Source organism: Aulonocara sp. 'chitande type north' Nkhata Bay, linkage group LG3, assembly GCF_057382095.1.
Source record: "Aulonocara sp. 'chitande type north' Nkhata Bay isolate Kocher_YH1m ecotype deep benthic linkage group LG3, A_spYH_male_GT1.1, whole genome shotgun sequence".
NCBI lineage: Eukaryota > Metazoa > Chordata > Actinopteri > Cichliformes > Cichlidae > Aulonocara > Aulonocara sp. 'chitande type north' Nkhata Bay.
In genome coordinates, this window is record NC_141346.1 from 9946578 (window position 1) to 10014389 (window position 67812).

The window sequence follows — 67812 nt, forward strand, 5'->3', positions numbered from 1 at the left end:
AAAATGAATTCATTTGCTTTGAAACCATATTTTATCCTTTAAAAATTTAGCTCTTGAATAGTTTCAGTTTCACTTCTCACCATTCAGTTTCAGTTCTACAATTCAGTTTCAGTTCCAAAATTCTGTTTTTTTGGGACTTACATCCGGTTCCGGTTCAAAAGTAATCAAGCGCAGATTAATAGAACTACGTTTTACTAGCGGACCGAAAGTGTTACTGACGGGAATCTGCAGCGTCTTGAGCTGAATTAAGACTTCAGAAATCATTCGTCATGTCGAATGACCAGCGGATAAACTCTCAGGTTGTTAATAAATGTATTACATGTAAAAGAACAAGCGTCATGTTGACAAATGATAGCCGTACAGTAACTTTTATGCTTATTGTAGTTGTTAGCTAAAAATGCTAATTTAGCGTAGTTTGCCCTGGATTCAGCTTTGACAAACAAATATGATCGACTGTTTCTTGTAGAATTCCAAAGTTGTCATCTTGTACCCTCTCAGAGCCCTGAACAGACCCCTATAGTAGGGAAACATAGAATAGAATAGAATAGAATAGAATAGAATAGAATAGAATAGAATAGAATAGAATAGCCTTTATTGTCATTGTACAGAGTACAACGAAATTGGAGTGCCACTCCCTTGGTGCAAGATAAATAATAAATATAAATGTAAAATATAAAAAGTACAATAAAATAATCGCAAGTACTCAAACAATAGTAAGTACGATATATACAGGATAGCAGCATTAATATAATGACAGTATGAATAGCAGCATAATATAATGGCAGTGACGGTATGGTATAGCTAAGCAGGTTCAATTGTTTTTGTGCTTATTTACTACGGTGATAGCTCTGGGAAAGAAGCTATCCCTGAATCTGTTTGTCCTGGTTTTATGTGACCTGTACCGTCGGCCTGACGGTAATAGTTCAAACAGTTGGTTGCTGGGGTGAGAGTGGGCCTTGATGATATTGCCAGCTCTGCTGAGGTACCGAGAGTATGCAGTGACCTCCAGGCTGGGCAGAGAGCAGCCAGTGATCTTCTGGGCTGTGTTGATGACCCTCTGCAGTACTTTCCTGTCCGCAGCTGAGCACCCTGCATACCATGATGTTATGCCGTACGTTAGGATGCTCTCTATGGTGGCTCTGTAAAATGTCATCAGCAGCCTCTCCTCCAGGTTGTTCCTCTTGAGCACTCTCAGAAAGTGGAGACGCTGCTGGGCCTTTTAAACCACCGCCGTGGTATTTGCAGTCCAGGAGAGGTCATCAGAGATCTGCACGCCCAGAAACCTCATGGAGTGTACCCTCTCCACACAGTTCCCGTGGATGTAGAGTGGGGCCGGGTCTGCTCTGCCCTTCCTGAAGTCCAAGATAAGTTCTTTAGTTTTCGTAGTGTTCAGGTGGAGGTTGCTAACTGAACACCACTCAGTCAGTCTGTTGACCTCATCTCTGTAGTCCGACTCATCCCCCCTTGAGATGAGTCCAACCACTGTGGTGTCATCCGCGAACTTTATGATGGTGTTTGAGAGATGGGTAGGGGAGCAGTCGGATGTGTAGAGCGTAAACAGGAGGGGACTCAAAACACATCCTTGTGGAGACCCGGTGCTGAGTGTGATGGTGCTGGACCGGTGGGGGCCGAGTCTGACAGACTGTGGTCTATTTGTCAGGAAGTCCTTGATCCAGAGGCAGATGGGGGTGGAGAGTCCCAGGTGAGACAGTTTCTGGACCAGGATCTCCGGGATGATATGATTGAATGCTGAGCTAAAGTCCAGGAAGAGCATTCTCACATAGCATTCTTGTTCCTCTCACACGCTCCTGCACACCAAATCTGGAACTACTGTCCATCATGTGTCGTCCTTTTTATCTACCTCGGGAATTTACATCGGTCATTGTAAGTGCCGTTTATATTCCACCACAAGCGGACACGGTCACCGCCTTATGCGAGCTGCATGAGGCACTCACACAGCACCAGACACAACACCGGGACGCTGCGCTTATTGTGACGGGGGACTTTAATAGCGCCAACCTCAAACGCGCAGCGCCGAACTTTTATCAACACATCACCTGCCCCACCAGGGGTGAAAGGACACTGGACCACTGCTACACTACGGTCAAGGACGGCTACAAGGCACAATCCCGCCCCCCGTTTGGCAAATCTGATCACGCCGCCATCTTCCTCATGCCAAAATACAAACAATGGCTGAAACAGGAAGTTCCGGTTCAGAGGAAGGTCGCGCGCTGGACGGATCAATCGGTGGCCGCGTTACAGGATGCACTCGATGACGCAGACTGGGGCATGTTCAGAAACAGCTCCGACGATGACGTCAACGTGTTTACGGAAGCGGTTGTGGGATTCATCGGGAAACTAGCGGATGATACCGTGGAGACAAAGACTATCACAACGTTTCCCAACCAGAAGCCGTGGGTGGATAAAACCATCCGCGACGCTCTGAGATCCCGCACCGCTGCCTACAACACGGGACTCATGACGGGGGACATGGACCCGTACAAAGCCGCGTCATATAACGTCCGGAGGGCGGTGAAAGAGGCGAAGCAGCGCTACGGGAGGAAACTAGAGTCACAACTCCAACAGAGTGACTCTAGGAGCCTGTGGCGGGGACTAAGGACAATAACGGACTATAAAGCACCAACAACCGGTATGACGAACGCGGCCGTGACTCTGGCAGACGAGCTGAACACTTTCTATGCTCGCTTCGAGGCTGCAGCTAAGGTCTCCAACAATGCTAGTGTTAGCGGCGCTAACGGCTGCAGACAGGAAGATACTGCCAGCACCGGAAACGTGCTCGTCATCTCCGAGCATGAAGTAAGGAGAGCCTTGAAGAGAGTGAACACCAGGAAAGCAGCAGGACCAGACGGCATCCCAGGTCGTATCCTAAGAGACTGCGCATACCAGCTAGCTCCTGTGTTCACTGAGATATTCAACATCTCTTTATCTCAGTCGGTGATCCCCACATGCTTCAAAGAGTCCATCATTGTTCCTGTCCCGAAGAAACCCCACCCTGCTTCTCTCAATGACTATCGCCCTGTAGCCCTCACCTCAGTAGTGATGAAGTGCTTTGAATGCCTGGTCAGAGACTTCATCATTTCTTCACTACCAGACACACTGGACCCACTACAGTTCGCTTACCGTCCAAATCGTTCCACAGACGATGCCATCTCTCATCTCCTCCACACATCACTCACTCACTTGGACACTAGAAGGGGGAATTATGTTAAAATGCTCTTCATAGACTACAGCTCTGCATTTAACACCATAATTCCCTCCACACTCACCACCAAGCTGGAGCATCTGGAACTCAGCTCATCTATGTGTCAGTGGATCTCCAACTTCCTAACTGGCAGACCACAGGCAGTAAGGATGGGCGGACATGTCTCAGCCTCCACCACTCTCAGCACTGGAGCCCCCCAGGGGTGTGTTCTGAGCCCCCTGCTGTACTCTTTGTACACATATGACTGTGTGGCCACTACCAGCTCCACCACCATCATCAAGTTTGCTGACGACACCGTCGTGGTGGGCCTGATCTCTGATAACAACGAGACGGCCTACCTGAAGGAGATTAGGAATCTGGAGAACTGGTGCCAGAGGAACAACCTCCTTCTAAACGTCAGTAAGACAAAGGAGCTGATAGTGGACTTCAGCACTAAGCAGGAGAGGAACTACCAGACCCCTGTCATCAACGAGTGCCCAGTGGAGAGAGTGGACAGCTTCAAATACCTCGGCGTTCACATCACGCAGGACCTGTCATGGTCCTGTCACATCAACACCGTGGTGAAAAAGGCCCGTCAGCGTCTCTACCACCTCAGACGCTTGAGAGACTTCCAACTGCCCTCCAAGGTGCTCAGGAACTTTTACTCGTGCACCATAGAGAGCATCCTGGCGGGAAACATCTTAACCTGGTTCGGGAACAGCACCATGCAGGACAGACGAGCTCTACAGAGGGTTGTGCCACATTTTTCTGGGGTCGTTGTCAGCAAAGTGATCTTCAATCCTCCTCCTATAGGCAGCCTTAGCTTTCCTGATGCCTCTACTCAGGTCTGCCCTGGCCGCCCTATACGCAGCCCTGTCCCCTGACTTGAAGGCAGTGTTGCGGCTTTTTAGGAGGGATTGCACTTCGCTATTCATCCAGGGTTTTTGATTTGGAAAAACCCTGACCCTTTTGTTGATGGTGACATTGTCAACACAGTTCCTGATGTATGAGAGTACAGTGTCCATGTACTCCTTGAGGTTGTGGCTGGAGAATAAATCCCATACAGTTGTTGAGAAGCAGTCCTGCAGTTGAGAGAGGGCTCCTTCAGGCCAGGTTTTTATTGTCTTTGTCTGGGGCTTTGTTTTTCTCAGCAGGGGGGTCTAGGTGGGGGTGAGGGACATGCAGAGGTGGTCAGATCCAGCCAGGTGGGGGAGGGGTGTCGCTCTGAAAGCATGCCTGATGTTTGAATAGACATGGTCCAAAGTGTGTTCTCCTCTCATAGCAAAGTACACAAACTGGACAAATTTAGGAAGCACAGTCTTTAGGCACGCTTTGTTAAAGTCGCCGGCGACAATAAAAACCCCATCAGGGTGGGCAAGCTGTTGTTTGTTTATGGTGTTGAGCAAGAGGCTGAGAGCCGTGCCAACGTTAGCATCCGGCGGTATATAAACAGCTATCACAATAACTACTGTAAACTCCCTCGGGATGTAAAAAGGTCTGCACGAGACTGCCAGAACCTCCAAATCAGGAGAACAGTGTGTGTGAATGATCCTGCTGTTACAGCACCACTCGTTATGCACGTAAACACATAGCCCCCCTCCGAAACATGCAAAACAGTGTCCAAACCTTTGTATTTTAGCTTTATTTATGTCTTACACAGCATCCCATACATGTTTATAATTGACCCCATATGTATACTTTTGAGCCTGCATGCTGTGCAATCATTCCACCTTGTAAAAAGAACAGATTACCATGAATCCACCTCCATGATGAATGTGTGCAACTTTCTCATCATCACTTAACAATTCATTTTGTACACCTGTGTATTTTTATTATTTACTTTAAATGTACAGTACTTCGTGACAGCTTTGTTTTTTTTTAAGTGCTGTATAAATAAAGATGATGATGTTTTAAGTGTTTAAGAAAAATAAAGACTTCTGATGACGAGAATGGTGACTCATGTGGGTTAGACAGACTGCTGAGCTGCTTCAAAACATGCTGAAACCGCATAATTTGCATTGTGCACATGTGGGTGACTATGTGGGTTATTAAACACGACAGGCATGCAGTAAAACAGGTTTTATCAGAAAGAGGAAACTGGACAACCACCGAGGTGTTAGTTTCATAAAAAAGTTTTGAAAAACTGCATCACTGAAGCAACTTAAAGGAAGCTAATTACAAAAAATCCAAACAATTACATTTTTAAGTTATCCGAGTGACTTATATATCATGTTTAACCTGAGTAGCGAAAGAGCGGGGGTCTGAAAAGACGGGAGTCCGCTGCTCTCGCCGGCTGGAGTGACCATTGAATCCCCCGGTTGAGCGGGTGGGTAACAGACGTCTCCAAAAACATCGGCGCACTTTTGCACATATGCAATGTCTCGATAAACAAAGCAGATATTTGAAGTTTACACAGCTACTTTCTCACCTGAGAAATGTTAAAAGTTTATTTTGTGACCCAGAAAGATTAATAAGAGTAATTTTAAAACTTAGTAGCGGCTGCCATTGTTGGGAACTGAAATTGGCTGGGCCGCACTATGAATTCTGGGATATGGTGGGCCACAAAGGACACACCCGACCCATCCTTCAAATTTGGGGAAATGGAGGACTCATTTGTCGTCTGCATTTGAAGGAATCGCCGAATTGGGACAGCCTTCGTCGCCTGGCTGTGACAGCCTCCAAAGGATACAGCCGACGTTTTGGGACACAGTTATACACATCAGAAATGGACCTTCTAAGTAAAACAGGAAATACAGACACAGAGATCCAGACTGGACACTGAACTTAACAGACAGACCCACGAGCAGACACTATGACATCATGGACAGACAGAGGGAACACAGCGAAGACCTGAAAAACTGTTGACAAGATTCAGAAAAGAAACCAAAACGAGTTCACTGGTGTTAAGATGCTGCTTTATTTGACACAGTACTCGTTTTTTCATTAAGCCTCATTCTGATGCAGGTTTTCTTACAGATTTAAGCTTCATACATACATCAAATTCACAGGAATTTGGCAACCTGAGACATAGAAAGTGAATGACATTCTGCAACTTTAAATGACTACAACAAAAATACACTCTGGCAAAATGAAGCGAACGACATTTTTCTGGGCCCAGGTAAGAGATTGAAGCAACTACCAATGAGAACATGGGGAACCACTGATTGATATACAACCTGGTAATAAATACATTAAAGTGTTACCCAGGCAACCATAGCCTGCAATGTCCACAAGTGACCAACAACTATTTTCAGAGCCATGTGCGATGAGGGGAATCACTTCCAGTGTGTGCATGGCTTTAACCCTCACTTCATAACTGTCATCATACCATCACACTCTCCCCAAAGGGAGTCATCTCTGTCCTCTGTAAATGTTCATCAGATGCCAAGTGTTATATCCATGTGAACCCAGACTGGTTCAATTTGTTTATGCTAAATCAGCCACTGTGCTAATAGCTGAAAGCAACACAAACACTGATTCTGTCTTTATGTTTGTGTTAAGCACTGTATTGATTCATGTGCTTAGCAGAGAGTCATATAACTGACAAGGATTAGGGATCCATGACACTGGTTTCACTGGTGTAATCTGACTCTCAAACCAAATGCAAATCTCTCTATTTTATAAAATGTTGAGCTTTTCCTTACAACTCACTGGGTTACTTCATTGATGGAACACTGTCCAGTGGCTCTTTGGTACTCTCACTCTCCTCAGTTGCTTGTTGGTTGTTGGTTGTCCTGGACACCTTTCTAACCTTTGCCCGGAAAGACTTACAGAGGAAAAAGTAAACAACAGGGTCCAGGCAGACATTGAAAACTGCCACCATGGTGGTCACCTCCATTACATAGTTCAAGACTGAGCCTACAGAGTCATTGCTCCACAGAAGACTATAGGGAAGACGAGCCAGGTGATAGGGGACAAAGCAAACACAGAAGATGCTGACCAGCACCAACATGTTCCTGCGAGGCTTGACAAGCTTCTCGGAGCCAGAGGAGGCCAGCTGCCTCTGCTGTGCCCGCAACACCCTGCGGGAGGTGCTGTAATAGAAGAAAACCAGGGATATGAAGACCACGAGGAAGATGATGGGAGACAAAGTGTGGATGATTGTGAAGAACAACTTGATTGATTCACTAAAGAAGGGATCACAGCAGCTGGGGTTAGAGGTCACAGGGGTCTGGGTGATGAAAAACAGGATGGTGTATGTCACAGTCGGAACCAGGAGGAAAACCCAGGTAATGATGGAAATGATGTGGGCAGTTTTTGCTGTCTGCAGGATGTGAGTTCCTGAAGGTCGGACGATCTTTAGATACCTGAAGAGAAAAGAAACGGGGGTTGAGTAGATGAATCAGTCACTATTTATTAATTATTAGTTTGAAATCAGCAGAAATCATTAATAAAGTAAAAATTCTTGTCAGCACTTTAGTCAAGCTGTCAGGCGTAAACAGCATTACCATGAAATGCAGTTTGAGTAAAAGGTAAAAGGTTCCTCTAATCTTCATCATGAAGTTTACCTGTTGGCAGCGATGTAGCCCATGAATATGATGCTGGCGTACATGTTGATGAAAATGGCACAAGCTCCAAAACTACAGTAGAGCTGCCGAATGATGACAGAGCTGCTGGCATAGTGGGTGATGCGGAGTGGCAGAAAGAGGCAGAGCAGGAAGTCAGCAGCTGTCAGGTTTTTCAGGTAGATCTTCAAGCTGCTCGATGCCCGCTGCTGTGCTCCACAAAAGTGAAACTTCATGATGAAGCCATTGAGGATTAACCCCACCTAAAGAAACACAGAAAGGATGGAGAGGACAGGACTTCAGTACATACACTGAGAACCTTTAACACATTTTTAACAGTGATCTGATGATTTGAAACTTACCAGGAACACTAGACTGTAGACCAGCATAAAGAAAGGATAGGCTGAAGTGTTAACAGCATCGCAGGTCTGGTTGGAAGATGAAGTCACATTTATTGTGTCAGCCATGTTTCTGGAGCTGAAAAATAAATCCAATTTATTGAGTTCAAGAAGGAGCAGTCATAGAAATCCACTGCTCAGTCTTAACCGACCTATTATTCTAACACTTTATTATTAGTATTGTGTTTTAATCCATTTCTTTAACCTTGGATTACCCCAGAAATTAAAGCTGTCCTCAAGCAGAAGAGGAGGGCCTTCAAATCCAAAGACAAAGAGGAGTTGAAAAGGGTGCAGAGAGAGTTGAGGGGACTGATAAGGAATGGGAAGGACAGCTACAGGCAGAAGATGGAGAACCAGCTTCAGCAAAACAACGTTGGTGAAGTCTGGAGAGGCCTCAGAACCATCTCAGGCCACAAACAGCAGAACTCTCTGCCTGGGAGGGATGTGAGATGGGCAAATGAACTGAATCATTTCTTCAACAGATTTGATTCAACCATGAGACAGTCTACAACATCGGCTGCAGACTCACCCACCCCCACTGCTGCTGTTCCACCTCTGACACCTCAGACACTTCACACCTCCTCTATTCACCCTGCTCACTCCTCCCCACCCCCAACAACAGCATCCAATACACACTCAACACAAGGCTCCAGCCTGTCTCTCTCAACCACCCAAGTTAGGAGGGAACTGAGGAGGATTAATGGCAAGAAGGCAGCGGGCCCAGATGGCATCAGCTCGAGGGTCGTCAGGTCCTGCGCGGACCAACTGTGTGGGGTGATGGAGCACCTCTTCAACCTGAGCCTGAGGTTGGGAAGAGTCCCACAGCTCTGGAAAACCTCCTGTGTTGTACCAGTGCCAAAGACTTCACGCCCCAAGGACCTCAACAGCTACAGGCCGGTGGCTCTGACATCCCACCTGATGAAGACCCTGGAGCGGTTGGTCCTGGCTCAGCTTCGGCGCCTAACAAGCTCATCACTGGACCCACTTCAGTTTGCCTACCAGCCTGGCATTGGAGCGGATGATGCCGTCATTCACCTCCTACATCGTTCCCTCGCTCACCTGGAGACCGCTGGAAGCACTGTGAGAATCATGTTCTTTGATTTCTCCAGTGCCTTCAACACCATTCTTCCCTCAGTTCTGAAGGACAAGCTGGAGAACTCTGGAGTGGACCATCACCTCACTACCTGGATTTTGGACTACCTCACCGACCGACCACAGTATGTGAGGACTCAGGGCTGTGTGTCGGACAGGGTCGTCTGCAGTACGGGGGCCCCACAGGGAACGGTTCTGGCTCCGTTCCTCTTCACCATCTACACTGCAGACTTCTCCCACAATTCCACCCAGTGCTTCCTGCAGAAGTTCTCTGATGACTCTGCAATAGTCGGCCTCATCACTGATGGGGATGACAAGGAGTACAGAGGACTGACTCAAGACTTTGTGGACTGGTGCCAGCTGAACTACCTCCAGATCAACGCCAGTAAAACCAAGGAACTGGTGGTAGACTTCCGCAGGCACAAGCATTCTCCACTGCAACCACTGAACATCCAGGGTATGGACATTGAGGCTGTGGACAGCTACAGGTACCTTGGTGTTCATCTGAACAACAGACTGGACTGGACTCATAACTCAGACGCCCTCTACAGGAAAGGGCAGAGCAGGCTGTACCTGCTGCGGAGACTCAGGTCGTTTGGGGTGGAGGGCCCACTCCTGAAGACCTTCTATGACTCTGTGGTGGCTTCTGCTATCTTTTATGGTGTGGTCTGCTGGGGCGGCAGCATCTCTGCTGGGGACAGGAAGAGACTGAACAGGGTGATCCGAAGGGCCAGCTCTGTTCTAGGATGCCCTCTGGACCCAGTGGAGGTGGTGAGTGACAGGAGAATGGCGGCTAAGCTGTCATCCCTGCTGGACAACGTCTCCCACCCCATGCAGCAGACTGTGACAGCACTGAGCAGCTCCATCAGTGGGAGACTGCGGCACCCACGGTGTGGGACGGAGAGATTTCGCAGGTCTTTCCTCCCCACTGCTGTCAGACTCCACAACAAAGACTTTAACTGAACAAACACACACATCCACACATGTGCAATAACACTAAGTGCAATAATCTTTTCTGGCATCGTTGTATTTTTACTCAGTTGTATATAGCATTCGTATTCTATTTTTATCTTATTGTATATTTTTATTCTATTTTATTCTACTGTATATAGTATATTATTTTATTCTATTCTGTACAGCTGTGTACTGTATTTATTCTTATTGTATTCTAATTTTTGCGTCATAACTTTTGCACTGTCCACTTCCTGCTGTGACAAAACAAATTTCCCACATGTGGGACTAATAAAGGTTATCTTATCTTATCTTATCTTATCTTATCTTAATATCATTATGCTTATTTCCTTTCTAAATCACATCACTTACTGTGTTAATGACATGTTCCATCTTGTGTAGTGATATTGCATAGGAACTGTATTTCGTCTAAACATCTCAAAACTGTCTTACTACGTAGTCATTGTTTAACTGGGCCCCAGTCACAATGGCAAATCATTCAGAATATGATCAGAATAACTTTAACTTGCAATTAACCAGGTATCTACTTAAGCAGTGCCTTCTTTAATCCGATCAAGGTTCATGCTTTTGTTACTTTGAGGCTTTATTATTGTATTTCCCCATTATTGGGCTTTTTGAATAGCAACTTGAAAAGCTGATCAGCTGATCCAAAGTTGGATGCCCATACATCTCAGTACACAGATGAAAGCTGTCAGCTAAACTAACATTTAACCAGGTAAAATCCTTAACGTAACTTGCTTGTAACATCAGATTGTTGCACAGTATGTTGGTGATATATAAATGCATACATAAGCAGATGACACTGTCAAATATTTTCTCGTGTTTCGCTCCTCTGGTATTCCTGCCAATGTCTTTTGGTGCACCACTCATGCACTGAGCCATGTGCCTGGTTAACTTAGCCACTACGACATCAGGAGAATCCATGTGTTACAGAGGCAGGTTGTTCTTCAGTAGTTAAATGGGACTGCTCCCTTCTGGAAGTGACTCATTGACTATCAACTGGGTTGATTGTGTGTGTGTGTGTGTGTGTGTGTGTGTGTGCTGCTAGTCACTAATGGAGTGGAGTCAGTTTCTTCAGCCAGTGGACGTGAATCATGGGCCTGTTGATGTCCAACTTTCAGCTCATACTGATGACCCTTTCTGAGCATTGCCGTCATGGTTGCGTCCTTCTCCCTTATGCTCTTCCACTATTGCTCTGTCTCCAGCTTTAGTGGCACTGTTCTCATTTTGTTCCCCTGCCACTCAGAGTACACCTCAGATGGCTCCGTGGAGTAGTGCTGGTTTATTCTTCTGCCTTTAATATCTCTAGTATACTTCTTCAAGTGGTTGGCCAAGGTTGTCAGTCATCTTTGCTCTTTCCAAGGCTGAGTATATAATAATAATAAATCCCCTCTTGCCCCTGCGGGTGGTCTATCCTTCAAGCTTGGGTCCTCTGGTAGACAGATCCTTTCTTATTTAATGGTTTTTATTTATTTTCATGACTATTTACATTGAAGATTTTCACTGAAAGCATCAAAACTATGAATGAACACATCTGAAATTAACAACAACCTGTGGTATAAGTCTGAACATCCATTCATTCACTTCCGCTTATCCTTTTCAGGGTCGCGGGGGGCGCTGGAGCCTATCCCAGCTGTCATAGGATGAGAGGCGGGTACACCCTGGACAGGTCGCCAGTCTGTCACAGGGCCAACACACAGAGACAGACAACCATTTACACTCACATTCACACCTATGGGCAATTTGGATTAATCAATTAACCTATCCCCACTAACTGCATGTCTTTGGACTGTGGGAGGAAGCCGGAGTACCTGGAGAGAACCCAGGCAAACACGGGGAGAACATGCAAACTGACAAGTTTGACAAGCCTGACAAGGAATGTGAAGTGAAGACCACGGCAGGTGTCTACAACATGAATCTCACCGAGAGAAGGTCAAGGGTTTGCAGGAGGGCTGGGTATCGTCACTGATTTCTGTAATCGATTTGTTTTTAATTTGTTTCAATTTAAATTAGGGAAATTTTGCCTCAAACAGGCTTTCAGCCCCAGCAGCAGGTCTGTATGCGTGCCGTCGGTGAGCTTTGTGTTTACGTCTTCATTTGGAATCTGTTTACCTGCTGTCATTTGCTGTTTTAGCTGTTTGATGGTTGTTCAAATGAAAGCTTTAACCTGAGATTCTGGTGTTTCTGGCAAAATACATTTATATTTTGATATTCAAGCTAAAAGCGGTAATTGAAACGCGCACTGTCAACAAAGCAAAGGGTGTCTGCTTTCAAGAATCTAAAATATAAAACGTGTTTTGAGTTGATTCGCACTTTTTTGTTTACTACATAACTCCATTAAAAACAATTTCCAGGACGAAAGATGAAAAAACATTAAATGAGAAGGTGTCCAAACATTTGAATGGTAGTGAACAGATTGTTCATAACGAAGCCATAAAAGAGTGTGAGGCTGATTATCAGTGCATTTGGCACCAGTACACTCTAAGTCTTTGTCTATAACAACAACAATAACCAATTTGTAATGACATCAATAGATCTGCACCCTGAACACTGGCAGGAGCCAACTGTGGTGCTGAGGCAGCTGTGTGTTTCTACTGCCCAGAAGCTGCTACAAATCATCGTTCAACTTAAGCATGAAATTAGAACTTAAGCACAAAAGTTTTGAGCGTAAACAAGACTCACCTGTGGAAAAGCTGCTTGATTCGCTGAGTCCTCTGAGTTTAATGATATTGTTGCAAATCAGGAAACTCACAAAGACCGCACTACTACCCTCATACTTATTTCCTCTTTGTATTTTATGCTAAACTGGGCTACAAATTTCCAACGCAGGAACAGATATGCTTTCTCATCATTTATGATGCACAGGTTGCCTGCATATTGTATTCTTCAAATGTCAGGACTTTTTTCTCAGATGGTCATATCACACTGTCACTTTCTGATAAGACTTCACAGGTTTTCCACCTTTATAATTCAGTTTGATTTGAGTTTTTTTCCCCTCAAAGTCTGACTTTGCTCTTAAGCAACCACAACATGCGTCATTTGCTTATCTGTACTGCACATTATTTCCGTACACTGAGGGGGAATTTTGTTTTGAAGGCACTTTTTAGTGCCCGTTGACGTTATCTCAGATCTCTTTCTAATGTCGACTTGCTCATCAAAACAATCAACACCAGCTTCACCATCCAGCTGTAGGTTGGTTTTCTTCTTCTACTACAGCACCTCCTGCAGGAGGTGAGGCCTTTTGAGTCAAATGATATCAGTGAGAGAAAGAGCTTTAATCGATCCCAAGCATTCAGGAAAATGAATATGATATCAGAGATCAACATGAGGCTGAACTCAACACAAACATGATCTTAAATAGACAGCATTTGTGCATATTTTGTTACTGTAGCTCTAACTACTGCAGAACTGGCAGATTCCTCCTGCTGTAGTTTCACTGGCAAGCATCATTTCTGCTCATGATATTTTACTCAGAAGCAAATCTAGGTTACATGTGCATCTTGCAGCTGCGTCTCTTGCTGGATAGATGTTTTTTGGATGGCTGAATGCTTCTACTGTTCTCGTGGTCAAACCTGGGGTTGAAATTCTCCCATGTGTGCTGCCCACAACAAGTTTCTCCTCCCCATCAACTCCATGCTAGCTGCCAGCTATTAGCACAATTACTGATCTGTAGGCATGAATAAACTCAACCAGTCTGTGGCCCAAGTCTTACAACAAAGTAAGAAGTGTTAAATGTGTGAAATCTGAATTCAAGCGAGTGTCAAAACCTGTTTTAATTTCAATATTTTCTCATAGCAAGAAGAACTTATTTTCAAGATTTTAGTTTTTTACCTTTTGGCACCATTTTTTATTTTCATAATAGAAGTGAAAACACAGCTAATGGCTGCGTGTTTTTGCTCATTTACATTTACAAACTCTTTTGCTGTGTTACCCATTTCACTGCATAACTACAGATGCTATGAATTACTAGAAATACTAAATCTAGAAAGTTTTTAACCCAAATGTAGAAAAAGGAGGCAGATGAAAACTCAAGGGACCATTTAGTGCTGAAGTCCAAAGATAAGCAAGATACAAAAGCAAGAATAAACTAAGGTGTGAGAGGTTTGCACAGCATAGGAGACAACGACAGGAGAAAGGAAGGCCCTGTGCAGGGGCTAACCACTTCAGGGGGTCTACCACGAGGCTGAGCGAGGCCTGAAGACCCTTTAGAGCATCAGCCTGGACATGGAGAAGGACACATGAGCATCTCTGGAGGTCAAATGAGCAGCCAGCAGTGGAGCGGCTGCACCGGAGACTGGCTGATATCGCAGTTTCTCTGGGGACTGAAAAGGTGGCCAGCAAAAGAAATGTTGTGGAAAATATTTGATTTTCTTTTTATGTTACTTTAAACTTTCTTTCACTTGCTCAGTTAAATTGAGCTGATTTAGTACCTTTTCCAATAGCTTTCATGCATTCTGTGATTTGTTTCAGCCAACCATGATTGCACTCAGTTTGGCCTCTCTCTGGTGAGAGGATCAGGGTTCCTTCTGTGCAGGCTGTCAGTCATCAGACTGAAAAAACAGACGGCCTGTTTCGTGGGGTGTAAGCATTACATTAAAAAAAATATTCAAGATTCAAGAAGTTTATTGTCATATACACCGCACTTTGCAGGTTCCCTTCACACAACTAAATACCAACTAACTAAAATATACATGTATATGCATCATCAGTTTTAAGCCACATGTATGTTTGAAGTCAGGCATAAAGTCTGGTGGTGTTTTAATAAAGCTCCATCTTTAATATCTCAGAGTCAGTTTGCTGCTGTAGCTCCACAGTCACCTCTCAGAGATGCAGTGACAAGAAGCCATCAGCAGGTGGCAGCTTAACATCACGGTTCTATTCATTTTGAATATACTTCTTCAACCCAGTAAAGTTTGAAACTAACAGTTAAATTCTCCCTTTGCCCTAAAAATAGATCCTATAAATAAAATCTCACCTCTAACCCTGATAACGTTTGTTGCCAGGAAAGCACCGCTTCATTTTTCATGTTAAGAGGTCGAAGATGTAAACTAAAGAAAACACACAGCAATGAATTTACAAAAAAAAAACTTTATTGATACAAAAATTAAAAACAACATGCAACAAAATTCATGGACTTCAAAACATGACAAAGAGTTTAAGTTAGAAATTATGCTCAGTGGTGACGTCAGCCATGACATCATCATACGACTGGTCCTCATCTTCCTCGGTGGGTGGAGGCATCGTTATGGAAACATGTGAGCTCCTGCCTGTTAGGCGCAAAGTAAGAAATGATAACAGTGATGAAACAAACTGTAAATATAAAGAAATCGTTTTTCTTTTGAATAATACATTCTTAATTTGAACTTAATTTGGCATTGACTGTAAATGTCTAGAACTTATTCTTGTCTGACAATAGATTTGAGCTTCTATTTGTCTCCATCTTAAATAATTTTGGGCCAACAGAAAGTGGGATGGAAACTGTTAAGACAGCAAAACTGGACCGCCAAACTGTATTAGACTTTATTTGAATTGCAGATTGTAGTGACTAAAACTAACATGTGGCTAAAACAACTTCCAAACCTAAGGCGGGATGTGTGAATATCAAGACGTTACTGCAGTGCTGCCTGAGGGCCTGAAGATCATGGCTTTTAAATTTAAGCTTTCATTTATTCCCTTATGTATATTGATTTTGAGTCATTAGCCCATTGGTCCCATTAATCCAGTCACTGACCCCCTCTGGAATAATGTGTATTCTGTGACCCAATGAGTGGTTGCTAAGGTTGCTGGCAGTCCATAACATGAAGCTGGTTGTAAAAAGCTATACATTGAGGACCTCCTTGTATTTAATTTGGTCACCAGCACATTGCAAACGTTGCCTATAATTTGAAAGGAAGACACTAACTTTTCTCCAAATAAATGCCAAATACTTGCCAAGCTGTAGTAAAAGTGTCACAGAAACCAGATGATGTGTAACTTTTACTTTTAAGGCAAAGTCTGCATCTTCCATGCATCTGGGCAACCACTGCAATCTACAAGTGTCCAAAGCAAGAAGGTTTTTGATGCAGCACCCTTTATGTGACTGATCTCACAACCACTCAGCAACTGGTTTGAGAATAAACACACAGAGACTGGAGGTTACCAAGGGTTGCTTCTGAAACACAAAGCCTCTATGAGATCATCTAATATATCGATCATGTCCCTAAATAACCCGATTAGTAGTGAAAATTGAACCACAATGAGATGTCTTAGTCTTTTGCTATCCTTGTTCAAATACAAATCATTTTGATGTGAAAAACAAAATAAATACAGGTGCACTTATACGCTAATAATGGATTTCTGTTTTTGATGCTGTTCTACACATCATCCCAGATTTCTAGGAAACTGCTAGATTAAGAGCCCTGAAAACATGTCTCTGTAGATGTTGGCCAGTTCGTCTGCCAATTCCCTGCTTTTCTTATCGACTTTTGTGTGAACTGTAATTAAATGTGGGTCAGGCATTTTGATTTCCTCCATCAAAGCGGCAATAACTTTGGTTATTCTCTGATTTTTACATAGTAACTCTGGTTTATGACAAAATGTGCATGTTCAGTAACCAGTGTTTTTCTATTCTGGTAAAGATTATAGATCCAACACTACGAGATGGATGGGTGATATTTGAACATAGTGATGAGTGTTACCTGCAGACATGCGATATATAGAAGCCATGAGGAATGTGGAAATTACATATGGGAAGTACACCAAGATGTAGCGCAGTATTCCCAGAGAAGACAGGTTTTTGTGAGGATCTGAGGTGGGGGCATCGGGATCTTCAGGATCTATAAACAAACAAAGATCTTGCTGGAAAAAAGCTCTTTTTATCTTCTCTCTAAACCACAGATGAACAGTGTCTAATACACATCAAAGAAAAAAGACCAAAGTCACCAGTCATGTCATTCCTTGGATTTTCAGTCCTTACCTATGATGAACAGCCAGCTGAATGGAGACACTCCCACACTCATGTTACACTTGTAGATGCCCTCATGAGACTTTGTGACGTTATAGATGATCATGTGACTTCTAGGCGCAGTCCCAATAATAGATTCATTTTTATAGAAAGTTGCTGGGATGTCGGATTGACTGTTCTTTGATTCACAGAGCAGAGTAACGTTAGCTCCCTTCATCACGGGGAGGACGGGACTCTGCAGGATTACTGGAGTATATTCTCGTTCTGAGAGATAAAAACAAATTGTTTGAATACACGAGTACATGCCATGTAGCAGAACATGCTATTCAGCTTTATTTATCAAGCACTGTCTGATGAGAGGCAGATAAAATCAGTGTAAATAAAGAAAGTAAACCTTCCTTAGTTGCTAAGGTTTCAAGTATCAGGACATAAAATATTCTGATTCCTTAAAGTTCTTAAAATTAAGTAAGTAAAACCTCAGAGGAACTACATGACATGACATATAAAAAATTAAGCCAGAATAGAGAAACAGTGGGTGAGGAAGTATTCTGGGCAGGTGCTACTAAATGCACTTGATTATTTGATCATCAGTAAGTGTAAGTACTTCTACAAGATGCAGTTCAATTCGGTTTCATTTTTATTGCAGTAATTTACAACAGTAGTCACTGTCATTGTGGGTCATCTGAACATCCTGATCATAATAAATTACAGCAGTGCAGATTCTGAGTAATAAATGACTGAACTAGTTTTTGCATGAACGTTTCTTGCAGATATGCAGCACTTTCCCTATACATTTGTTTAATATGTACATGGAAGGACATATCCTGGTCAAAAATGACTCCTCGCAGTGTTACTGGAGGCAAAGGTAATCCCACTCAGAGTAAGCATTTTGGTTAAATACAATGTTTCTAACATTTTTAGTGCAAATTACAATAATCTTAGTTTCATCTGAATTAAGAAGCAAGGAATTACAGCTCATCCAGGTCCTTAAGAAATTCCTGCAGTTTAGCTAATCAGTGTGTGTCATCATGGATAGATAAAGCTGGGTATTATCTGCACCAAAGTGATGATAGGAAAAATATATTTGGGAAAAACATAATTGATTCCACCACTAAACCCTGTGGAACTTCATAATAAACCTTTGTGTGTGAAGAGAGATATCAATCTACATGAAAACAGAGTTTATTAGATAGATATGGAATGATTCAGAGCACTGCAGTGCAGTACCTTTAATTTCTATTGCATGTTCTTCTCTGTGTATTAAAATATTGTGGTCACCTGAGGAAACCTGGGGTTGTTTTTGTTGTCTTGATTCAGTGACAAATACTAAGACGTCTTTTTATTATAGAGCAGCAAACTCTACTTCCAGTCTAAATGAAGATCTAGAATAGTGAGCTGCCTTTTTCTCTACAGCTTGCAGGTTATCTGCTTTAAGGCACACTTTTGTGAGTTATACCAGGCACTCATGCACTTCTGATTTGAGGCCTGCTTTTTCAATGAAAGCTGTTTAATGCAACACTAACAAGATAATCAGTCTTGTGGGAGTCTAGGTAGCTGTTTTACATTGTGTTGGCGTATGTCATTGGAGAAGATAACAGTGGAGAATTTACATCCTTAAACTTAGTTACAGGATTTTAAGAACGACATCTTCTGTGATCAAATGTATCAGTGATTTATGCAAAGTCCAGGAGTGAACCCGACTGCAACCCTGTGGGATCTTAAGATAGAGAGCTGTGCACATTAATAAACTGAAACAATGCTGTAAAGAAGAGTTGGCCAACCTATTCTCATGAAGTTGGAAACTATTATTTTCTACAAGCAATAGAAATGCATGTTTTTTTCTGTTTAGCTCGACTATGTTTGTTCATAGTAAAGCATCCATCCACTGAGCTCAGCTGTGAAGCTGTACAGCTCCACTGTTTGTGTGTAAAACAAAAAGTGTTCATTTAACCATTTTTGTTATAACAACATTGACACGTGTTTTACAAGCATGACTATTACGTGTTTAGTTTTCTCTCATTCGTATACATTTTGAGGGCTTCTATTTCAAATTAGATTTTTAAACCCGCTCCTACCATAAACTGTGATGTTGACTGAGTTGCTCCGCTGGTGTGTAGGAGACTCGCACCAGTAAACAGCACTGTCGAGCCCCCTGATTTTGTGGAGGATGCAACCATAGGAAGTAGCTTTTCCCCACACTTCACATCGGGACACTTGTTTGTCAAAGGTGCTGAATCTCTTGACTGTCCATCCTTGAATGCCGCAGCTCAGATTCAAGTCCTTGTACTCAAACATCTGAGCGGAGTTGGGAGACGGTGTGAGAGTGGGAAGGTCAGAATGATCTGGGGACAGAACAAGACTCAGTGTGTTAAAATATGTGCGCTGTATTCAATGTTTTCACATTTCCTGTTGTTATGAGACGTCTTCTGTTTTGCTTATTCACTTTGTTTCTATGATACACGTGTCAAAACTTTTTTACACTAAAAAAATGCAACAAAATTCAATTAATGTATTTATTATGTTGCTGAGCCCCAATCAGAATTCCATTCATGCAAGGCATTACAACTAATATTAATATAATATGCATTTTAAAATCATATATATTTAAACCTTTACAAACCCCAGTTCGACTGGGCACACATTATTACATATAAAGCAACGTGTTGGATGATGTATTGCAGTGCTACGAATCTCACTGAGACTGGTAACACAATTAGTTTTACAATAAGATTTTCTAATTAACACAAATCCTAATAAATACATGATGTCAGGTAACCAAATCCAAGAGTAAAGAAGAGATTTTTAGGATGTTCCTTCAGCATACTCACAGCCGTCCTGTTCATACTTGAACTGAATGAATCCTGATGAATGCCAGTTTAGATTGTGAGATCACCATCGGTGTATGTGGGCAAAACACAAGTTACTTTGGCTTTATGACTTTTGTGGACTTTGGCTGCATGTCCACTCTTACCCTGAATCCTCCCTTAGTTAAGCTGCATTTAGGTGTAGGCTGCTGGGGGAGTCCCAGGATGCACTGAATGTTTCTTCTTCAGTCATCTTTACCCTCACTATGTCTTTATACAGCTGTCTGCATCCATTCATTCACTTATCTGGGTCATGTCACAGGCAGCAGCTTAAGCAGACAGCTGTTATTTAGTGAAATGACTTTGTTCCTTACCTTGTATCAGCAGCCAGCTGGATGGTGATTCCCCATGACCACTTATGTGACATTTGTAGGAACCTTGATCAGCTTTAGATGCTTGGTAGATGGTCGTGTGGTTTGCAGTTTCACTTTTGATGGGGTGATCATCTTTAAAGAAATTAGCAGGGAGGTTGGAGGGATTCTTTGTTCTACAGTGCAGAGTGATGTTCTCTCCCTCCACCACAGGGGCAGCAGGACTCAGCAGGATCACTGGGTTCTCTAAACCTCCAGAAAAATGAAATATGTTGTTGTGTGATATCAGGTGAGGAGACAGCCTACAGGGAAGAGGTGACTGCCCTAGAACAATTATGCTAACAAAATCAGCTATCTCTGAATCTCTGCAGGAAAGAAATTAGGTCACTGTGGTTTACAGAGAAGGACTGGGGGTGTTGCGTCCACATACACAACTGATATTCAACAGGCCCAGTGGGATCATTTTTGGTATTGCTAAAATGTAATTTATCTGCTTTTAAAAATGATTTTATTTCAGCGTCCCAGTTTAGGGAACCTAACACTGCACAGGTTAGCTACCAGCCTCATAGAGGTCAATCAGCCATCCATTTCTAAAACAGATCATGAACAGCCCCATGCAACAAGAAATGTGCAGCATTATAGATCATTTTTTCCACATGCAGAGAGCTTACTGACATAACATGGAACATTAGCTCTGGTTGGCTGTGGCACAGAAGGTAGAGCAGGTCGCTGCTGATCAGAAACACATCAAAGAGCTACAGCTCACAGACTTTAATGTTAGACTGCAAAAGTGTGGCTTGTTTGGAGCCGCAGCCCTGAGCCAGACCACCAACCAAAAGGCTGGTGGTTCAATCCCTGACTGCACCAGTCTCAATGCCAAATATCAAGTTAGTCAATAGTGCTTGTGTTAATGGGAGAATAATAATTATAATAATGGATTGCATTTATATAACGCTTTTCGGGACCCCTCAAAGCGCTTTACAATTCCACTATTCATTCTCTCACATTCAAACACTGGTGGAGGCAGCTACAGTTGTCCTGGGGCAGACTGACAGAAGCGAGGCTGCCATACCGCGCCATCGGCCCCTCTGGCCATCACCAGTAGGCGGCAGGTGAAGTGTCTTGCCCAAGGACACAACGACCAGACTGTCCGAGCCGGGGCTCGAACCGGCAACCTTAAGATTACAAGAGGAAATCCCAACTCTTGAGCCACGATCGGCCCGAATGAATGAAGCAAGTTGTGTATAAAAATGAGTCCACTTAACTGAACTAAACCTTTTTGGTTTATATTGATGTGCTTCCCTTTATCACAACTAGTTCCCTGTAAAACACTAACGTGTAAAGTTGCAAATGTTGCAAAAGTCTATTGGAGAGAGAAGAGCTGATTCACACATGAATGAGTCACATTAAATTTCATAGAAACAGGAAGCAGGAGTTATGTAGCTTCTCCTTCAGGCATGCTGAAATGCAGTTTAATGAATCTTACCATTGACAGTGATGCTGATGGCGTTGCTGCTGTGACCGTGTGTGGACTGGCACCAGTAAACCCCGGAGTCTGAATGTGTGACTCTCTTAATTTCACAGGTAGAGGAAGTTTGAATACCCCAGCCTGATGTGCAGTCAGACACTTTCAACCTGAGAAACATCGTTTGTGTTAACCTGAATCTCAACTTCATTTTTAGACGACTTATGAATAAACTAATTATCTAATTCTTTACTATACTGGAATCATTTTACAGTCCAAAGTTGTAAATTATGCAAAAAATTCTCAAACCAGGCATTTTGCCAGATGCCTGCTGACTCTCACTGTCACTCATAAAGTACTTTGGTGCTCTGAATCACCAGTCAAATATCAGTTTGTCAGCAGTTCCGCTGGAATTTGCTCTTTGTTTTGCTGATTGCTTTTCTTTAACATCTCCTTTTATTTGCTTTCAGTCTGCAGTTAGGTTAATTCACTGAAAATGACTCTTATCATGACTGAAAACATCTTGGTAGAAATGATTATCTTCCTGCACAACATCAAGTGAAAGGATGAATTAGCTGAGTGAAACATAAAGAGTGCTCTTCCTTTAACATGCCAGTTTTGTGATTTTTGTTATTTAAGCAGTAAACTGACCCTTTTTTCGCTGGGGATCTCCACACTGTCCATTCACCGGAGGCGATCCGCTCACAGCTCAGACTGATGTGCTCGTACTCGAAAAACTGGGACCAGTTGGGAGTGACCTTCAAAGAGGCTGAGAGAGACAGAGACACAATTGACAGAGCACAGCATAAGTGTTTAAAAGGAAGGTGACCCTGCCGTGGTCCCCAAAGTTATACCCAGAAACAAATTTACAAGTTACTAAACTGAAAGCTTTGACTCTGGGGTGAACAAAGGCCAAAATAACAAACAAAACAAGCTGGGATCTGGTAAAAATCAGTGAGAAATGTACCATCATACCTGGAGAGAAAACCACATCATCAGCATCATCTCTAAATAATCCACTCAGATCCACAAACAGTCGGTGAGTGTAGTAAATGTGTGGTTTTTAAGGCACTTTACATTGTTACCATCCTACGTGTGAACAGTTGTTGAACAGTCGACCCCGTGCTGAGAAAGCTTCCTCCACTACAAACTCATGCAAACTTTGGCCTAAAGAAAACGCGCCTTTCTCTGTTGAACCTGCACCAATGAGAGCCGTGCCTCCTAAGTCGACTGACTTCCTGTTTCCTTCCCTTGCAATGGCCTAAATAAGATAAGCATGTGGTTCTTTTGGGCTTTCTGAACATTTGCTGAATAAAAATGCTCAAATTCTGATTTTTCAGCTCAGTGCTGTTTCTGAGGGGTTATTATTTGAGACCAGATGTTAGCCAAAGTAAATAAATGCACTCACTGAATTAATCAAAAACCCAGAGAGTTACCAAGTTAGTGAAACAGTGTAACAACTGAGCTTTGCAATTGCTGTCGTTACCATAATGAGTCTGAGAGATCTGATGATGGTGTGCTTCACTTCACACACACAGAAGAAATGTAATGAATAAAACTCATGTGTTATGTTGCCCCACAGCAGTAATAAACAGTAAAGTAAAGCAGTTATTTGTTCTTGTGCTCTGATCGGACATTTATCTGCTGTGTGACATGTTGTCTTACAGATCTCTGGTTACCGAGGGGCAAACATGTGTCTGCGTTGAGCTAAGGCTACGATAAGAATGCTTGATTTGGTAAAAGATACTGTAACAGCTAGGGGAGCTAAGGGACCTTCATCAGTGAGGCAACTGACTTATTTAGTTTTCTTGGGTGATGATGGTTGTTTTTAAATGATTGACTGTTATTTCCAATGTGTAAATATGAATCATAAAGTAGCAGAAAATGCAATGAAAACATTGGGCTTTAGCATTTTGCTTTAGGAGCCTGTGTTGGTGTCATTAGGAAGAAAAGCCTGATTCTGCAGGCAGGAGACAGTTGGTGAGGTTCAGTTTGAAGATCCTTAGATTAGAGAAGAAAATGTTTACAAATGAATGAAATGAAATGTTTACATCTCAGTGCTTTCAGTCAATGACTCTAAAAGTTCACTTTGTCTAAAACACTGATAAAAATGCAAATGACATTCTATAACACACACACAGACACACACACGCAGACACACACATGCACACACACACACACACACACACACATGCAGACACAAACATGCAGACACACACGCACACACACACACATGCAGACACACACACGCAGACACACACACGCAGACACACAGACACACACATGCAGACGCACACATATAGACTCACACACACATGCAGATGCACAGAGACACACAGACACAAACACACACGCAGACACACAGACACACACAGACACACACATGCAGACACACAGACACACAGACACACACACACACACATGCAGACACAGAGACACAGACACACACACGCAGACACACAGACACACACACACGCAGACACACATGCAGACACACACACACACACATGCAGACACACACACAGACATGCAGACACACACACACACACACACACAGACACACACACACACACAGACACACACACACACACACACACACACAGACACACACACACACATGCAGACACACACACGCAGACACACACACGCAGACACACAGACACACACATGCAGACGCACACATATAGACTCACACACACATGCAGATGCACAGAGACACACAGACACAAACACACACACAACACACAGACACACACACACACACACAGACACACACACACAGACACACACAGACACACACAGACAGACACACACAGACACACACACACAGACATAAACAGGCTTGAATCTTACCACGACTCTGGGCTGACGTCCGGCAGGTGCTCAACACTGATATGAAAGTCAAAGTCAAACCACACAGTGTGTAAGTGTTCCTAAAAACTCTCAGTCATACGACACAAACATGAAATCACTAAGTTTCATTTGCAACTCTTAACTTTAAGACATCTGATAACTTTAAACTTTCATAAAACAGCCATTCAGTCTGTCACAGAACTGTGTGCAGCAAAAACAACGTTATACGTTATAACGAGTTATACATCAACAAAGAACTCAAACACACCTCTGTGCATTTTAATCTACAGTACTTTTGCAGTATTGTGTGACAAGAAGTTTTGGTTGTTAATTTTTGTTCTGTACTTACAGAGGAGAAGCAGAATTGCCTTCATAGCGTCTGCACGCTGCAGTTTCACTGACCGTTTTGTAGCAAAAGTGGCGACAACATCCTGTTAAAGAAACCACACGGTGGTGAGGGGGAGGAGGATGTGAGTTCAAGCCAAAAAGAACATAAAAAATACTTTTTCAAGGCATTTAAGAAGAAACCCTTTATCTGGTGTAGCACATTATGTTAATGTGTTTGTAAACAGGGGGAGAAATGAAACAGGATTCAGATCCTCTTGTTCTGACACCAAACTTTGAAAAAAACAAAAGATAATTGCAAGCAGGAACTGAGACATGAAACAGCCAGCTGTACATTAGAAGCCATCGAATGCTTTTATAAAAGGAATAAAGTGGGGATTTATATAATATGGATATAATAATCTGCCAGTTGTAGCTGATAGGTTTCAGCACATCTTTCTTACCTACCTGGTAAAAGTTTGCTCCTTCCTGGAACATAGGGCGAGAGCTCGTTACTCCAAGTCGCAAAGTCTATTTGAAGCTGCTCTGTGAATCCACCCATCTTCTAAACAGCTTAGTATCAAGCGTCAGGAAGACAACACTGAACTGCCAAAAGCTGCTGTTCCTGTAATGTCCACTTAAGAAGTGAGACATGAGTCATACTCATAGTTTCCCTTGTTAAAATGTCAGAACGTGGTGGCTTGCTGCCTGCACCCTGGGTGTTTCCCAGTGGATCAGAGGGTTGCTTCCTGTGACGTCAGATATTTGAATGAGCCAGGAACAGAGTGAAGAGTTCATTCATATCAGAAGGATTCAGTGTAGAGCTGCCAATCATCCTCCTAGTTGGTTCAGGTGGATCAGGAATCTGATTAGGATCCAGGCACCTCGTGGGTAAGGTATTCTGGGCATGTCCTACCAAGAGGAGACCATGGGCTAAAGAGACCTCTTGGCTGGATGGATGGATGGATTTCTCCCTTCATAACAAATGCTCCACCTCAGTGAAGATGTCTTGGCAGTTATGTCCATTCCACATACTTTCTCACTTGGTTTACGGCAAATCAAACCTAAAGGTTAAATGAATACAGAAAACACAGACAGAAAGAAGTTACATTAAACAGTTAAATAAATCCAAACTTTCTCTGTGCCCACACGTCTGGACTGACTTTCTTTCTTGTGGCCGTCTGGACAAAATGCTACTGGTGTCGTTACTGTTCAGTAACACTTTTCTCACGCATCTGCTTCCTGAAAATAGCCACAGGTTTGCACCATTGCTGCAAAACCGTGACAAGTATTTACCACAGTATGTAAAGAATATGGTATCTTAACTTATTGATTCCTCTCTTTTTTTAAGTTTGTTGATAAGTCAATCAACCTGGTCATTACCACCTGTGCTTGATGCATTGACTGAGACAGCAATATCAGCTCAACCATCAAGGGCATCCCCAGAAGCTCTTAACAAGACTGTATGAAGCATTTTATGTAATGATATTCACCTTATTTGCTACTTTACAGTTAAGTTGATACATATTAAAACGTTTAATGTTTAATCTTAGAAAATCACTTTAGGTTATTTTTTGCGGCACACTTCACTCAAACAATATTAAGTATGCTATTAAAATTAATATTGGTGCCTCTGTTCAAGATGCAGAACCACTTCCACTTTATAAGGGTTTTATTTCCACTGGTGTTTGTCTGACTAACTGTGGTTATGACTGAGGATGTACTGTTCGAGGTCACAAGCAGAAACAGGAAACACACACTTTCTGTGTTATAAGACTGAAGTCTCACTTGAATTCACTTGAAATTGATATCTATGAGCAATGCATCAAGTATAGAAACACATAGGATTTATCAGCATCTTCCACTTTTACATAAATGTTTCTGGGATGTTTCTGTACATATTAAAGGCCGAGACCCGTTTGTTGTAGTGTGTGGTATTGGTTCGATACCAGTATCACACAAGATCCCCAAGAATGTTTGACAGAAATATTGGACTTAAAATGTGTGAGTGATTGATTTTCTCACCTCTTCTGCAGACTACACTGGCTCGTTGGTTCCTGTGGTAATGTGTTAAGTGTGGTGTGAACTGTTTACAAAACTAAAAGGTTCCTGAGGTCTTGGTATGAATGCCTGGTCTATGTGATATTGCCATGTTTGTTTTTTTAAACCAGACATACTGTAGTGAATTACTTCTGTGTGGGCTTTGTCTAAAGCACACCTTGTGTGTGAATGTGTGGATGACTGGATGTGTAAAGTGCTTTGGGGTCCTTAGGGACCAGTAAAGCGCTATACAAATACAGGCCATTTACCATTTGTTGTATCATCATTACAAACACTAATGCAAAACACTAGAAACTTGAAGATACGCTCAGGATGAAAAATACTCAAGCCTTGGTGAGAGAAAGCAGTGGATCCTGTGGTTAACACCATACTTTGTTCTGACAGTGATGTTTTTAAGCCCTGTTAGATGTGGTCACATGAGGTCACAAGAAGGTCAGAGCTGCGTGTGTTGCAATTTTGATGACTTATTAGTAGGGGAGGGTTTTTAGCTTGAATAACATGATATCAAGTCATTAAATACTAAATTGATTCTTAAATATAAATGTATTTTCTCAGAAAGGCCAAAATCTCAGGTTAAAGCTTGGATCCTTCACCGGACATACATACATACTAGGCGTGCAACGATACACAAAATTCAGGGTTCGGTTCGATACTTTGGTGTCACGGTTTGATATTTTTTCTATACAAAAAAAAATGTTCATGCCTTTTTAATTTGTCATTTATTAAAATTATAGATATGGGGTGGCTGTAGCTCAGGTGGCAGAGCAGGTCAGCCACTAATCAAAAAGTCGGTGGTTCGATCCCAGGCTGCCTCCTGGCTGCATGCCATATATCCTTGGGCAAGATACTAACCCCATGCCTACTGGTGGTGGTCAGAGGGCCCGGTGGCGCCAGTGTCCGGCAGCCTCGCCTCTGTCAGTGCGCCCCAGGGCAGCTGTGGCTACAATGTAGCTTGCTATCGCCAGTGTGTGAATGACTGAATGTAGTCTAAAGCGCTTTTGGGTCCTATGGACTAGAAAAGTGCTATACAAATGCAGGCCATTTACCATTTAAATATATATTTTAACTCAAACGTACAGTTTTTAAATTTAATGTTGCTGAAACAACAAAGGGATAAAATAATAAATCTATCTGATGGAGAAATCACTCATCTTTGGAAAAGAGAGTTTATTACAGAGAAATGGCTCTTTCCAAAATAAAAGCTATACTAGACGCTTATTCTGGGCTATATTCTCAGCAGCATATTAAACATATCAGGTCCCCATAAGGAGAATCATGTGCTAACGGCTGTCTAAATGACTCGGGTAAAGTTTGTAGCATGCGTGCTTGTTGTTTTTGTCTGCTTCCACTTGTCTTTGCACTCGGATGATGTCGGTGTAAATGTGCAGTCATATTCGTTGTGTTCCCACTAGTGCTGTCAGCATTACGTAATCTCGTTGAAATGACGTTAACGCTACAACACGGCAAATCTCCGTTAACGAGCTACCGCGGACGTGGGGCGTGGGGCTGGACGGCCAACTCGTTAACAAGCTAACTGCGCTAACGCACTAGTTCCCACCCATGTAATAGAGATTGAAAATGTGACGTCATTCAGGGGTAAAACCGCAAAGAATTCTGGGAACTCGTGGCAAGAGGTACTAGCGCACGCAGGCTTTCAATTGAAATCAGTTTTGCAGCGATAAAAAGAAACACAAAAATGTCAAGAAGCTGTTGTATTATTAACTGCAATAGCCGGTCGCATGACAGCCACGGGAAGCCGACGGGTAAAGAGATCGGTTGTTATCGGATTACGTCGTTGAAGAGAAATTGTTCGAGCCATGTTTCCGAAGTAACAAAGAGGCGACTGGATTGCAGCCATTCAAAGATCAAATATAACGTCCCAGAACTCTCCAGCTCACAGGTTAGTCTGCTCCAAGCATTCCCACAAAGGTCAGAGTTTTGTTGTAGTTAATGCGTCATTTTTCTTAACATAATTGGTGATATAGGTTACAAACAAGTCTGGCGCTGAACAGAAATTGTCGCACTATGCTTCTATGTTTATTGTGCATAAATAGTAAATTGTCCTGACACAATATTGTGTTTCGCTTCTGTTATTACCATGGTACATTGACAAAAACATATACTTTTATTCACAGGATAAAACAGTTGTTTTGTATCACTAATTGTCCAGTGCGATTACAGCATACAATATTATTGTCACTGCTACATTTCTGTGATGAACCAGAAATTATTTCCACTACTAATTAATTACCGTTGAGCTCAAAGGTTATATTAATAAACGGTTAACGAATGTGTATTTATGACGATGTCCTATTAATAAACGGTCTCCTTGCAACATGGCAAATTGAACCCCCCCCCCCACCCTCAATCAGATCTGGCGTTTGGAACTATTTTGGTTTTCATGTGACGTATGACCCTGAAGGTAAGCGCGTCATGGACAAAAGTAAAACAGCATGTCGGATGTGCCACGCAATGCTCAATAGAGATTGACAGACCACGTGACTTTTGCGCATTGCATGCCGGGAACTCGTGGCAAATCCAAGTACCTGCATCAAATGCAAACATTTGCAGCACCGCAAAACGTTCATTCTTCGGTTCCAATAAATTCTTGTTTTTTCTTTGCCGCACAAAAAAGGTATGTACAAAACGAAGGAGAACAATGCCGGTCCGTACAAAGACAGACTTGATGAAAAGTCAAAGAAAAGATACGAGGAAAAAAATCAAACCAGTGAAAGGGTCAGACCCTCACAAGCACACAGAGGGACAAAATACGTTAGCGTGCTGCCCAACTTTCACCACGCTCATATTTATAATTATACGGTTCTTGGAGTGAGTGCATAAACTCATGAAGTCTAGTAACTTCAGGTCACTGCAACAATCCCCAGTTTGGGTACAGGACCTTGAAATGCACCGTGTAGAAAGTAAAGACCATCGTACGAACAAAGGTAAGTTTACCAGTCTCACAAATCGTCTTCATAAATACACATTCGGCTTAACTTCTGTCTTGCTAGCTTGCCCTGCGCTCAGTGAATCTGCGTTCGACTACTCCGCCTGGGCTGCACTGTCGAGCACAGATCCACTGAGCGCTCAACACAGACAGCATCGTCAGAAGGAAAGTTGATAAAATAAGTTAAAAATTTTGTATTGTTCGATACATTTGCGTACCGAACTGAAAGCACTGTATCGAACGGTTCTGTATCGATACGAGTATTGTTGCACCCCTAATACATACACACACACACACACACACACACACACACACACACACACACACACACATACATACATACATACATACATACATACGTGGACACACCATCAGTGCCAAAAGCCAACATAACACAGACTCTGATGCTGCAGGTTTTGTCTCTCTCCATCCAAAATTCACCAAACCAGCAGCAAAAGAAGATCAAAACTACACGTCACATGTAAGAAACATCGTAATTCCCTCTTACTTTTGCTGTTTTGCTTCCACCACAATAAAATCACACTTCCTGCACAGCTCTCTCTCTCTTTGTATTTCAAGAACAGTTTCACATCTCGAATCTCTGTTTTCTGCAGTATTCGATTGCAGCCTACTGTGGTTTTCTCAAAAATGACCTCTGACAAGAAAGTCTCATTTCTCCAGTTCAATACTGAAGAGATTTAAACTTTTTAAATTGCAAAACTCTTAGCTGTGTCTCTAATAAAACCTCTATAACTTTGCTCTGCTTCGCTTCAACAGCATCAGGTAATGTTCACATGTTAATTCATGGCTTTTGTCAGTTTTTTGATCTACTGCAGAATATTTTTAAGGTTATCTGCAATAAAAAGTCAGGCCAGGAAAATCTCCTTAATGTTCTTCTGTGTTTCATCCTGAGTTACTTTGACACAAAGACATCTGCTGTGATGCTTACACCTCTGATGTAGTCAGACTTTTTATTCAATTTTTATAGCTCCACATAAAAACAACAGTTGCCTCAAGGTTTAATATTGTAAGTTTATATTGATGATAAGTATTTATTAAGCTCTGAATTAAAGCTTCACATGTAAATCACAATGATGCAGAACAGCTGATTGTTCTGTAAATAGTTTGAAATGTTTGTTTAAAAAACTGCTTTGGCTGCATTAAAAAAAATAGCTGCAAAAAACTTTGTTTGCCAAACTCAGTTACTTTTTTGAAGAAGTAATTATGTAATTAATTGCTCAACATTGGTCTTTAAATACAGTATTTTGCAGACAGAGTTACAGACTCTCTCCCAGACCACAGACTCAGACTCATAATTCAAGTCAGAGCTTTAAAAGTTGTGTTTTCAAAATTGGAGTTCAAGTTATTTTTACTTCCAATAGTGTCAACATGCTACAGGTCATGAACAAGATATTTTTAAATTTTCATTGTAAGTGGGCTAAAGCAGTTAATTAAAAGTAGTCTAACATAAATGTAAATGTTGTAATTTGATTATTTTAATAAACATGTAACTTGGATGGATTAGATGCTGGCGTGACCACAGTGCACACGTCTGCTGTGGCTCACAGTGGTCCAAGGGACGCTCAGGGAGTTTGTGTGTTCGCTCAGACACGTGAAAAATTAGAGGGAACATTGATGACCAGTGTTATCAGCCACACCCAAACACACTGCAGCAAGAAGCTCCATCAGTGTCACACTAACTCGAGTCAAAAAGAAGCAGCACAAGTTTAAAAGAATAAAAAGTCACTGATGGATATAAAGGACATTTTATCTGTTCAGTCTCTTCATATGTCTCATGTTCACATGTTCCATATCTTAACTGTGTGTAGCAACAACAGATAACACACATGTGTGGGCCTCATCTGAGCTCTGACACATGTAGCTCAGTGACAGCACTGTCTCTCTCTGCCTCTCTGTCTACATGGCTGTGAACAAAAATATAAACACTGAGGCTTCAAAATGCAGCATCTACAACACTGTCACTCTGCCTCCACCATGGAGACAGTCTCCATGGTGATGAGTACAATTGGCAGCGGAAACTGTTGTGAACTTCTCCATGAGTCATGTTTCCTGTTTCAGAGCTGCTGATTGGCTCTTTGGGCCCTTTACCTTCAGGAGGTCATGGACGAAGCACTGAAGCCGTTTATCACGTAAAAATATTTTTAGTTTATAATAATTTGATAAATAATAAAATATTAATAAAAACTGGAGGTTTTTTTAGAACTTAGATTTTAAGCTATTTATGCCTTTTTTGCTGCTCTTTTTTAAACTTATTCCCTTTAAACTGTATTTATTCTTTTTAAAATATATTGGTTATTGCACTGTAGAGGCTGCTGAGGAACAGTATTTCGTTTCAGGCTGTGTAACACGAAATGACAATAACCAATAAAGTCTTGAGAGCTGCCATCATTGTTCCAGCAGGAGGCAGTAAAACACCAAACTGCACCTGTTGTGCTGAAAAGGTGTGAGCATGTGCAGTAACCCAGTAAGTTACCTGAAAACAGAGATTGTTTTTAAACCTGTAAAGGGGGAAATCCTGACGAACCAATCCACAGCCAGAAAAGAAGTCTAACTCTGTGCTGCTCCAATCAGGAATCAGCTCTGTTACTGTGTGAGTGTGTAAAGTCACAGAGTAGCTGGTTTCAAATGTATCTATAAAGTTTATTTACATTTTATTTAGGCATCAAAAAACAGTCCAAGTTTATTTCTTTGGACTTTGTTCACTTAGCGCCACCTGGAGGACAGTCAGCTCCCTGCAGCAGCTCTGGAGGACTGTTAACTGATGAAGAGCTCGGACTGCACAGCTTGCTTCATCACCGACTTCTTTAAATAAACATGACCACGATCAGTCGCAGCACCTCAGACAAACGTTTGTTACACAGCAGCCGCCTTCACACCGACTGAGCTCCATCACAGCTTCAGAGCTCAGCTTACTAAAGTCAAAGTTTATTTCCTCTCAGGTTTCTTACTTTCAGTAAAGTTTCACTGTTAGAGCCCTGACCAGCATCCTGCAGCATCTGGAGCAGCTGTGTGGTGCTGTCATGGCAATAAGGATCCAAATCTGTGGGGATGTTTCCAGCAGGGGTTATAACCTGCAGCCAGCAAGGTGTGCCTAATAAAGTGGCAGTGTTTATGTCACAGTGCAGCACCATCAGAAAACGGTGGTTTACATCTCTGTTACAGGAAACCTGAAGAGTTAAAACACAAGAGAAGAAAATCTAAACGTTACACAAAGAACATAAAAGAAGTAAACTTCATAAAAACTTCACAAATGATGCTTTAAATGAAAAATAAATCCCTGTAAATAATTCAACAGGTCACATGTTAGAATCAGAATCAGAATCAGAATCAGAAAGGGTTTTATTGCCAAATGTTGAGCAGGTTTACAACATTAGGAAATTGCTGCGGTGCTTCAGTGCAAACATACTGTCATAAAAATATAAAAATAAGAATAAGAATTAAAAGTGCTAAGTGGATAGATATATACATGAGTGCAGGTGGTGATCAGTGCCAAACATGGAATGATGCAGTGAACACAGTGTAGGGTCATGTGTTAGTGGTGGGAACAGTCATACGGTTATTGTTCATGTGTCCAACAGCAGAGGGGAAGAAACTGTTCTTATGGCGAGAGGTTCTGGTGCGAATGGACCGGAGCCTCCTGCCTGAGGGGAGCAGGTCAAACAGACTGTGTCCAGGGTGAGAAGGGTCAGCTGAGATCTGAGCTGCACGCCCCAGTGTCCTGGAGGTGTACAGGTCCTGCAGAGATGGGAGTCTGCAGCCAATCACCTTCTCAGCAGAGCGCACAACACGCTGCAGTCTCTGTTTGTCCCTGATAGTGGCTCCAGCGTACCACACAGTGATGGAGGAGGTGAGGATGGACTCGATGATTGCAGTGTAGAACTGCATCATCGTCCGTGTTGGCAGGTTGAATTTCTTCAGCTGCCTCAGGAAGTACATCCTCTGCTGGGCTTTCTTGATGACGGAGGTGATGGTGGGCTCCCACTTCAGGTCCTGGGTGATGGTGGTACCCAGGAAGCGGAATGAGTCCACAGAGGTGATGGGGGTGTCAGTCAGGATGATGGGGGGGAGTGGGGCTGTGTGCTTCCTGAAGTCCACAATAATCTCCACTGTCTTCTGGGCATTCAGCACCAGGCTGTTGTGGCTGCACCAGGACACCAGACGTTCAACCTCCCTCCTGTAGGCAGACTCATCCCCGTCCGAGATGAGCCCAATAACGGTGGTGTCATCTGCAAACTTGATTAGCTTGACAGACTGGTGGGTGGAGGTGCAGCAGTTGGTGTACAGGGAGAAGAGCAGAGGAGAAAGAACACAGCCCTGAGGGGAGCCGGTGCTGATGGTCCGGGAGTCCGAGACATTCTTTCCCAGCCTCACATGCTGCTTCCTGTCCGTCAGGAAGTCAGTGATCCACCGGCAGATGGGATCAGGCACATTCATCTGGGAAAGCTTGCCTCGGAGATGGTCTGGAAGGATGGTGTTGAAGGCAGAGCTGAAGTCCACAAACAGGATCCTGGCGTAGGTTCCTGGGGAGTCCAGATGCTGCAGGATGAAGTGTAGGGCCATGTTGATTGCGTCATCTACAGACCTGTTGGCTCTGTATGCAAACTGCAGGGGGTCCAGGAGGGGGGCAGTGAGGGTCTTGAGATAGGAGAGAACCAGGCACTCAAAAGATTTCTTGACCACAGATGTCAGAGCCACGGGTCTGTAGTCATTTAGTCCAGTGATCCTAGGTTTCTTGGGGACAGGGATTATGGTAGAGGACTTGAAGCAGGCAGGCACATGACATGCCTGCAGTGAGGAGTTGAAGATGCCAGAAAACACTGGGGCCAGCTCGTTTGCACAGTGTCTGAGGGTGGCAGGAGACACGCCGTCTGGGCCGGGAGCTTTTCGAGCATTCAGACTCTTAAACTGCTTCCTCACATCTGCTTCATGAATATGAAGAGTTGTGGTGGGAGGAGGTGGTGTGAAATCCTCTTTTGTGTGGGGTGAGGAGGGGGGTGTTGTAGGTGAAGTGTTTGAAGGTGGTGATGGCTCTATGGAGGGGGGAGAGGTGGGGGAATGAGTGTCCAAAGTGTCTCTATTGTTGGGGCCGTTGGAGGTGTGAAGGCTGCCTGATGGCTCGTCAAAACGGCAGTAAAAGTCGTTGAGGGTGTTGGCCAAGAGCAAGTCGTCAGTGGAGTGGGGGGTTTTAGGCTTGTAGTTGGTGATATTCCTAAAACCTTTCCACACAGAGGCCGAGTCATTCTCTGAGATCTGCTGCTGCATCTTCTCAGAGTGCTGGTGTTTTGCAATGTCCACTTCTTTAGTGAACCTGTACTTGGCCTCTCTGTAGGTGACTAGTAAACAAGATGGCGGCGCGCACAGACGCAGCGGCCCGGAGCTCCTACACTTTTGCACTTTTGGTGGTACTGTGTATTATTTCACACAGTCTGGGGTTACTTCAATACAACAGAGATGATCTACTACAACTAAGCCGTGGAGATCTTCAACTAACATCCGAGTATCTCATCCCCCCGGAGATCGTTAAGCAACCCCCGGGGCTACCCGCAACAGCAAGCCGCAGGAGGAGACGTTGCGAGCGGAGGCAGAAGAGAGGTAGGCGGGGAGGCCTGTGGGCACGGCTAAAGACTAGTCCGTTTAAACTACCACTCCCGATCATATTCCTCTCCAACGCCCGTTCAATCCGTTACAAACTGGATGAAATACGACTGCAGATCGCCACTCGACGGACTTTTAATAACTGTTCGTGCATGATTTTCACTGAAACCTGGCTGGACAGCGCCATTCCCGATGCGTCTATTGATCTAGCAGGCTGCACCGCCTATCGAGCCGACAGATCTGCGGACTCGGGTAAGAAGACTGGCGGGGGGCTGTGCATCTATATTAACAACTTTTGGTGCACGAACGTCACGGTAACGGAAAGACTGTGCAGTACAGAGGTAGAACTGTTGGTGTTAAAGTGCCGTCCATTCTATCTCCCTCGGGAATTTTCTGCCGTTTACATCTGCGCTGTTTACATTCCACCAGATGCTAATGCTAAGCTAGCGTTAGCACAATTGAGCAGCAGCATCAATAACAGCCTGGTAGCACACCCGGACAGTGTCTTTATTGCGGCTGGGGATTTTAACCACGCGGACCTGAAATCTGTACTTCACAATTTCCACCATAATGTGAAGTGTGCTACCAGAGGAGATAGAACGTTGGACCAGGTGTACACCAACATGGCGAATGCGTACAGAGCCCAGGCTTATCCCCACCTGGGTCTGTCAGACCATCTCTCCCTTCTGCTACACCCAATATACACACAAAAGATCAAGAGCACTGGGATTACAACCAAAACCGTGAGAACATGGCCGCAGGATGCTATTCCGATGCTTCAGGACTGTTTCCACTGCACAGACTGGGATGTATTCAAGGTGCAGGACACTGACAATCGTGTCGCATTGGACAGTTACACCTCCACTGTCTTGGACTACATCTGTTTCTGTGTGGACAATGTAACAACTTGGAAACGATTCCGTGTGTTCCCTAATAATCCACCCTGGATGACACACGGAGTTCAACAACTTATTCGAACAAGGAACAACGCTTTCAAATCCGGGGACCAGGAGGCATACAGTGCTGCCAGGGCCAACCTGAGAAGAGGCATCAAGACTGCCAAGCAGCACCACAGGAGGCGTATCGAGGCCAGGTTTGAGAACAATACAAACCCAAGGCAAGTCTGGGAGGGCATCAGGGCTATCACGGACTACAAAAGAAGAACACCATCACCCTCAGCCGACAGTTCTACTCTGGCTGAGGATCTAAATCTCTTTTATGCCCGTTTTGATAGGGAGAAGACCGACCCTGTCCTGTCCCCTCTCCCCTCAACCAATCCTGCTCCAGTCCTGAGCACTCGTGAGCTGAGGCGTGTGTTCCGGAGCATTAACACCAGGAAGGCGGCCGGGCCAGATGGAGTGCTGGGCCGGGTGCTAAAAGACTGTGCTGCGGACCTGGCGGACGTCTTCACCTCTATATATAACACCTCGTTGTCCTGTTCACTGGTACCATCCTGTTTCAAAGCAGCAACCATCGTTCCCATCCCAAAACAGTCAAATGTCACATGTCTGAACGATTTCAGACCTGTGGCACTCACCCCCATTCCCGCCAAATGCCTGGAGAGACTGGTTATTAAACACATCAGAGCTGCTTTTCCACCATCCCTGGACTCGCACCAGTTTGCATACAGGGAGAACCGGTCAACCGAGGATGCGATCGCCACAGTGCTGCACACATTACTGAAGCACTTGGAACACAGGAACACCTATGCACGGCTCCTCTTTGTAGACTACAGCTCGGCTTTTAATACCATCCGGCCATACAAACTCCATCCCAAACTCCACCAACTGGGACTTAACTCCTCTCTGTGCAACTGGATTGTGGACTTCCTCACTAACCGTAGACAGAGTGTCAGAGTGGGTAAGAACACCTCTTCCACCCTTGTGGTCAACACCGGTGCCCCTCAGGGGTGTGTCCTGAGCCCTCTGCTATACACTCTCTTCACCCATGACTGTATTTCCTCCTGCGCGTCCAATCTCATTGTTAAGTTTGCAGATGACACTACAGTGCTCGGACTTATATCCAACAATGATGAGACAAACTATAGGACAGAGGTGCAACAACTAGAGTCATGGTGCCACGACAATAACTTGGTCTTAAACACCAAAAAGACCAAGGAGATCATTGTAGATTTCCAGAAGAAGGGTCATAACAACCATCTGCCTCTCTTCATTGGCAGTGAGGCGGTGGAGAGGGTGAGCAGTTTTAAATTCTTGGGAGTAACTGTGACCGAGGACCTGTCCTGGGGCAACCATATCACCTCAGTTGCACGGAAGGCCCAACAGCGCCTCTACTACCTGAGGAGACTGCGGAGCGCACACATTCCCAGATCTCTGATGTTGAACTTCTACAACTGTGCCATCAGCAGCGTTCTGACGTATGGATTTCTAGTGTGGTTCCCCAGCTGCACCAAGGCCGATCAGAAAGCACTCCAGCGGGTGGTGAAAGAAGCTGGCAGAATTATTGGAACAAGTCTGCCAGGGATCAGTAATATCTTCCCCACTCGCTGTCTGAGGAGGGTGCACAGTATCCTGCGGGACCAACATCACCCTGCGCGCCACCTTTTCCATCTGCTGCCCTCAGGGAGAAGGTACAGGTCTATACAGGCCAGAACATCCAGACTGGCCAACAGCCTGTATCCACAGGCTGTGAGGCTCCTGAACTCTCTGCCCCCCTCTCACGGACAATAACCATATCCAACTTCTTAATAGCAATGAACTGGTCTGCATTGGTGCATCATATCTTTATGTAAACAGCGGCCAGGTTGAATGAAGCAAAATCCCGCGGAGAATAAAACGGTTTGCAGTGAATAAAAAGGTATTCCAGAGAGGGAGAGCAGTGCTGAGCAATCACTGTTACATCTGTGCACCAGCCACTATTAATGTAGAAGCAGACACCTCCACCTTTGGTCTTACCAGAAAGAGAGGCCTGCCGGTCTGCGCACAGCAGATGAAAGCCCTCCAGCTTGAGCGCACTGTCCGGGATGTCCTCACAGAGCCACGTCTCCGTAAAACATAACACACAGGAGGAGGCAAAGTCTCTGTTCATGCTTCTCATCAGGGCCAGTTCGTCTGTCTTATTCCTGAGTGATCGTACATTGGAAAGGAAGATCCCAGGAAGAGCAGTTCGCAGTCCACGTCTCCTCAGACGCACGAGTGCGCCGGCTCGCTTACCTCTCTTTCGGCGTCTCACCACCTTAACTAAACTCTGTAGCCGCTCACTGTGGTTTGTCCCAGCAGCTCTTAGGAAACAAACTGCTAACTTCAGTGTCAGCACACACTGTTAGTAAACTATGCAACACTGAATTCAGGTTTCAGTTGTGTTAAGTTGTGAAGTTGTGATGAAAGTCTTCTTACTGACACAGGTAGGATGGTCAGGCGTCCTCTGTTCCTTCACCGTTCATGAACTGTCACTTATAAAATGCTGCCAAACATCAACTACACTCAATAACTAAACGTGTGCAGGTTAAAGTGATGGACGCCCAGATCTGCACTCCAAATACAAACAGACTAAAGGTGTTTCCTCCAGAAACAAAGACAATATTTACAAAGGTCTCACAGGTAAATTGTGAGCGATCACAGCAGCATCTCATCCTGACTAACAGCTTTTAGATGCAGGGAGAGCGTCGTGGTTCAGAGGTGGTTCAGCAGATGATGAAGGCCTTTCTGTTGCATTGTGTAGTGCTGTGGAGGCCATGATGGTCGACTGGGTCTGCTTCTACTGAACTCACAAACACTTCTGAGGTATTTACACCTGAAGCCTCATTGAATGTGAGTCAGAAACAAACGGCTCAGCTGTGATTAATGGATGTTTCCCTGCATTTCTATTTTCACACACTTTATTTCTTACAGCAGGAAAACTGAACAGAATGTATGTAAGAGGTCAGAGTGAGGATGACGTCACTTAATACAGGAAATACATGTTTGTCTGTTTTGATGATGAAGGACTTCTTCAGCTCTGTAAACAGCTACACTTGAGAGGACAGAGGTGATTTCATGGATCAATAACAATGTGTTTATCAGCTTTCATCATCGCAGTGCAGACATGACGTCAGATCTATCAGAGTGAAGGCCGTCTCTCTGATGACGTCACAGAGCAGAGTCCTTCTGTCCAATAAAGGATCTCAGATCAGCTGCTGCCATCTTGTGGCCACAGTTGGTTACTGTCTCTGAAAGTTGTCTCATGTTTCCTGTTGTCCTGCTAACAAAGGCTGGAGCTCATCATGCTGAGAGGGCAGCAGCATTTTGTGGCTCTTCACACATGTTCATTATATTCTGATGATCCTGGATGGAGACAAACTACAGATAAGTGTGTTCAGCCCAACTAGTTTATCTCATTACAGCAGTTTGATGTTTCCCTTTGAATCCCCCTGAAGATCCTGACAGTGAAGCACGTACATAATACTCCAGCCTTTCAACTCTGAGCTTATTTAGTTCTATTAATACACTGAAATCTCATTTGTGTCATGAAGAAAGTCTTTAATCAAACAGAATTCAAAGATCAGAAACATTTCATATATGGAGTTAAACATGAATCATTGTTTCAACAACATATTTATTGTTGTCATAAACAGACAAGAAGACAACAACAAACTGCTCCTCCCATTCAACACATGTCAGTCCATATCCCAGCAAACTAAATCATCTCCATTTACACATCAAATAGAAACATGAATCACTTGTAATGATTAGAAACTTGATAGAATTTCAAATCTAGTTTGGGGAGTCATTCAGTGAGAAACAGTGAAATGATTTTCCATGTGAAAAGGTGGACAGCAGAAACAGAAAGAAACAGTGAAACTAAAAGAGAAACAAAGAGCTTTGGAACAACGAGGCAGCAGGAGGACAGCTGCAGTTTAACAGCTTCAACTCACTGACAGGAAACAACATTAGAAACATCATCATCCTCAACTCATCTGCTGCACTGACACTGACACCTTCAACGGACACACCTTCACTTCATCATCGTCTGTCCAAATGTATGGAAACATCCTGTGAGTGAAAGTGTGTGTGAAGGTGTGTATGTGTGTGTTAGTATCAGGATCAGAGAACGACAGCTTTCCTCTGTTCCAGTCCAGATTCACTCTGATCCTCTGGAGCTTCTTCTCAACTGAGAGAGCAGATTCTGCTGATGGTGAGAGTGTGTAGTATTTACCTTTATTGAACCCTATTATCCATAATCCAGTCGTGGATCCAGTTAATGGTGAGTATTTACCTAAAACGAACAACCGTATTCTCCATAATGTAGACCGTATGCTTCCCTTCCTCTGCACAGAGTCTGCTAACACACCCAGTCCCCACACTGTACTGTCTCCAACATCAACATCCCAGCTGTGAGTCCCTGAGTTAAAGCCCTCAGAGCCCAGGACAGAGCTGTAATAATCAAACCTCTCTGGATTATCAGGAAGCTGCTGCCTCTCTCCTCCTCTCACACTGGTCAGATCTTCAGACAGGATGAGTTTTGGATGAGCAGTGTTTGGGTCCAGAATGAGAGGAGTGTAGGAGACCATGTCCTTCATCTTGTTCCAGATGTTGAAGGTCAGGTTGCCCAGGTGTTTGGCCTGGTCTATCAGAGCTCCTGAGGGCAGCTGTGGATCATCCAGCAGGGGGCAGCGCTGGACTCTTTCCACTGCAGCCTTGTAGTTGTGCAGGAATGAGACGTCTTCAGCTCTCAGCTCCTCCTCTGTTGCTCTGACTGTGTCTGAAAGAGCTGCTATCTCTCTGCTCAGAGCCTCCATCTTCTCCTTCATCATCCCACTCTTCTGATCCTCTTCCTCCCTCAGTGCAGCCAGCCTGGCCTCCTCTTCCTCTGCTAGAAACTGGTGAAGCTTCTTAAACTGCTCCTTAATCTGCCTCTCTGTGTGTCGGGCCTGGACCTTAATGTGTTCTGCTGTTTGATCAAACTTCACTTGAACTTCTTCACAAACCTTTAACTTCTTCTTTAAGGGCTCCAGAGTTTCCTGAAGTTCCTTCTTGTGTTGTTGTGCAGCTTCATCGATGGGTCTGAATCTGTGATTGGTGTGTTTTTCTGAGGCACAGCAGACGACACACACTGGCTGCTGATGGTCCAGACAGAAGAGTTTGAGTTTCTCAGAGTGCAGACTGCAGAGAGCCTCTGAAGCTCTCTGATCTCTCTCCTGTAAGAACGACTCACACAGGTTCTTTAAAGCTCGGTTTAAAGGTGGTTCATAAACTGATCTTTTCTTACAAACTGGACACTCGTGTGTTGGTCTCTCTCTCCACCATCTCTTCAGACAGTCTTTACAGAAGCTGTGGCTACATGACAGAAGAACAGGATCTCTGAAGACCTCCTGACAGACCGGACAGCAGAGATCCTCCTCTGATCTGGAAGCCATTGAGTCTGTGAGTGAAGCTGAAAACAGCAGACAGGAAGTACAGCCAGTCCTGGCTCCCCTCCCTCCTCTACCACCTTCACTGAAACTTGCTTTGAGTCGTGTTTCTGCTCAAACTCACATTCAGTGTGTGGAGCGTCAGCAGCTTGAAGCAGCAGTGTTGGAGTTTTCCACTTTTCTCTCCTGTAGCTGGACTCACTCAGAGGAAGCTGCTAGTTTGGTCTGAGCTCAGTCTGATCGTCTGTGCGTCTCTCTGCACTGAAGAAGAAAAACATCTTGTTTCCTGGTTTTGTTGCATGTAAGTGATGTGAGGGGAGGAGAACAATGTTGCTTTACCTGTAGCCTAGGTGTGCTTCATTCCAGAGTTAGACTTTCATCCTGCCAGCAGCTCAAAAGCTATAAAACAGGTTTTCCTCCATTCCAGCTGCACATGTCACAACATTACTCTTAATTTTAATTACTTTTGTAGAATCTATTTAGACTTTGAAGCAAAACTATCAGATTTCTCACATAACTAAAAGATTTAATTTATTTATCAGTAATCATCAGTGCACCTGACTCACCAATTCTGGGTAAAACACACTGCTAACCTCAGTAAGGGCCAGTCAAAACACCCTTTACCTCAGGTCACAAATAAGTACAGTATCAAAGTTCTGTGAGTGATGAGACATTCTGTATGATTTTAGGATGGATTTCTTCATTTTAGCCCTGATTTTGATTTTGCTGTATTTCCAAATCTTAGACATAATGGAGGATTTCGGAACATAAAACTTACCAGAAAGTGATTATCATCAACAGTTTGGTTGCTGATGTCATAGCTAAATTTAACCTAAAAAAGATGTGACACCAGTAAAAACTGCCAAAAAACTATGCTTGACACTTGTGTCTGTTAGGGACTTTTCTAACACAAATATCTGCTTTAACTTAAATGAGGACCACGGATGTCCTTTGGAAACTGGTAAATACAATGAACTCTTTGACTAAACATCTGCTTGTGTTAAGGTACGCTTCATGATTTCAAGATTTATTTACTTTTCTCTTGGTGTTCCAGTCCAGGCTTGCTTTTTTCCTGTAAATAAACCTTTTTTTGAGTTTGCTTTGGGTCCAAACCTATGTGGAGCCTCTAGTCTGTGACAGATGATGGATCATGTACAAAAGACGGTTTGTCTCAGGTGAGCTAGATACAAAATCGAAGCATCACAATATTTTCACTACTCAGTCTACATCTCTAATATTTTATTTTGTTTTCCTCTAACATACGAGCACATTTTACAGCAAGTGCAGCAGTAAATGTATTGATGGTACATTTTACTGCACTTGTACATCTTGGAAGACTGTGTTGAATCAGCCTATGCATGACCTCTGTTACCTAAGCACTTCCCACCAAGGTCCCCAATGTCCTCAGTACTGCTAAATCTCCTGGGCACTGAGGAATTTCCATTCACAACAAAATGCAGTAAAGTTGTTTTTTTGTTCTTGTTTTTTTTTTTTTTTTAATGTTTGTATGTGTTCATGAAATGATGGTAATCTACAGATAAGTGTGTAAAGCTTAGTCATTTGAGCTCACTGATTCAAACATGTTTTAAAGCAAGTGTACGAAGGCTTTCTTAATCATCATCAACCTTTTATGGAGACTTTTTGTACATCTTCATTTATGCTGTTTTTGTTCACCGTGTTCTGATCTTAAACCGGTTTATCCAGCAGATAAAAATAGTGTCATGTTCTGGGTGAGTCACAGTAATTTTCTACAGTCCCTGCTCTTGTCATCTAGGCAGAGTCTTCATCACTCCTAAGACTAATGAAGCCGGTTGTATTTAAGACCAGCTGTTAGATTTGTATTGTTGATTGTCATTTATGCTTAGAAATATTTACTCATATATGCTTAGAAGTGTATAATCAATTATAGATTGAAAGAATGTCTCATCCTAAAGAGGTCTGTAAGAACTCTGTGTAGCTGAGGGGGGTGCGTTACTCCTCTGTACAGAGTGTGTTCTGGCATAAATCACATACTCCCTAGGAGAGTTTATCTTTTCTTATTGATTTATGGTATAGCAAGCACACGTATATCTGTTTAAGTATAAGAGCCTTTTGTTAGATGGACCCAGACGTCCTGGCACCAGCTAGCACCAGAGTCTTCACAGGGTCACACATCTTGACCTCACACAGATCACACACACACACACACACACACACACACACAGGCAAGGTACTCTTTGTGTGTATGTAGACGTCATATGTTAATGAACCTATGCATATTCATGTAACCTCAATAAAAGAACAGTGGTACGGGAGAACGGAGAGAGCAACTGCGGTCAAGTGAAGGAACGGCGTTTGTCCTGTTCTCTCCCGTGCACGAGAAACATGAAGAACTTTGCCTACTTGTGTCTTGCCTTGCAGTGTAATTATATTGTCTTCAACGTTCCAGCGGATGGGTTCAAGCTACCAACCTATCACTAGCCTTCGCCAGAATGTCTGCTAACCTACTGGTTCTCAATTGACTCTGTCTAAGACTTCATAGTTCATGTTCATTCATCCTAGGCTCATTCTTAGCTTTTGCACCTGTAAATATTGTTATCACAACATGACTGTAAATAACACTCTTGTTCACTTCATTCTTAGCAGAGACCTGAAAATTAAAAGAAAGCTGTTTTCTTGTTACACAATGGGTTTATTAAATATTTTTTATACCTGAATATGATTACATTTTTCTTTCACAAGTACCTGACTCTTTACTTCCACACTGGAATGATCATTTTTTATTGGAATTAAATAAAGTAAACAAAAGAACAGAATTCAAAGAGCAGAAACATTTCATATATGGAGTTAAACATGAATCATTGTTTCAACAACATATTTATTGTTGTCATAAACAGACAAGAAGACAACAACAAACTGCTCCTCCCATTCAACACATGTCAGTCCATATCCCAGCAAACTAAATCATCTCCATTTACACATCAAATAGAAACATGAATCACTTGTAATGATTAGAAACTTGATAGAATTTCAAATCTAGTTTGGGGAGTCATTCAGTGAGAAACAGTGAAATGATTTTCCATGTGAAAAGGTGGACAGCAGAAACAGAAAGAAACAGTGAAACTAAAAGAGAAACAAAGAGCTTTGGAACAACGAGGCAGCAGGAGGACAGCTGCAGTTTAACAGCTTCAACTCACTGACAGGAAACAACATTAGAAACATCATCATCCTCAACTCATCTGCTGCACTGACACTGACACCTTCAACGGACACACCTTTGCTTTAACAGCAGTTTCAATGTATGGAAACATCCTGTGAGTGAAAGTGTGTGTGAAGGTGTGTATGTGTGTGTTAGTATCAGGATCAGAGAACGACAGCTTTCCTCTGTTCCAGTCCAGATTCACTCTGATCCTCTGGAGCTTCTTCTCTACTGAAAAAGAAGTTTCAGCTGCTGGGTAGAATTTTTTTATCTTCGAAGAACCCTTATTCTCCATAATCCAGACAGTATGCTTCCCTTCCTCTGCACAGACTCTGCCAACACACCCAGTGCCCACCCTGTACTGTCTCCAACTTCAACATCCCAGCTGTGAGTCCCTGAGTTAAAGCTCTCAGAGCCCAGGACAGAGAAGTAATCGTCAAACCTCTCTGGATTATCAGGAAGCTGCTGCCTCTCTCCTCCATATCTCACACTGGTCAGATCTTCAGACAGGATGAGTTCTGGATCAGCAGTGTTTGGGTCCAGAATGAGATTGCTAGAACATGTTAGTAGTCTGGCAGCTTGGAGGCGAGAACGATGTGATTTGTCCAGGCTGGTAAACATAACATTACAATAATCCAAACACAATGACACAAATGTATGAACAGTTTTTTCCAGTTCAGCCGAGGAGATAATATGTCACAGTAGGACTGGGCCATATTATATCTTTCACGGTAATACCGGTACAATGCTAGGCTACGATAAGAAAATAAAATATCGCAATAGAATATGGGTAAAACGCGCATGCGCAGTGCTGAAAAAGCACGGCGGTAACGGAGAAGGAGAATGGGAAAAGCAGATTGTTGAGTGAAACGGATAAACCAGAAAAATGGTGTAACTTAACTGGTTTGGTGTTTGTCCGTCAGATCCACAACAAAGCATTTTTTTCTTTTGTAGAACATGCAAGCGGCCGTCGTTATTGCCGTATTTTTTGGACTAAGTTGCTCGTAAATCTGGGAGTAATCTGGGTCCAAAACTCCATCCACTTGAGGTCCCCTCCAGGTCCCAAAGTCAAACAAACACTGCAGCATCACTGAGAGTTAAAAAACTGTCTAAATTCTTCCATCTTTAATAAAACGATCAGCGTTGCTGCTTTACCAGGTGTAACTATGAAGTTTAACATCCAGGCATCTGTGAAGACAGAATTCATTACATTTAACAGAGTTAGAAGTTCGCTCCCTAGTTACCTAAGCATGAAATAGCATGTTCTGACTGAGAGATTTCTGAAAGAATTCAAACGTACAGCTCTGCTATCACCTCCAACACAAATGAAGACAGAAAACTAAACAGCAGTGACGTTTGTACACTGTAAAAAAAGTCAGTAAAATATACAGCAAAACACCGTCAAATTCCAACGGTAATGGAGCATAAAACCAAAAACTTCCTTTTACTGTATTAAATAGATTGAATAACCGTTAATTGTGAGACTGGATAAAACTTTGTTTTTTACTGTAATAAAATGTTGAAATTATAAATATTTTCTGTGAAAACAAATAAATATGCATACATTTTACAATTACATATTGTAATGTTGAAAATGTCTGAAAAATTTAGATTTTACGGTATTATTTGAGTAAAACTACATCTTTTGGGGTTGTGCACATTGGAATTCACAGTATAAAGCTGTAGATTTTTAAGCAAACAAAAACATTCATTTTTACAGAAACAAGATGTTAAAAAATAGGGTCCACCGTAATAATACAACCAGTACATACCATTAAAAAAAAAGCAAATATCAGCAGTGAAAGACAATAAAACTGATAGTATTTTTATTTTTTTTTAAATTCAGATACTGATATACAGATTAAAAGTTAGGCCTGCAGTATATCATTGTTAACCTTCTGATAAAAAAATCAACAGCAAAAGAAGATGTTAAAAATAAAGTTTATGGTTGTGAATAAAATTGATTTCAATAATCTTTTTTAATTATTATTTTAAAACAACTTTATGTTGTTGTGTTTCACGCCATATTATCAGACCACCTTAAGTGGGTCGGCCTTAAATTTTGAATTTGTGTGATCGCTGTTGATTGGTAGCTAAACTGCTGGTAAACTGTGTACAGACGTTTTACGTTCGAATTGCAGAGAAAAAAAATCTGGTAGCAACATTGTGCAGTATGAGCGAACCATTTCACCAAAAAAGGGGGAAGCAAGGCAAGACGTGGCTGCAGCGGTCTGCAGACGTGACTTCTGATCAAATTCGAACCTCCTAAAGAAACAAAGAGCGACGTTACATTGCGGGATGACGTCACCTGAAAATGACCAATAGCGTGGCGCGCTGCTGAGCTGTGTGCCAACCGCTCTTTTTTTCATGCAGGAGACTCAAGTTGGCTTCGCTAACGGACACAGTTTTGAACTCGTATATTAGCGCCATTTATTGCTGCTTGGACCACAGCATCTTCGGAATTTGTAGACATCCTGGCAGCTTACAATTAGTTCGAGGTGAGGTGAGTACATGCAACTTCAAGTTATCTCTGTTATAAAAAATCCACCAGCCCAGCGTTTATAGATAATTTTAGCAGTTCGTTTTTTATGAGTGAGGTTGTGAATTTAGTTAGCATTTGTGAGTTGAGTTAGCATTACTGTTGCGAGGGAAGCATTGCTCTGGATTAGTTTCTGTATATGGCGTGCTTAATTCGCTAGGGAGGAATTACCAAAGTACATGGAGTTATGTTAACGTGTAATTTCTGTGGTAAGGTAGTTCAGTCATCAAGGGGCTACGTGCTTCATTGTAAACTGCATCGGAATGAGCCACGTAGTTTCTTTCGGTGTATTGAAGCAGGCTGCAAGCAGACATACACCAGGTATGGCGCGTTTAAGGCTCATTTTTACCGAAGACACTGCCCCCACCCATGTCACTGGTGTGGTGGTGGTTTCTTCGTTTACATGTGCAATGGCGATGTGTGAGTGTCAGTGTCAGAACTCTAAAGAGTTAATAGCTCATCTGAAGAGCCATATTGTGGAAGGACACGTGGTCACTTGTCCAGTAAGAGGATGCACAAATACCTTTAGAGTTAAATCATCTTTTACTGCTCACATGTCACGTAAACACAGAGAGTTTTCAGACAGCAGCATTGGTGATTTATATAGAGAGTCTGCATGTCAATCATCATCTGTTCCAACCACATCAGATGACTTTGTACCCTTGATTTCCGAGCCTGCTGCACAGTCTATTACACATGAAGATAACATGGAAATGCCCCCTCAATTCTGTGATCTTTTTCTGAGAAACGTTTCACTATTCTACTTAAAATTGCAGGGTCAGTTTCTACTGCCTGCTTCAACCATACAGAACATTGTAGAGGAAATGCAGAACATGCATGAGTTGGGACAGACATACAGTTTGGGTAAACTTGCATCACTGTTAAAAGATGACACATCATTATCAGAGGAGGACATCAATAAAGTCTGCGAGTCTGTCAAAAGCTATGATCTTTTTTCTGCATGTCATACCGGGCCATTGAGGACAGTGCACTCCAGAGCTCAGATCTTTAAAAAAGCCTTCAACTATGCGGAACCAAAGAAAATATTTTTAGGGAGAGATGAAAACAGAAAAGATAGGTTTGCCTATTATGTGCCTTTAAGAGAGACTTTGAGATGTCTGCTAGAGTCTGATCTGTGGCAGAAATCAGAAGAGCCCTCTACTGAGCCTCCTGCTGATGTTCTGTGTGACATAAGTGATAGTAAGCTGTTTTAAATAAAATGATTTTTTTGGTCAAAACCCACTGACTTAATTGATTTCTATCCATTAACATCTTACATGAAGTATGGGTACCAAATGGTTCCATTGAAACACAGTGTGCTGTCACAATAATGGTGCTGTTAGTTTGGTACTTACGAAACACTGTATAAAAGTGTAGTATCAAGCAAGATCAGCTTCATATTTTAAGACCAAAGGTACCACTTGGTGTAAATTGACCTTTATTCACATTCTTTTATCAGACATCTTGGAAATGGGGGGCAGCATAAGGAGTTCCATTACTAAGGTGCTGCCGGACCTGTCTGCCTCAATCCTTGAAATTGTACTGGAGGCACTACAATCATTAGGAGTGGAGACATCTGAGAAACAAACCAGTAAGTATTATGATTTCATTGCACAATAGCCATGAAGGGCTTTCTGTTTTTTCGATTATGCTTTGGCCAAGGTCCAAAAAGTACAATTAATCTATTGTTTGTGATATTGTTTTACAGCACCAAATATGGAAATTTCAAGCCAGGCCAGCATATCGTCTCCATCTGTTTTAAGGTTTAAGGGTGGTGGCACAGCTAAGACCCAAGAGTCTCTTTCAAGGTTAGTAAAGTAAACAGATTCAAGAAGATATTTTACACATTTCTTTGTCGTCTGTCTCTAAATCTTATTTTGTCTTTATTATGATTAAAAAGGTTTGTTTTGTTCCTGCCCTTTTCAGACACTGAATTTGAGCAGAAACCATAAGGATACTCAAAGGACCTGTGACTCTCAGGAAATGGTGAGATTTCAGGTCATAATGTTTTTTTTTTCCCATTAAATTAATTTTCCTTTTTCCCTTTACAATATTGCTGTTTTGTTTTTGTAAACAGCATCAAATGAGAGGGACCGATGAAACAGTTTCAAGACAATGGCAGGAAAAACATGCTGAAGATTGAAACAAACCTTGGCTGGAAATATTTGGTATGCGTTTTACCGTAAATCAAATTGTTGAAAAACATTCAGCTACACTGTAACACAGGGAAACTTGATTTGCACTTATTTTGTTACTTTAATTTCTTGTCTCATTATTTTTGTCAGTTATTATTGTTTATGGTGTATGCCCTTCTTGTTTTCTTTCTGAATGCAGAAGGTATCTAGCCAGTCCACAATGAAAGCTTCGTTGCACCCCATGAGTCTTCTGGCAGAAATGATGGCAGCTGTATTCTTTAGTTTCCCTAAACATCACACCCTGCCTGTTTATACGAGGCTCTTCAATTAAGTCTGCACCCAAAGATTCAATAAGAGGTAAGCAGTGGTATTATTCAAGTTTTGCTAAAGAAAGATGGACAGGAGACACTAATCTTAATCAGCCGAGCTCAGGTTCATGTCCAGGTGAGCAGTTTCATACGCTATAAAATGTAGATTGAATGATAGGTCTCATCACCATGCATTCAGCCATTAACTTCAAGATTTAAAGTATAACTATTGCCAAAACGCAACCTGGGCTGTGTTTTTTTTTTTTTTTTTACTGTATCGATTTTGATGTGCTCAAATTTATGCCCCGGCCCCCTAGTATTCCCATTCACTGGCTATTGACCACAAAATAAAATCACGGTCAATCTCAAAAACGGCTCGTTTGTCGTAATTATGCTTTTAGATATATGTTTGTCTCGTTTACAGTAAAAAAAAAACAAAAAAAACAGCCCAGGTTGCATTTTGACAATAGCTATCCTTTAAGAACTGTATATTTTACACTTAAGAAATCATTTATCATTAGATCTGTTTTTGGCAGCACGTTTTGTTCATTTCTGTGCATTTTGCTCAAGCACTGATCAAACTTTGTCCATTTTTTTTGCTGCAGAGGGGATCCTGCCACTCCAAAGTGAACTCCTGATGGACATTGAAGTACTCCTGCAGAGCTTGTATCTTCAACACCATGCGCATTAGAAACTCCACCGAGTCCTTTCCTTCACCAAGGCAGGACCCAGTGACTCATTACTGTTGATAGGTCAGGGGCAGGTAATATTTTGTTTCATGTTTATTCATTCCTCCATGGATTACCAGCCATATATATGGACACATGCTGTATTCTCAAGATCTATGCTGTTTTGTAGGAATAGAGAAAATGATATGTTTAGTCTGTTTTCAAATGGTATGTCAAATTTTCTCATTGTTTATCAGTAATATTCTCTACCTTGGTTGTATATGAGCATCTTTAGATTTTTCTATATTTAGCGGTTGCAAATGTAAAATGTACGGTAAACCATTTATGTTCCTCATATTGTACTGTATTTTTAGCGGTAAAATACCGGCAGCTGTGGTTGCCAGGAATTTACCGTAAAATGTATCTGGTCAAAATAAAATGCTGTAATTTGTTATACAATTTCACTGTGTTTTTTACTGTCAAAGGTTTTAATAAGGTTTAACATATTTCTGTTATTTTTACAGTTATTTACAATAATAGGGTCTATCCTATTACTGTTAAATTAACAACAAATTACTGTAAATATTATTATATTATAACTTTTTTTTTTACTGCAAATATCCGTAAAAAGCTATGGAAAGTTGCATTTTTTTACATTAAATTGCTGTATAATTGACAAATATATTTGTTTTTTTCTATCATGATTTTGGTAAAATAATACGTTGTCTACCTTAAAAATTAGGGTTACAAAACCAGTATACCGTATTGTCTTTTACAGATTCCACATTTTTTACACGGTATATTCCTGGCAACCACAGCTGCCGGTATTTTACCGTAAATTTGACAGATTTTTTTTTACAGTGTAAGGTTACTGAAGTTGGGCTAGCTGGTATATAATGATGTGCTACGTGATCGCTAGCAACACAGGAAGCATGTAAAAAGAAAATAACAATGGACCCAAACTAAACCCTCTTGAACCCTGCAGGTCAGGGAGGCAATGTTAGAGGTGAACTTGTTTCTATTAACAGAGTCCTATGAAATTAGTAAAAGCCATTAAAACACAGAGCCAGATACACCAGCCAAAACCTGAAGTCTATTAACCCTTTAAGACCTACCATAGAACCAAGTCCGCCAGAGCTTATATTATATTTTTACATGCTGTGGAGCCATTTTTGGGAGCATTTCAAGTTGCTATACATCAATACAACCATTATAGCCCAGATTTTAATAATATGTATTCATTAAGTGCATAGTAATTACATAAATTGCAAAAAAGTGCAATAAACTACAAAAAAATTGAAAATCGTTTTTGATTTTTTAACATATATTTGTAGTTAGAGAAATTTAAGAGTCTTATCCCTCAAAACTGTAAATACAAAAAAGTTGCACAAACTAGTTTCCCACCACAGGAAATTTATTTTGAGTGTCTTCATAGTTTTATTTTTGAAATACACCAATTTTTATACACTGCAGGAAAAACGAAAATAAATATTATACTGCAAATTTGCAAAAAAGCAGCATATGCATCAAAATAAACTATTTCCAGCAGTGCAATATGAGTCCTAAGCATCCCAGAAACGTCACAGAAAGTCATAAAGTCAAAGATAACTTTTAAAAAGAGCAGTATAGGCCCTGAGGCCCTGATCGCAAAAAAGACTACATTTCCGCGAAAATGACGTCACTTCCGGTTTCGGGCAGGTAATGGCGGAAATCCAAAAGTTCGTGCTGACGTCTATTCCAACGTAGGAAGTGTTTTGAACAGCTGATCAGATCGGTAAAGCGTGTTTCTGGAATATTATGTTTTTGTTCCTGCAAGCGCTTTTTATGCAGTTTTTGCAAAGCTTTATGTGGAAGGAAACCGTGACCGAGGACAAGCTGATGGCATCAGATGTAAGTACAACTCCTCCGGTTTCATATGCAAAAAAAATTTTTGTGCTAGCTTACGTGGTTGCAGTGCTACTGGGATTTAAAAATAGTTACGCATAACAGAGCGTGCCCGCTCCGATCGGCTCTAAAGGGTTAAGTAGGATTTTATGGTCAATATTACAGGAAATAATTACAGAAAAAATCCCTGCATTAGAAACCATAAAAAGATCATTACAGACCTTCAAGAGAGCAGTCTCAATGGATGCTGCTTTTAAAGCCAGAGAGAAACGGGTCACAAATCTGTCATTTGCATAGTAAAGAGCTGAACTCATTTTCTAACATTGTTTCTAATAATTTTCTCACAAATGTCAATTTTGAAACAGGCTGATAATCACCAGCAGAGCTGGCATCAAGACTCCAGTGTTTCAACAGAGGAGTGAACTCAGCATGTTTGAAACAGGATGGAGCACAACCTGCCTCAGTGAAATGTTAATGACAGACAGCCAGTGGCGGTCCTAGGCTGTTTGGTGCCCTGGGCGAACACTAATGAATATTGTGCTGAACACAGCCCAAAAGGTTCAATAAGCTACATTCAGTAAAATCATAATTCACGTTGGCAGTAATGACACCCGGTTACACCAATCAGAGGTCACTAAAATCAATATTGAATCGGTGTGTAACTTTGCCAACACAATGTGGGACTCTGTAGCTTTCTCTGGTCCCCTCCCCAATCAGACCAGGAGTGACATGTTTAGCCGCATGTTCTCCTTAAATTGCTGGCTGTCTGAGTGGTGTCCCAGAAACGATGCAGAGAGTCAAGTGACTTATCTCCAGCAGGCAACAGTGGATTAGGAGCACAAGAATGACCCCAGTGGCAAAACCTCCAAAATAACAATCAAAAAAGAGACGAGGCTTGAAAGCACATGAAGACTTGATTCATGTTGACCTCTGAAAATATAGCACAGAAAGACAAGCAGTCCACTTCAGAACATCACAGCGGCACACAGATGTGCTTTATATACATACATCCAATGTCCTTCTGCATAGTGTGCCCATCAAGACTTAAGGGCCCACCAGCAATCTGGCAGCACTTGTCACCAGTGCTCAATGACATGCAGAGGTCACATTCACAATCCACTTTTGCAGCGATGCTTTCAATAGAGACAGAGAGGGAATTGTTTTATGTTTCTACTGAACTGTTCAAACTAGTATTCACTGCTGGGACATGAAACGGCGAGCCACAGAAGGGGTACACTGGATGGTGTGGGATGAACCCTCAAGAGGACAGCACAGAAATAGCTCTAACAGTCTTGTCAGCAACGGGAAATTTCAGATGCTGCAGAACTGTTTACTGTGTGGCACAATTTTATATGACTGCTTGATGTTTGTTGTATATTGGCTGCTATGACAACTCAGTTTCACTCTGGGATTAATAAAGTCTCTTTGATTCTGAAAGGGCAGAAATGGCAATCAAGTTGTTTGAAGCAGTTGAGAAAGCAGTTCAGGAGATGGCTAAAGCTGGGCCATCAGCTCCATCCACTGAGGATACATCAGGCAGTGAACCTTTCAAGGAGACCTGACATACAGGGACGTCAGCTGCCAGTGCACAGCAAAACAAATTCTGACCTGTGAGTGCTTTAATGCAAAGCATTTCACATTTGATCAACAGACAGCACCCACAGCCACAGGAATTGTGGCAAAAAGGTCACACAAGTTTGTTTTCACAGAAAACTCCACACACGTGCACACTAACATGCAAACACACTCAGTACAGTACTGTTACCCAATATTCATTCCTTGTTACTTTCTGCAAATATCTTTGGTTGATCTTTCATCCAGTTGATTAATAAATTACATGATAATAAATTTGATAAGCTTGAGGTTTGTGTCTACTTGAATTGATAAATGTGCCTTTGGATCGATATGATTTCTGCTTATATGTCAAGGTTAGTGCTGTGGCAAGCAAGATGAGGACCCACATGCATGACTCAAAAGACACAGAGGGATAGAGAGGCAGCTGTATTAGTGTAGCAAGCCTTCAAATATAAAAGCACCAATAACCAAAACTCAGGAAAATGGAAACTAGAAACTAGAAACGTGGAACTAAAGCTAGGAAACTGGAAAACTAAGACTGAGAACTTGGAATTACGTGGCGCTCTGCAGAAACACACAGCAACAAAGGATAATGACGAGACAATGGACAGAGGAAAACACAGGGCTTTAACACACCAGAGAGTGATGATGGAGTGGGACACAGGCGGGAAACACAGCTGGGACCAATCTGACAAAATGAGGCAGGGCGGAAGCAAAACTGAAAACTCTGAACCCAGGACACAAGACTGTCAAAGTAAAACAGGAAACATAAGACAGACACAGCACATGGATGAACATAGAGATTGGGGACACTAGACATGAAATGTGGAACACAGAGAGGCACAGAGACAAAATATAAATTCTTGAAACTACAGAAAACAAGTAAGAAACAAGAAAGACAAGGAGTACAAAATGAATAACACAAAATCAGAAAGAATTCAAAAACAGAAAATACAAACCCTGGGTCCTCAGACCCAGTACCTTGACAGTACATATCGGGATATCACTTATTTTAGCATATAATCAACCATTCCATCAAAATAAAGACTTATTTTGTGGGAAAAACAATGAAATTAGTTGATACTTACATGCTTTTTAGATGTCACAGGAATGTTTGGCTTAAAAAAAAACTCATAAAAATGTAATAACATCTCCTGAGATGGACCAAAGCCCATTTAGAATAGTTAGATATGTATGTTACTACATCCAGGTTTAAAATATGTAATTTCATGTTGGAGACTTACAACAAGCAAATGGCAGCCATTCGGTGCAATGACCCCTATAGAAAAAAACAGCTGAAGTGAAACTGAAGGAAGTGTTGCTGGTCCATTGAATCATTCAGGTCTGTGCCTTGTTGGACCTCTGTGCACATCTGTCTGCAGAGGGGAGTCTTTCAGGATTGTACGAATAAACAGATATGAATTATTTTTAAACAGCTTAGGATTATTGTAGGGACAGAGATGGGAAATGTCTCTGAATCTATTTAATAAATCTATTTATGCTACCCCTGGGTCATTGTATATGACCCAGGGGTAGCATATACAAAGAGAACTGATCCATGAATTGAGCCCTGAGGGAGTCCATATATGAGGGACGATGACGAGGACATGAAGCTACTAAAATGTATTCTTATACACTGAACAAAAATATAAACGCAACACTTTTGTTTTTGCTCCCATTCCCCATGGGATGGACGTAGAGACCTAAAATTCATTCCAGATACACAATATAACCATCCCTCCCAAACAGTGGTCACAAATCAGTCCAAATGTGTGGTAGTGGGCACATCTGCTATATTGAGATAATCCATCCCACCTCACAGGTGTGCCACATCAGGATGCTGATCTGACATCATGAGTAGTGCACAGGTGTACCTCAGACTGCCCACAACAAAAGGCCACCCTGGAATGTGCAGTTTTTTGCGCTATTAGGGGTCTGGGGACCCAGAACCGGTCAGTATCTGGTGTGACCACCATTTGCCTCATGCAGTGCAACACATCGTCGCATGGAGTCTATCAGATTGTCAATTGTGGCCTGTGGAATGTTGGTCCACTCCACTTCAATGGCTGTGCAAGGTTGTTGGATATTCGTGGGAACTGGTACACGCTGTCGTATACGCCGGTCAAGCACATCCCGAACATGCTCAATGGGTGACATGTCCGGTGAGTATGCTGGCCATGCAAGAACTGGGACATTCTCAGCTGCCATCTGCCCTGAACAATGTGAACCATGATTCATCCGTGAAGCGCACACCTCTCCAACGTGCCAGACGCCATCGAATGTGAGCATTTGCCCACACAAGTCTGTTACGGCGACGAGCTGGAGTCAGGTCAAGACCCCGATGAGGACGACGGGCATGCAGTTGAGCGTCCCTGAGATGGTTTCTGACAGTTTGTGCAGAAATTGTTTGGTTGTGCAAACCAATTGTTCCAGCAGCTGTCTGGGTGGCTGGTCTCAGACGATCTTGGAGGTGAACCTGCTGGATGTGGAGGTCCTGGGCTGGTGTGGTTACACGAGGTCTGCGGTTGTGAGGCCGGTTGGATGTGCTGCCATATTCTCTGAAACGCCTGTGGAGACGGCTTATGGTTGAGAAATGAACATTCAATGCACGGGCGACAGATCTGGTTGACATTCCTGCTGTCAGCATGCCAATTGCACGCTCCCTCATTGCTTGTGGCATCTGTGGCATTTTGCTGTGAGACAAAACTGCACATTCCAGGGTGGCCTTTTGTTGTGGGCAGTCTGAGGTACACCTGTGCACTACTCATGATGTCAGATCAGCATCCTGATGTGGCACACCTGTGAGGTGGGATGGATTATCTCAATATAGCAGATGTGCCCACTACCACACATTTGGACTGATTTGTGACCACTGTTTGGGAGGGATGGTTATATTGTGTATCTGGAATGAATTTTAGGTCTCTACGTCCATCCCATGGGGAATGGGAGCAAAAACAAAAGTGTTGCGTTTATATTTTTGTTCAGTGTATGTCTGCCAAGATACCGGCTCAATTTTGTAAACTGTAATGGAACAGCAAACCGGGTCTTTATTGGATCCACTTGCACAGCAGGATGAATCCAGAAGACATAAGGATGACAGCTTCAGGCCAGACCAGGCCTGCAACTCATTCAGATATCTAACTCTTACTATTAACAGTAAAACATATTTGCTGTCAGAGACATTGGTGAAGGCTGATGTTACTTAAATCTACCAATTGTTGTACCGGGGAAGGACCAAAGCTCCAAACAAACCAAAGAAGAACTTTATACAATACAAAATGAAGCTCAACATTGCAAGAAGGACATTATAAAAACAAAAGAAAAACTTAACCAAAGCAGAAAATTAAAATAATCCATCCATCTTCTTCTGCTTATCTGGGGCCGGGCCGCGGGGGCAGCAGCCCAAGCAGAGAAGCCCAGACCTCCCTCTGCCCAGCCACCTCCTCCAGCGTGTCCTGGGAACATCTCTCCAGCGTGTCCTGGGTCTGCCAGCCAGGAGGCACCAAGAGGGCATCCTTCTCACCGTATCTCTAAGGGAGAGGCCAGCCCCCCTTCGGAGGAAGCCCATTTCCACCTGTATCTTGTATCTGTAATCTCATTCTTTCGGTCACTACCCACAGCTGGTGACCATAGGTGAGGGTAGGAATGCAGATCGACGGATAAATCACGAGCTTCGCTTTTAAACTCAGCTCTCTCTTCACCACGACGGACCAGGAAAGCATCACTGCACTGCAGCCGCGGCACCAATCCGTTGTTGATCTACCTTCTCCCGTTACTCGTAAACAAGACCCTGAGATACTTAAACTCCTTCACTTGGGGCAGGAACTCGTCCCCGACCCAGAGTGAGCACTCCACCCTTTTCCGGCTGAGGATCATTGGCTCATATTTGGAGGCCATGGATCTTCCAAATCTGACCCCTATGGCTTTCTTGATTGAAAAAGAACAAACTCTGGGACTGAATTCAGAAGTTCAGATGGTTCAACTTTAGACTTGAGAGGAAAACGATACTTCTGAACCAAACAAAGGACTAAACTTTGGGATGGAAATACAGGATTTTACACACCAATGAAATTAATGGGACTAAATGAGGAGGATTTAATGGAGCTCAAGTTCAGAATGATGAGGCCAGATTAATGGCATGGTTAGTTTTCCCTGTGGTCTCTCTTTTCTGCTGCCTGTAAGATCAATCTTCAACATCCTTTGTCCATTGTATCCACTGTCCCTCCCACGCACATGTCCACACCGTCTCAGTCTTGTCTCTCTAACATTGCAGCGAGTGCACTCCCTTTACCAGCCTTAGTCCTTGTGTTTAAAGTCCCTACTCTCACCTCCACAGTCCCGTCCTTCCTTCTGTCTTGCTGCCTCCGAACAGCTTTCCTTGTCTCTTCCTTTGTTTGCATTAACACCCTGTTGGTCAACAGCACCAGAGGCCATCATCATGAACCTGGGCCCTGACTGATTCAGTACGTTTATGATCCGCATGTTTGATTTTGCAGAGATTTTATGTCTTTCCTGACTTGACCTTCCCTATTCAGACACACAGTCAGATGCTGCTCTGGTTCAATCAGCTCTCTAAAGCGATTCCTCTGCTTCCTCAGATCTGCTGCCAGCTGCTAACAAGAGTTCAAACTGTCTCACTGACATCGTTTCATATGTATGAATGCGTGATACAGCTTCTACTCCTGCATCAAACTATAATGTTCTCCATGCCAACGTCACTTTTTTTCTTCACTGTGCAGTTTTTGGGGACTTTTTGCAAAATTGTAACACATTTGGTGTGTATATAGGCTACATGGTGAATTCTGATTAGTAAAATAACACAGTGTGTAACATCCTTCAGCATCAACTTAAATCTCTGGAACGCTTGATGTAACCCAACTGTGACGATGAGCACCACAGTCGCTGTGCACCAACACAGTGTTCTTTACTGTGTGTTCACCACAGAGAGGCAAGCTAGCCTAACTCTGCCCTGAACTGCACAGTATTTTTATGCAACTTTTAAATAAGATAAAGTTAGTACACCCCGACTGTTATGCAGGAGCATTCACAATATGAAAAAATATAACTTCACATCATAAACTGTCAAGAGATTTATTCTAAAAGACACTTCTTCAGCTGAGAGTCAGAGAGTGAAGACACACACGCTGCAGACTTTACTTGCAAGGGCGTTCACAGAGCTCACATCAGAGTGGGGCCCTGTGAAGTGTGCGCTCTGTTCTTGCACTTGTCTTTATTTATACACAAGAAAAATGAAAACATGTGTTCAGTGGAATGTTGATACGTGAGCATGTGTGTGTGTGATTGCGTGTGATTGCGTGTGTGTGTGTGTGTGTGTGTGTGTGTGTGTGTGTGTGTGTGTGTGTGTGTGCGAGGTCAGAACTGCTTGTTCAACTTCTTACTATCGCTGCGGGAAGATTCAAGCTATGATCAAGCTATTTATTACTGCGCCAACACACATCAAACATCACAGTTCAGTCATGTCAGCGCTGCCACAGAGGTCGTGCTCCTCCTCCTTTATGCATTCCAAGGAAGAGGGAGGAAGTTACAAACTGATCCTACCACACTTCACGTGTCTCGCTATGAAACCTAACAGATCAATGGTTATGCTGTTTTGTGCCCTTGGCCTTATCAGCACCTGTAAAGGGAGTTGTTTTCTCAAACTGCTGACGCTGAAGTAAGTTCATCTAGTTTTAGAAACTTTCACTGAACAGTCTATAACAGTGTCACAACTAAGCATATGCATAAGCACTTAAATACTTTAAATGAGAATAACAGAACATTTTTATTACAGAGGCTAGAGCCTGTCCCAGTAGTCATAGGTAGAGCACACCTGGACAGGTCACCAGTCTGTCAGAGGACTAACACAGAGACAGACACCAGAGTAACAAATCTATTTAAAATGAATGTAAGTTTGCTGCAGCTGTATGTATGAACATGTGTTTCTGTGCTCACAGTCCACCTCTCAGGAACCTGCAGTTCACTTTTAGTCTACTTTAAACAGACCTCACAAAAGGCTGATGTGGCTGGATCAGTAGTCTGATTTGAGTACGATACCTTTGGCCAGGGATTAATCTGGTACATCGCTTCACTGCAGTCTTACGTATTTTCCCCACACCTGAATAAAAAATACTGATATATACAAATAACAGCTTCAGCTGATGCAGCCTGACTCAATCCTAAATGTTCAGCACACAGAGACACAGAGGTGCCGTTTAAAGTTTAGTGTTAACCTGAGTCACTGATCATTTGCAGTATTACAGAGTCTGGCAGTCTTTGCATGATGTCCACGTCACTGTAAGTTTCTAGCTGGTGTGACAGGTGTGCCAGCAGGAAAGAGTAATAATAACCTGCATCCTGAGGTTTGTCATGCAGGATTAAAGGAGCCAGGCTTTGTTCACACAGCTAGGATTGTATTTTACACTGACCCTGGGTCAGTATAAGTATCATACAGTTTAAACGAAGCACTGAAACTTGCACATATTTATTACAGATGCACTGAAGAAAAACGGGATATTTACCGTCAGTCTGTGGCTGCGATTAAACACTTTACTGGAAACTTTATTAACCAGTAACTTCATCAGTCATGACAGAAACTAATATTTCTGAGCTAACATCGTTTAAACCAGTGGTTCCCAAACTTTTTTTGCTGGGCCCCCCTTTGTTTTACAAGAAAAATTCCGCTAGTTTTCTAAAGTTTATTTCCACTCAGGTTCATCACTTTCAGTAAAGTTTCACTTTTAGAGCCCTGACCTTTTGGACATTTTGTTTGGTTTGCTGAGGGGCTCTTGGTTTGATCTGTTCCGTTGTTTTGTTGTCCTTGTTTTGATACAGACTTTTCAAAAAAGTGTTTTGCTTTTGTTTCACAAATGTGGGGATTAAATTGTGTTTAAATGTACAAAACAGTGATGTCATATTTTGTGATGAGGACCCAGGCACCCCTGAAGATCCTGACAGTGAAGCACGTACATAATACTCCAGCCTTTCAACTCTGAGCTTATTTAGTTCTATTAATACACTGAAATCTCATTTGTGTCATGAAGAAAGTCTTTAATCAAACAGAATTCAAAGATCAGAAACATTTCATATATGGAGTTAAACATGAATCATTGTTTCAACAACATATTTATTGTTGTCATAAACAGACAAGAAGACAACAACAAACTGCTCCTCCCATTCAACACATGTCAGTCCATATCCCAGCAAACTAAATCATCTCCATTTACACATCAAATAGAAACATGAATCACTTGTAATGATTAGAAACTTGATAGAATTTCAAATCTAGTTTGGGGAGTCATTCAGTGAGAAACAGTGAAATGATTTTCCATGTGAAAAGGTGGACAGCAGAAACAGAAAGAAACAGTGAAACTAAAAGAGAAACAAAGAGCTTTGGAACAACGAGGCAGCAGGAGGACAGCTGCAGTTTAACAGCTTCAACTCACTGACAGGAAACAACATTAGAAACATCATCATCCTCAACTCATCTGCTGCACTGACACTGACACCTTCAACGGACACACCTTCACTTTATCAACAGTGTGAATGAATGGAAACACCCTGTGAGTGAAAGTGTGTGTGAAGGTGTGTATGTGTGTGTTAGTATCAGGATCAGAGAACGACAGCTTTCCTCTGTTCCAGTCCAGATTCACTCTGACCCTCTGGAGCTTCTTCTCTACTGAAAAAGAATTTTCAGCTGCTGGGTAGAATTTTTTATCTTCGAAGAAGCCTATTGTCCATAATCCAGACAGTATGCTTCTCTTTCTCTCCATAGACTCTGCTAACACACCCAGTTCCCACCCTGTACTGTCTCCTACATCAACATCCCAGCTGTGAGTCCCTGAGTTAAAGCCCTCAGAGCCCAGGACAGAGTAGTCGGGATCAATCCTCTCTGGATTATCAGGAAGCTGCTGCCTCTCTCCTCGTCTCACACTGGTCAGATCTTCAGACAGGATGAGTTCTGGATAAGCAGTGTTTGGGTCCAGAATGACAGGAGTGTAGGAGACCATGTACTTCATGTTGTTCCAGATGTTGAAGGTCAGGTTGCCCAGGTGTTTGGCCTGGTCTATCAGAGCTCCTGAGGGCAGCTGTGGATCATCCAGCAGGGGGCAGCGCTGGACTCTTTCCACTGCAGCCTTGTAGTTGTGCAGGAATGAGACGTCTTCAGCTCTCAGCTCCTCCTCTGTGGCTCTGACTGTGTCTGAAAGAGCTGCTATCTCTCTGCTCAGAGCCTCCATCTTCTCCTTCATCATCCCACTCTTCTGCTCCTCTTCCTCCCTCAGTGCAGCCAGCCTGGCCTCCTCTTCCTCTGCTAGAAACTGGTGAAGCTTCTTAAACTGCTCCTTAATCTGCCTCTCTGTGTGTCGGGCCTGGACCTTAATGTGTTCTGCTGTTTGATCAAACTTCACTTGAACTTCTTCACAAACCTTTAACTTCTTCTTTAAGGGCTCCAGAGTTTCCTGAAGTTCCTTCTTGTGTTGTTGTGCAGCTTCATCGATAAGTCTGAATCTGTCCCTGGTGTGATCTTCTGAGGCACAGCAGACGACACACACTGGCTGCTGATGGTCCAGACAGAAGAGTCTGAGGTTCTCAGAGTGCAGACTGCAGAGAGCCTCTGAAGCTCTCTGATCTCTCTCCTGTAAGAACGACTCACACAGGTTCCTTAAAGCCAGATTTAAAGGTGGATACTCCTTTGAAGACCTTCTGTTACAAACTGGACAGTCGTGTGTTGGTCTCTCTCTCCACCATCTCTTCAGACAGTCTTTACAGAAGCTGTGGCTACATGACAGAAGAACAGGATCTCTGAAGACCTCCTGACAGACCGGACAGCAGAGATCCTCCTCTGATCTGAAAGCCATTGAGTCTGTGAGTGAAGCTGAAAACAGCAGACAGGAAGTACAGTCAGTCCTGGCTCCCCTCCCTCCTCTACCACCTTCACTGAAACTTCCTTTGAGTCGTGTTTCTGCTCAAACTCACATTCAGTGTGTGGAGCGTCAGCAGCTTGAAGCAGCAGTGTTGGAGTTTTCCACTTTTCTCTCCTGTAGCTGGACTCACTCAGAGGAAGCTGCTAGTTTGGTCTGAGCTCAGTCTGATCGTCTGTGCGTCTCTCTTTACTGAGGACGAAGAACTTCCTTTTTCCTGGTTTGTCACATTTGAGCGACGTTAGGGGAGGAGAAAAATGTTGCTTTACCTGTGTTACAGGAAAAATGATTCTATGTTTCTTTACCTTCTTTTAAATGTACAAAGATGCCTTTTGTCTGCCCTCTGCCTATGGTTAGATTAGTTTAGAATTATCTTTTTAGACTTTCCCAGCAAACACATCTTGTTTCTGGGACATATTGTTTTAGATTGTTTTATCTTCCCTAGCTCTCTGCTGACGAGACTAGCACCATATATGGAGTTGTTTTATTTTATCTGTTTATTATTTGTTATCCTGTTCTCACTGTCTCTGTGCTGTGTGCCTATAAAAATTACCAAGCCACTGTGCATGGTGTGAGTTGTTCTTAGCAGCTCACCCGTGTACACGTTTGATAAAGAAAGTAACTTTGTCTCATTGTGTCTTTATTTCTCCTGGGTTTTTTACAGAGTTTTCCCCCAACATTTCTTGGTCCTTCGACAGCCGGAGCGCCTCCATCGTGTCCCATCTCCGTGACCAGTCCACGTTGTTCGCCTGTCGACAGCCCACACACCAGGTGTGTGGAAAAAGACCAAGAGCGTTAAATTCGGGTCTTGGCCAACGTCTTAGAAAGCGACCCACGGTGATGGGGCCCGATCGAGGTGGACCAGACCCGGCGACACCGACCAGGTAGATACAGACACACTGACACAATCTTGCGTAAAAGCATATTTTAAATTCAGGGAATTTAAAATAGCGAAAGTAGCTCGTCGCGACTGGAAGCTCCCCACCTCTGTGGGTTTAAAGTAGCTCGTCGGCTGGTAGCTTGGAGCTCGTCGACTGGAAGCTCCCCACTTCTGTGGGTTAGGTTTGGAGCTCTGGGTAGCTCCCCCAGCTGGGTCTAGACAGGGTCTAGGGAATAAGTAGCTCGTCTACAGAAAGACTGGCAGCTCCCCTTATGATAAGGGTTCCGATCGCGCGAATAGGTGTGAATGTGAATGTGTGTGTGTGTATTGTTTTAATTAATGGAGCAAGCTGAATTTTCACGGTCCAGTAAGAGACTGAGCTGCTCCTACTGTGTTTTTCTTTTACTGCTGTTCACTGACGTGCTGGTGAGTTGAGAGAACGGTCGAGTTCCGTCTCGTAAAGTTCACACCGCTTTTGGAAATAGTCCGAAAGTAGAAGGGCGTGTGAGCAACCACTCTCGTCTCGAATACCAGCGAAGGTGATAGCAGCTGTATCGTGTATATATTACTTAAACAAAAATAAGTAAATACATAAATAAGATGGGTATTCAAGCAAGTGAAATTAAAACTCACTCCTGCTGACGAGCAGTGGTGAGAAAAGAAAAGTCCAGACGCCGGACAAAAACAGTGTCTGTAAACTGAGAGATTTAAGAAAACAAAATATAAACAGTCAGAAGAACAGAACTCAACTGCCAGTTTAGTAAAACCAGAAGACGAGACACTGTGCGGTTCCCACAATCCTTTTAGTAAACCATCACTCACTCCTGCAGCCGCATCTGCAGCAACACCCATATCAGGAAGAACATAATAATCCCTTATTAAGTGAAAACTAAAGATCACAGTAGTTTTGTAGTAGTTTAAAAGGGTTGAAAACAGACCCCACTGAGTAGATATAAATATAAAAAGTACGAAATAAAGATGAACAAAGGGAAAATTACAGTAGAAATTATCTTTAGAGTATTTGAAATTAATAATAGCAAGGATAACAACCTGTAAAGTGATATTATCAATGAAACACAGTTGGCATGATGACCATGCCCAGCATGTATAAAATGAATATAAAGCAAATAATTCACACGAAAATATTTTAATAACATAAATAAGGTATATTAAGGCTGTGTCACTGTTCAGCCAAGGACAGTGTGTGAAAAGGTAACTGTCTCCACCCTGGGAAAAGGATGATTCTGCAGGTCATCTGAAGCCCTTGATGGATACAAAATAAAATATAAATAATATATTATAATAGAACTGCCTGGTCCGCCATGCAACAGAGAGAACAAATGTGACCGCAGATTGGATGAATTCTAAATTATCTGTTTGCTGAATAAGATGATCCTAACTATCAAATTGGCTCAGTAGTAGTATAGTGGTACACACTGATAAAATATTATAATATGCTTTTGCTGTTATATAAGACAAAGAGGATAATATTAACAATGACATAATATTAATATGAAGAGGCACCTTAATCGGTTATGATGTGAGGTGGATAATTGTTAAGCAGTAGTCTACATCAAGCTTAAGGTTTGCTGAAACTCAGTGTAATGACATGTGAGATGAACACAATACAGAGAATAACTAAACTAATGAAGTGCATAGAGGCACTTGACCAGCTTGAAACCTATCATCCTAGAATGACACATTGCTGAGATATAGAGCACACCTATAATAACAACCAATAAGCAAAACCCTGTAGACAACAGCTAAAACTACAGGATTGAGAAGCTGAATTAAATATGTAGACACTGCTAAGCTGATGAGCATGTTCCACATTTTCATTTCTTTTTCTTTTTTGTTTCTTTTAGAGCAGAAGCTGCTGTAACACACCCAAAGAAAGACTCTAGGTCTGACCAACCGTCTCAGTCGTGGGAAAAAGATGACAGTCAATAAAATTCTAAAAGATAATTTATTGACGAAAAATATATCAAGAGATAAAAGATAAAACAGTCCAGTGTCCCACTTATGAATTGTATAAAAACACACAGTCCCAAGGCCAGAGCCAGCTAGGCCACACGGCCAAGTTTAACAGGGTTAGAAGTTGTCCTTGGAGACCCACCACCCTGCAAGCATATAGTCAGTGGTCACTCAAGCCTCTGGAACTCTGCTGCCTTTAGGCTGTGGCATATAATAGGCCCTGGACTGCACAGAGAGACAAAACAACACAGCAGTGTTTGTACTGTGGGCTATATGTAGACCAGTGTATCAGTGCAATCAAGTACACCTGCCTCTAATTAGTCCAACCCCATTCCAGCCATTGGCTCACCAAAAATGTGACAACCACAAAACCACTCCCAACACAGTGCAACTTCACACAATAATATGGAGCTGAATTAACACAGGCACATTAGTCTACCATGTTACAAGCTGCATGATATTAAAAGCCAACATATGCAGACTTCTGCCTTGTTCGGGTGGCAGCATTTTTCTTTTTCTTTTGTGTCCTGACACGTTTATGTTTTTTGTTTTTGTTTGATTATTTTGTTGGTTTTGGAAACGATTTTAAACGAACTTGTGACAATACTTGAGAGTCACAATGACACATGGTGATTAGGCATATGATTGAAAAATGCCTAGGTTTAGAGCTGTGAGCTATGAGCTGTGAGCAATGCAAAGTTAAATATATATATATTTGTATAAATGGGAAACAACCGTAACTTGAAAGTTTGAAATGTGTGAGATCCATGAATTGTTTGAAAAACTAGAAATTATTCAAAACTGCCTTAAGTGAAAATGTAGTGTTGCATCTATTCTCCCAAACCAAGACAAACAAAAAAGACGAAGCTTTCTGTAACTTCAAAATAAGGCTGACTGTTGACAATAGACTAAAACACTAATCCGCAGGTGGCTATCAGGAACAGAGAGGCGAGCAAAGTCACAAACACCAAGGCTGCAGACAGCCACGCAGAAACAGCAGATAACATAGAGACAACGCCTGCTAGAACCGTGGAGAGGGAGGTCACTTCCCACGAGATTGTAGGAGTAGAGGACAAATTAGTTGTAAAGTCAGCTTCAGGCCACACAACTGTACAACCATTAACTGCCCCCTTTAGAACTAGTACATACAGCAAGTGGCCGCAGGTGCTTTATTAAATGCATATATGACCCGTCGTGTCCAGTAAATTTGCTAGGTAGAGACGCTCTGACAAAACTTAAGATAGCAGTCGTGCCATTCTTTTCTGGTATTACACCTGAGTGCATGCTAAATGACACCCGCAACATCCACTTTCCAGAAACCGACCGAGTATCACAACATTCTGAGATTTAAACAAACCCCAGGCCCAGATCCACCTTATGATCAGCAAGTGTGGAAGCTAGGAGAACAGCATTTGACCTTACAGCACAGGCCGAAATTGTGTAGGTTACGCAGTAACCACAGATAGTAAAATAATAGAAGCAAAACCACTTTCTTCTTCATGTCCTGCACAGAGCGCTGAGCTGATAGCTGTGATACGCGAAAGCTAAATACAGAAAGACAAAATAATAAACATACATACAGACAGCCAGTATGTTTTCTCTGCTGTGCATCATTTTGCAAAAAATTTGGCATAACAGAGGAATGATTACACCAACTGGCAAACCAGCATGCCAACCTCTTACAACGCCTACTGACTCTTTCATTACTACAGGCAACAATTTTGCTGACAGAGCAGGCAAACATCACATTGATGGCAGTAAACACACATCAGATTCCACTGGATGTGTTGAAAAATGAACAAAAAGCAGCAAGCACAGCAGAGCAGGCAAAATGGCTAAAACACGGTGCAG

General features: G+C 42.6%; 4 protein-coding genes and 1 long non-coding RNA gene across 5 annotated transcripts; 1 reads left to right on the forward strand and 4 right to left on the reverse strand.

Moving 5' to 3' along the window:
- Window positions 1-6691: 6691 nt before the first annotated feature.
- On the reverse strand, window positions 6692-12927 carry LOC147333885 (P2Y purinoceptor 14-like). The gene is made up of 4 exons (XM_086287301.1): window positions 12852-12927; window positions 8070-8184; window positions 7711-7970; window positions 6692-7509 (listed from the first exon to the last, which is right to left on the reverse strand). The coding sequence occupies exons 2-4, from the start codon at window positions 8172-8174 to the stop codon at window positions 6858-6860; spliced, it is 1017 nt and encodes a 338-aa protein (XP_086143427.1). The 5' UTR covers window positions 8175-8184; window positions 12852-12927; the 3' UTR covers window positions 6692-6857.
- A 2159-nt stretch (window positions 12928-15086) lies between these two features.
- Window positions 15087-25533, reverse strand: LOC147333886 (high affinity immunoglobulin gamma Fc receptor I-like). The gene is made up of 10 exons (XM_086287302.1): window positions 25398-25533; window positions 24955-25036; window positions 24606-24641; window positions 22404-22521; window positions 21774-21922; window positions 20291-20539; window positions 19188-19454; window positions 17125-17376; window positions 16847-16984; window positions 15087-15436 (listed from the first exon to the last, which is right to left on the reverse strand). Exons 1-10 carry the CDS (start codon window positions 25425-25427, stop codon window positions 15330-15332), a joined length of 1428 nt encoding a protein of 475 aa, XP_086143428.1. The 5' UTR covers window positions 25428-25533; the 3' UTR covers window positions 15087-15329.
- A 14543-nt stretch (window positions 25534-40076) lies between these two features.
- On the reverse strand, window positions 40077-42901 carry LOC147333887 (nuclear factor 7, ovary-like). The gene is made up of 2 exons (XM_086287303.1): window positions 42027-42901; window positions 40077-41925 (listed from the first exon to the last, which is right to left on the reverse strand). The coding sequence occupies exon 2, from the start codon at window positions 41906-41908 to the stop codon at window positions 40460-40462; it is 1449 nt and encodes a 482-aa protein (XP_086143429.1). The 5' UTR covers window positions 41909-41925; window positions 42027-42901; the 3' UTR covers window positions 40077-40459.
- A 3813-nt stretch (window positions 42902-46714) lies between these two features.
- Window positions 46715-50024, forward strand: LOC147333888 (uncharacterized). Its single transcript, XR_015128577.1, has 6 exons — window positions 46715-47583; window positions 49079-49210; window positions 49328-49427; window positions 49546-49605; window positions 49697-49787; window positions 49954-50024. It is a non-coding gene; the product is annotated as an uncharacterized LOC147333888 (long non-coding RNA).
- An 11257-nt stretch (window positions 50025-61281) lies between these two features.
- On the reverse strand, window positions 61282-63044 carry LOC147333889 (nuclear factor 7, brain-like). The gene has a single exon (XM_086271159.1). The coding sequence runs from the start codon at window positions 63042-63044 to the stop codon at window positions 61665-61667; it is 1380 nt and encodes a 459-aa protein (XP_086127285.1). The 3' UTR covers window positions 61282-61664.
- Between the last annotated feature and the right edge of the window lie 4768 nt (window positions 63045-67812).

Coding starts and splice junctions, on each gene's coding strand:
- LOC147333887 (XM_086287303.1), bottom strand. CDS start 41,908: ATGGCTTCCAGATCAGAGGAGGATCTCTGCTGTCCGGTCTGTCAGGAG.
- LOC147333886 (XM_086287302.1), bottom strand. CDS start 25,427: ATGTTCCAGGAAGGAGCAAACTTTTACCAG. Junction 22,522..24,605: donor GACGTCAGCCCAGAGTCGTG/GTAAGATTCAAG, acceptor TGTCTCTCTCAG/CCTCTTTGAAGGTCACTCCC. Junction 21,923..22,403: donor AGATCCCCAGCGAAAAAAGG/GTCAGTTTACTG, acceptor GATGTTTCTCAG/GTTGAAAGTGTCTGACTGCA.
- LOC147333889 (XM_086271159.1), bottom strand. CDS start 63,044: ATGGCTTTCAGATCAGAGGAGGATCTCTGCTGTCCGGTCTGTCAGGAG.
- LOC147333885 (XM_086287301.1), bottom strand. CDS start 8,174: ATGGCTGACACAATAAATGTGACTTCATCTTCCAACCAGACCTGCGAT. Junction 7,971..8,069: donor TCTACAGTCTAGTGTTCCTG/GTAAGTTTCAAA, acceptor GTGTTTCTTTAG/GTGGGGTTAATCCTCAATGG. Junction 7,510..7,710: donor GGCTACATCGCTGCCAACAG/GTAAACTTCATG, acceptor TTTTCTCTTCAG/GTATCTAAAGATCGTCCGAC.